The sequence below is a fragment of the Cicer arietinum genome, chromosome 3, assembly GCF_000331145.2.
Source record: "Cicer arietinum cultivar CDC Frontier isolate Library 1 chromosome 3, Cicar.CDCFrontier_v2.0, whole genome shotgun sequence".
Classification (NCBI taxonomy): Eukaryota; Viridiplantae; Streptophyta; class Magnoliopsida; order Fabales; family Fabaceae; genus Cicer; species Cicer arietinum.
In genome coordinates, this window is record NC_021162.2 from 60,380,638 (window position 1) to 60,437,690 (window position 57,053).

The window sequence follows — 57,053 nt, forward strand, 5'->3', positions numbered from 1 at the left end:
CAGGTGAATCAAGTAGACGATCAACAAGGCGAAGAGGATTGCCTCAAAGACTCCGTGATTGTGAATTGTTCCAAGATAGCGAGATCAACAATGAGGGTGATCTTATTCATTTCGCTCTAATGGCCGAATCCGAACCGGTGAATACGGAGGAGGCATTAAGCGATCCAAAGTGGGTGTGTGCTATGAAGGAAGAGCTGGAATCAATTGAAAGGAACAATACATGGATGTTGGTTGATTTACCGAAATGTAAAAAGGGTATTGGTGCGAAAGGTACTCTTGGCTGTGGAACTTTATTTCCTGCAAATGACATGGGCAAAAGTTGCGAATTACTCGGATACACCGACTCCAATTGGTGCGGAGATAAGGACGATCGGAAATCAACGTCCGGTTATGTCTTTATGTTCGGAGGGGCACCAATCTCTTGGTGTTCTAAAAAGGAACCGGTGGTTGCTCTCTCTTCTTGCGAGGCGGAGTATATCGCAGCTTCGTTATGTGCATGCCAAGCTGTGTGACTAGTGAACTGCTGCGTGAGCTGGACAGCAACACGAGAGGAGCTGTTCTGCTGTTGATGGACAATGTTTCAGCCATCAACCTTGCTAAGAATCCCATAGCACATGGGAGGAGCAAACATATTGAAATGAGGTTTCATTATTTGAGGGAACTAGTGAGTTCCGGACAGTTACATTTGGGGTATTGCAAAAGCGAAGAACAAGTTGCAGATTTGTTGACGAAAGGCGTTACGAATGAGGTTTTCAACAAACTTGTGATGAAGCTAGGCATGAAAAATGTGGAGCATTTGTGGTGTATTGGAAGTTAAATATAATTCAAATGTTGTTATTTTGGGCCAAATTAATTTGGTTCCACATTGTACCCATATAAATACTTTTGTGTGTATAATTTTAAAAACTAATGCCATTTTGATATACTAATGAAAAACATAAAATAACTCTCTTCCATAATCTCTCTCTTTTCTCCATCATTTTCTAAAACACCACAATTTTCAATTATCAATTTTTACCATTGATTCACCCTCCATTTTTGATTGTGTTCCAACATATGTTAATTTAGATATTCACAAGTAAAATTATATTTTTGTCCAAAATAAATTCTAACTTTAAAGTGAGATTTAATTTTTTTGCCTTCAATCGTGATTTTTACTCTCACTTTTAATCAAAATCAATCTACAAAACTAATTCATTTAAAATCAATTTTCGCTGAGATGTAACCAAACTCATGTAGTAAATGAACGACAAGAGTGCAACTTCAATATTCTAAATGGAGATAGTTATAGAGACGATTAAACTCTAAACAGCAAACATTTTGAAGGACATAACTTTTTTTTTGTTGCTGATAAATGACATAACTTTTATTGCTGCTTCAAGGGACAATTTATATTCTAATTAATATTCTAGGTGTGTACTCTAGTCATAACAATCATATATTCACAATGTCATGAATATAACTTAAAAAAGTTTTTCAAAAAGGAAGTGTGCTTTAAAAGTAACACTGAAAACAAGTGATTACTATAATTAGGTACAGAGTGGAAAAAGATACTTCTATAATTTCTATGTATAGTTAGACTTATTTCCCTTTCTGTCTATATATATATATTGAGAAATGCAGTCTTGAAGTAGAAGAAAAGTAAAGAGAAGGTAAATCTTTTTCTTTTATAACAATGAGCATGTATAAAAACTTAATTAAAGTCTTCACTTTTGGAGCTTATATAAGATTTGATGTTATGTGTTTATTAGCATTCCTTATCCTGAAAACATTTTCACCTTGTCTTGTGTTCACTCCAGCATAGGTATGAACACTACTTCAATAGTTCAATCTATCTACAGTCTCTATATCTCATTGCATTGCATTATTTGTTTTATATGTACTAGTATGTTATACATGTAACAAGCAAAATTAACTTCTTTTTAATTATTTGTATTCCTAAAGTACATTATATTCTAATATTATCTCTTGTCTCATATCTACGAATTGTTTATATCAAAAAGAAGGAAAGAAAATAGTCTATAGAAGTTTTGAGATGGTATACTAGTACATTTTCCTATTTTATTTTTGTTGCATTTGAAGACTCTTCAACATATATTTAGATCCTAACACTAGCCATGAATTGTTCTTCTCTTCATTTTTTTGCAGGCATCATGATCTTTAGGACAATCTTTCTATTCCTAGCTTTTATGGCCACAAATTCAATAGCTTTAGCGGCGCAACAAACATATATAGTACATTTGGACGAGACCAAAATCAAATCCTCAATTCATTCTCAAGACATCACAAAACCATGGTCTCAATCAATCATTGATTACATTTCCGAAGCTTCGACCAAAGGAGAAGACGAAGAAGAAGAAGAAGAGATTTTATCACCTCAGCTTCTTTACGCCTATGAAACCAACATGTTTGGTTTTGCAGCCAAACTTTCTGATAAACAACTCAAACACTTAAACCAAATTGATGGTTTCCTTGCAGCCATACCTGATGAACTATCAACCCTCCACACAACACATACACCAAATTTTCTTGGCCTGAGTAATGGAAAAGGACTATGGAGTGCTCCAAATTTGGCCACTGATGTGATCATTGGTGTACTCGATTCCGGAATATGGCCAGAACACATCAGTTTCAAAGATATAGGCTTCTCTCCAATACCTTCTCATTGGAAAGGTGTTTGTGAACCAGGCCCTATGTTCTCAACCTCAAATTGTAACAAAAAACTCATTGGTGCAAGAGCCTATTTCAAAGGCTACGAAAAGTTCATCGGGAAAATCAACGAAACAACCGATTATCTTTCACCTAGAGACTCTCAAGGACATGGAACACACACTGCCTCAACTGCAGCTGGTGATATAGTGAAAAATGCAAGCATTTTTGGACTTGCTAGAGGCTCAGCTAGTGGAATGAGGCATACTTCAAGAATTGCAGCTTATAAAGTTTGTTGGCCTTCTGGCTGTGCTAATTCTGATGTATTAGCAGCAATGGATCAAGCAGTTTCTGATGGTGTTAATGTTTTGTCACTCTCTTTAGGAAGTATTCCAAAACCTTTTTATAATGATAGTATTGCTATAGCTTCATTTGGAGCAACAAAAAACGGTGTCTTTGTTTCTTGCTCAGCAGGCAACTCAGGCCCTTTTGCATCAACGGTCGGAAACGGCGCGCCGTGGATCATGACAGTTGCTGCCAGCTACACTGACAGAACATTTCCAACAAAAGTGAAACTTGGCAACTCAAAAACATTTGAAGGCACATCTTTGTATCAAGGTAAAAACCAAACAAGCCAATTATTGCCACTTGTGTATGGAAAAACAGCAGGTAGAAAAAGGGAAGCAATGTTTTGCACAAAAGGGTCACTTGATACAAAACTGGTTCATGGAAAAATAGTTGTTTGTGAGAGAGGTATAAATAGCAGAACTGAAAAAGGTGAACAAGTTAAAAAATCAGGTGGATTAGGAATGTTACTACTTAACTCAGAAAATCAAGGTGAAGAGCTTCTTTCTGATCCTCACATTTTGCCAGCTACTTCATTAGGTGCTTCAGCTGGTAAAATCATAAGAAACTACATCAACAGTGTTAAAAAACCAACAGCTTCAATTTCATTCATAGGAACAAGGTACAATGAACCTGCACCAATTATGGCAGCATTTTCATCAAGAGGACCAAGTATTGTAGGACAAGATGTTATCAAACCAGATGTTACAGCACCTGGTGTTAACATCTTAGCTGCATGGCCATCAAAAACTAGTCCTAGTTTGGTCAAAAGTGACAAAAGAAGAGTCCTATTTAACATAGTTTCAGGTACATCAATGTCTTGTCCTCATGTTAGTGGCATAGCAGCATTGATTAAATCAGTTCACAAAGATTGGTCACCTGCAGCTATTAAATCATCTCTTATGACTACTGCTTACACATTGAACAATCGAAATGCTCCGATTTCGGACCTTGCTCCGAACAATAATTCGGCTTCTGCTAACCCTTTTGCATTTGGTTCAGGACATGTTGATCCTGAAAGTGCTTCTGATCCTGGATTAGTCTATGATATTAGTACCAATGACTATTTGAATTACTTTTGCAGCCTTAATTTTACTTCTTCGCAGATCGCTATTTTGTCGAAAAGTAAGTTTAATTGTTCTATGAAACAAGTTCAAGTTGGTGACTTGAACTATCCTTCATTTTCTGTTATTTTTAGCAGAACAGGAAAAAGTGCTAGTGTGACATATAAGAGAGTTGTTACAAATGTTGGAAAATCAGAAAGTGTTTATGAAGTCAAAGTTGAACAACCAAATGGAGTTGTTGTTAGTGTTGAACCAAGGAAATTGAAGTTTGATAAATTGGGTCAAAAATTAAGGTATAAAGTTACATTTTTTGGAATTGGAAAAGGAAGAGTTATTGGTAGTTCATCATTTGGGTCACTCATTTGGGTCTCTGACAAATATAAAGTTAGAAGTCCTATTGCAGTTACATGGCAATAGTGAAATATCTTTTTCTATTGACATAAGAAGGATTTAACTTCATTTTATCATACTTTACTTTACCTTATTGTTTACGTGCAAGAAATTAGTAGAATTATAAGGGTAATTTATTATTTCTTATAGCTAATTGTTTACATGGTTGTTTCTAATGATTCATTTGAACACTTTTTATTTATCATTTTATAAATTTTATTTTTATTCATAGTAGAACTCATGAAAAAATGGTTGAGCTAAATCAATCCATCGTAAAACAAACAAACGACGTTGTATTAGATTGAAAAATAATTTTAAACAAGTAAACTATTTTAATTTTAAAAAAAAAATCATAAAAATGAGTTACGTATGAGCAAACGCACCAACCAAGCCTAACCAAAATAGCTCTCGTTTTCGGACTTTTTAAATAAGGAGTTTAATCAAACCTAAAACATGAATTCATGGTATAGTTCATTGGACCGGCCTAAAATTGAAACCTATAAGTACAACAAAGTTGTGAAAATTTTACCCTCTACCTCTCATCTACCTATCTATCCTCAAAAGTAAAGGAAAATATTAAAATATCTTGATTTATATAAAAAGTTACCATTTTTTTAATTTCTTCATTTCAACATTTTTAGAACAGAAGTGAGTGTAAAAAAAATTCTGGAAAATTTACACTGCCGACAAACTTATTTTAACTTCTGAAACTATCGGAAAACTTATTTTAACTTCGGAAAAACTTACACTACTGACAAATTTCAACATACATTTTCGAAAGCTACCGGAAAACTCTATCCACAAATTTTCTGGTAGTTGTTTGACTTTTTTTAAAATATTTTTAAATTAATTTTTTTGTTTTAATTTTTATTATATTAGTATTTATTTAATTCATTTGATTTTAACTATTTTTTTTTCTTTTTGTCGGTAGGACTAGAGGTAGAGACGACAAATCTATAGGAAGAATATTGGTTAAGCACATGATCTAGGAAGAATACGATTTATGGTGTATTAATTATTAATTATTATGGTGTATTATTTATAGTGTATTAAATATTAATTATTTAATTGTGTTTTTATAGTATATTATTATTTAAAAATATTTATGGTATATTAATTATTATTTATGGTATATTAAAAAAAAGTATGTACCGAAAAAGTTGAAGAAATTTTTTCCGGTAATACAATAATATATTTTTACGATATTAATATTAATTATAATTATTCATATATGATCGGTATAAAAAATATTTGTAGTATCGACACATGTTTTATCCAATAATGGTATCAGTTTATCCATATCTATTAATATTTATAAAAAAAATAATTATGTGTACCAGAAATCTTTCCTATAAAGTTTTCCGAAAACACATTATGTATCAGAAATCTTTCCAATGAAATTTTCCGGTTGTACAACTTTTTCAGTGTTGTACCGTAAATCTTTTTTAAAGTTTTCCAATAAAAATCTTCTATCGAAAAACTTGAAAAAAGTTTTCTGCAAATAAGGTGCGTGCCGGAATTTTCCAATAAAAAAATTCAGAAATTACCAGAAAACTTTTACATAAAATCTTTTTATTTAGCTCCGAAATAGATAAAATGGTATAAAAAAACGTAACTTTAAACTGGTAAAATAGTAAAAAAAAATTAAGGGTATAATTAACATTTTTATAAAATTATGAGGGTATAGGTAAATAAATGGGGATACAGGGTAAACTTTGAAAAGTTGTTCATCCCTTAATAGCATGGCAAATCTTCCAAAATATTTAAAATACCCTTTACTAGATTGTAGGATCCAATTCAATAATTTATCAAATTCACGCACCCAATAACTTAAGTTATCGGATTCACGCATCTGGTAGACACCTTAATATAAGGTATATCATAATTTTCTCTATTGACTCTATTTTACAAGTAAAAAATTCTCTAAACCTTTATTTCACTCAAATTCAATTTTATTTTCTTACCTCAAATCTACACTAAAACATCATTTTTTATTTATTTATCAACTCTTAATCATCAAAAGGTAAGTTTTTTTATTTTAGTGTTTATGTTTTTTATTTGTAAGAGATTGTATTGATATATAATTAGTTTATATATAGTTTCAATAAGTAGTTAGAGATAAATGTTGATGTTGTTGTTGATATCTCAATTAGTTGTTTTTGTTGTTACAATAAAGTTTATGTTTTCTAAGTTATAGTGGTTGTATATCAAATATTTGACAAAATGTTTTTGATTTATAATGAGTATGTAGTTATATATAATTAGTTTATGTTGTTGTAGTTTAATGTAGTTTATGTTGACGATCAATAGTAAACTTATTGTTGTTGTTATGTCAATTCATTGTTATCGTTGAAATATGATAAAATATTAAATAAATTATTATAATTGTTCAACAAGAGTGTTTGATAAAATAGTTTTGATTCAATATAATTACCTGCAAGGATAATTACCTGCAAGGATTGACAAATGTTGTAAGCCACAACTGTTTGTGCCCTAAAACATTTTTTAATTCAATTTTACTCGGAAAAAAATTTAGGTGTATTTTCTTAAATATTTTTCTGTATGATTTTTAACTTAATAAATTATAATTTTCTCAAATTCATAATTTTTTCAAAATTTATTATAACCACAAAAAATGTATTTTCAGTTAAGAATTATATAAAAAAAACATTTAAAAAATACACATAAATCAAGTAAAAATTGCAAATTGATAAAAAAAAAAAAAAACATAGAAAACTCAATACTATTAAATATGGTTTGATCTTGGTTTCAAATTTATTTTTTAAAATCGAACCAAACCAAACTGTAAATACAAATATAAATTTTAATATTTATTTATTATAAATATGATACATTACATTATGTTATTATTTGTTAATTTAATATAAACTTAAATGAATTTTTGGCACCTCTGTTTTATCAAATTTAAAATCTCTCAAATTATTAAAAGTCATTAATAGATTAAAGATTCAGATCCAAAACTTCACAAATATAATAAGTGTGAATTATACCATATGTATTAAAAAAATAATAATGGTTGACTAAAAAATAAAAAGTAAAATATTTAATACAGCGTTGGATGCGGGGAAATCCACGTGAGACATTGTACACGTCGTCAACGGCTGACTGCGTGAGTTGTAAGAGAATCGCTTCTTCTTCTTCTTCCTTCTTTCGTCGCTCTCTCAATCTTCTTCTTCTTCTTCTTCAAACTTCATCTCAAATTTAAAGGTAATAAAATCCTTCATTTTATTCAAATAGATTGTATTTCTATCTAATCAAACTCAAACACAATTTTCATCATCATTCATTCACTTGTACAATTATTCAATTCCAAATTATATATATTCTTGCCTTTATGCTTCCAATTCGATTATGTCTTGTATAACCCTTTTGATTTAACATTCATATTTTCACTTTATCTGAAGTATATATATTATTCTATCATCAAGGGTTGAGAATAGTGTTTAATGGATAATAATTATGGTTCATCATCTTCTCCATACCGTTATCCAAACCCATATATGTATCCCCCTAACCCCAATCCTAACCCTAACCCTAACCCTAATCCACCATATCCACCTCCAAATTCAGCTCCTTATCCATATCCTTACTTTTCTTCACATTCCTTTAACTATTCTTATCCTAGATCACCACCATCATCATCATCATCCAATTTGGAATATTCATACCCTCCTCCTCCTCCTCCTCCTCCTCATCAATTAGTACCCCCTTCAGCCCCACCTTCTTATCCTTCTTATGCCTACCATGTTCCTCCAAGTACTCATAATATTCCTCCTCAGCCTTACCTTTCACACCATGCTAGTTTCCAACATGGATCATCATCTCAACGTTATTATTATCAACAAAGTGATCCTTATGCTTCTCATGAAGTCCGTCCCCCCGATGCACATTCGCGTCATAATAGCTTCTCTGGTCCTTACTGGCAAGACACCTCGAGTAGTTCCCCAGGTGGTGGTGGAGTATCGTTGCCACAAACTAGTGGTGATAATAATTCAAAGCCTTCTGTTTATCCACCTTTGGATGAGATAATGAGTAATGTTAGGTTGTCTGATAATAACCAACCAACAGCTCCTGCATCGCCTCCTGCTCCTGCAGTGCAGCCTTTTATGCATTCGGTTTCGGTACCAAAGATGCAACAGAAGAAGGAGGATTTTTATGGACATTCTAACAACTCTTTTTCAGGTTGGGGATCGTCTTACCCGAATCGGGTGGACTCTGGTAGATTTTCGAATTATTCTGGCGGCTCGTTTAATGACTCGATGTACAGTCAGAACTTGCAGGTCGTTCCGACGCAGAGCAAAGGGTCATTGAGAGTTTTGCTCCTTCATGGAAATTTAGATATATGGGTTCATGAAGCCAAAAATCTTCCAAATATGGACATGTTCCACAAAACATTGGGTGATATGTTTGGTAAATTACCTGGTAGTGTGAGCAATAAAATTGAAGGAACTATGAATAAGAAGATTACAAGTGATCCTTATGTTTCAATTTCGGTATCAAATGCTGTAATTGGAAGGACTTTTGTCATTAGCAACAGTGAAAATCCTGTTTGGATGCAACACTTCTATGTTCCCGTCGCACATAATGCCGCTGAAGTGCACTTTGTTGTTAAAGACAGCGATATTGTGGGTTCACAGCTCATCGGTATTGTGGCAATTCCAGTGGAACAAATATACTCAGGGGCAAAAGTTGAAGGAACTTACTCTATCCTCAACAATAATGGGAAGCCTTGTAAGCAAGGGGCTGTACTGACCCTATCCATTCAGTACATCCCAATGGAGCAACTGAGCTTTTATCATCAAGGAGTTGGAGCAGGACCTGAATATATCGGTGTACCTGCCACTTATTTTCCTTTGAGGAAAGGTGGAGCCGTTACGCTATATCAAGATGCTCATGTTCCAGATGGAAGCCTCCCTAATGTGTTGCTTGACAATGGAATGTTTTATGTGCATGGAAAGTGTTGGCATGACATCTTTGATGCCATTAGTCAAGCTCGTCGCTTGATTTATATTACAGGATGGTCAGTGTGGCACAAAGTTAGGTTGGTAAGGGATGCCGGTTACGCGTCAGATTATACCTTGGGCGACCTTCTAAGGACAAAGTCACAGGAGGGTGTAAGAGTGCTTCTCCTTATTTGGGATGATCCTACATCAAGAAGTATTTTGGGTTATAGAACAGTAAGTAATGCAATTTTTTCTGTCACGTATCCTTCCAAGTTCCTGCAATGTGCTCATCTTTGTTCATGTTGTCATCATTAATACATTTTTTTAATCTCTTTTTTTAAATTTGATGATCTTAACTATTCCGGAACTGTAACCTGTTTACATTCAAACTTGGGGCATTTTATAACTTGGCTTGTGAAAATCTTAAACTATGACTCGTGTTTGATGTGCCTCGAAAAACATGACACTTAACTTGTGATTTCCCTTATGTAATTGGTAATAGAAAAAAAAAAGTTAGCAAATCCGTTCTTTTATCCCACGTGAAAACTTGTGCGGTTCCTATGTGACCAGTAGCATTTACATTATCTCGTGTAAGATCTATATGATTGAGTGCTTCTTTTAGTTTTTTATTAACATAAGTGTACTATTTATGATTTTCCCTTTTAGTTCTAATTATGTGATATTTGGATATACATTAAGGATGGGGTCATGGCAACTCATGATGAGGAAACTAGAAGATTTTTCAAGCACTCATCAGTGCATGTGCTGCTTTGTCCTCGCAGTGCTGGCAAAAGACATAGCTGGATCAAGCAAAGGGTTAGATTTGAAGCTACTTTACTAATTGAAATATATTATTAATTATGCTCAATTGTCAACACATTATGCTGAAATGTTGGTTTTCGTTGTTATTTGCTCATTATTTAAAACCTTCATTGTTGGGATTTGAACATGTAAATTATCATTTATATTTGGCAATTGAATATGTTCATCATGCACTTTTAGTATCATCACCGGGAGAATAATGATTGCATTGGATGTAATTTTTGTATTGCACAACAAAATAGTATACATTTACGTATGTGTAGAAGCACCTAAATCTTTAGTTCCAGAGTGTTTCTTTACTAAAGTGGTTTTCCAGAAAATGTTTCAACTGTTTGTATTTTTTAGAACATATCCTTAATTCCTTTCTTAAAGGAAAGTAAAACTTTTAAATCTTGTGTCAGCATTTTTAACAAGATTTGTTTTCCTGCTGTTATATTTACTAGCTTACGTTCGATTTCTTGACATGCTATTACGTACTTCTACAGTTTTGATTTCAGAGTTCTACATTGAATTTGTTTGTTTTCTTGTCAGGAAGTTGGAACTATATATACACATCATCAGAAAACTATAATTGTGGACGCCGATGCTGGAAATAACCGAAGAAAAATTGTAGCATTTGTTGGTGGACTTGATTTATGTGATGGGCGATATGATACTCCTTCACATCCTCTCTTTAAGACATTACAGACAATACATAAGGATGACTATCATAACCCCACTTTCACGGTATTCTCTTATTTCAGACTTCACTTTGTAGCATGATCAAGACTAATTACAGTTACCCATCAATTATATGATAAACAAGGGATTATTGAAATGATGTGTGAAAGTATTGCAACAAAATGAATGAATCTAAGTTTTAGCAGCTCTAGAGGAAGTCAAAGCATAATCAATAAATATTTTTGCATTCTTATGTGTTGAAGATCAAAGGTATTTTTTTTGGGGCATATGTTGTTGTATTGGTTAGCCTAACATGGATTGAACTAAAAACTACCACTACTAGTGATATTTTATGCCTATTAGATATAATACTTTTTATTCGCCAGCCCAAAACTGTACCTCTAAAATTTTCTTGCAAAAATTTAATTTATGATGGAAGTGTTCTGCTGCTACATCATTATAAGGTTTAAAGCATTCTAATCTTGGTTAAGCAGATTATTGCTAAGGCAATAAGTCCAATTATTTTTTGATACGAGCTATTTCATGACAGGGTAACACTGGTGGTTGTCCAAGGGAGCCGTGGCATGATTTGCATTCTAAAATTGACGGTCCAGCAGCTTATGATGTCTTAACTAACTTCGAGGAGCGCTGGTTAAAAGCTTCAAAACCACATGGGATAAAGAAATTGAAAATTTCATATGATGATGCTTTACTTAGGCTCGAAAGAATTCCAGATGTTATTGGCATTAATGACACTCCTAGTGGTGATGATGATCCTGAATCTTGGCATGTTCAGGTAATTAGTTAATTCATACTCAATGATATTTTTTATTTTCTACAAGTAACTCTTTCGTCATTTTCTCGAAAATAAAATTATTGATCCTGTTTACTGTGGAATATAGATATTTCGTTCAATTGATTCAAGCTCTGTTAAGAGATTTCCAAAAGATCCAAGAGAGGCAACTGGCAAGGTGAACAAAAGCTTTTTGTTTCAATTTTTCTTGTGTTTGGTTTCAATTCATCAAACATGAACCATTTTGTGTATGAGAAGTTAAAATGTTTTTGTATATTTACAGAACCTTGTATGTGGAAAGAATATGCTGATCGACATGAGCATACATACCGCATATGTGAAGGCTATTCGTGCTGCACAGCATTACATTTATATAGAGAATCAATATTTCATCGGGTCTTCTTACAATTGGAGTCAACATAAAGATCTTGGTATGATGCTCCTCTTTTTGCATACAAAAGCTGCTTATACTTCACCAAGTACATCTTGTGCTATACTGAAGATTTTGTAAAAGTATATGAACTTTGGTATGGATAAATAATCCAAAGCCATAATCCAGGGGAGGAGTCGAAAGATTTATATAACCTAGCCAAGACCAAAATACACGATGAACTAATAATAATAATACGGCAAAATACATCCCGCGCTACTTTAAGTTACATGAAAATTACATATTAGTCCTTTATCTTTTTTTAGTAACAAATTAGTCCTTTAACTTTCTTTTGGTATCAAGTCCGTCCTTTATGTTTGTAGATATTTGCACCGATATTCTAAATTCAAACCAGCAAAATTAAAACCCTAAACTCTCCCAAATTTTTCAATAAACTCAAGTAATTTTTTAGGGTTTTGATTGCAGTAATTTGAAGAACATAAACCTTCAATCAATTTTTAGAAAAATAATTAAATAAGAGAGAATTCGAGTAAGATACATATTAGGATTCTTGAAATTAAATGCGAAATTCTCTTAATCTAGATCATGAAATCACATACAGATTTATTATGTTGTTTTTTATATAATCGATAAAATTTTTAAAATCTCTAACTACAAATGTTTTAAATGAGGTTATGACTAAAAATAGTTCAACATTATAAACTTTACAAACATACAGGACTGACTTGTTATAAAAAAAGTTAAAGGATCAATATGATATTTTCGTGTAACTTAAAGGACTTCAGGATGTATTTTGCCTAATAATAAAATAAATATATATAAGAAACTATATAAAACTATTTTATATCTCTTTTTTATGCTAAATTCTGTTTTTGGCAGGTGCTAATAATTTAATCCCAATGGAAATTGCTCTAAAGATTGCAGAAAAGATTAAAGCAAATGAGAGGTTTGCAGTGTACATCGTGATTCCAATGTGGCCAGAAGGTGTTCCAACAGGAGCTGCCACACAGAGGATTCTATTCTGGCAGGTATGATTCAAATTCAAATCCCAATATGAAAGTAAAAAACTTGGCAAGGATTTGATTGAATTTTTGAATTGTATGGCATTTGGTATCATTCACTCTGACATCAAATATCCTTATGAGTTATGACCACCATAATTTGACAAAGAAAATAACTTACTTTTCTTTTCAAACTACTTTGAAGTATGTAAGAAAAATTAATATGGACTCTCAAAATATTCGTAAACTATCTGTTTGGCATGTCAGATGAGTGGTAGGGCTTAATTGTTAAAAACTTTTGGCTGCATAATGTCAAAGCAAGGTTATACCGCCACTCAGAAGTACTTGCTCGAAAATGCATATGTTAATCTGGAATTATTTTTTAATTTTTGCAGAATAAAACAATGCAAATGATGTATGAGACAATTTACAAGGCTTTGGTTGAGGCTGGGCTTGAAGCAGCATTCTCTCCACAAGACTATTTGAACTTTTTCTGTCTTGGTAATCGAGAGGCCGTAAATATGTATGAAAATGTCAGTGTGTCAGGAAATCCTCCACCAGCAAATAGTCCACAAGTATGTTGCTAAAACTCCCATTTCTATTCTTCTCCTCTTCCCAATTTACATATTTCTGCTCCCATATACCACATTTATATTATGCACAAGTTACACTTTCCTCCCCTAAGCAATGTTTATATGCTTTCACACCACATTTATGTTATATTATCTTTTAAAAATATAATATTTATTTCCCAGGAAAGAGAAGTGTAGATTTTGTATTAAAAAAGAGAGGAGACAAGGAGTCCATATAAAATCTAGATATCTAGTATCCATATGTTGGGAAAGTAAAAAATATTATAGCTACCAAATAATTGTTTGATATGTTAAAATGTAGACTGCTCCTTGATGCTCGGAAGGTAAGGTAGGAAGCTATTACACATCAGATAGTGCTTTATCCAAGTGTTATTATCCTGACACTATGAAATCTTGATATTGTTTTTCAAGGCATACAATCATCACTATTTAGTGAATCCGCTGGTAATGTTTTTGTATGGTGGTGCTTTCATTCCAGGCAGCTAGTAGAAATAGCAGACGGTTCATGATTTATGTTCATTCAAAAGGCATGATAGTTGATGATGAATATGTGATAATTGGATCTGCCAACATTAACCAACGCTCGATGGAAGGAACAAGGGACAGTGAGATTGCTATGGGAGCATACCAACCTCATCATACATGGGCAAGAAAACAGTCTTGTCCACATGGACAAGTAAGCATTATTTTTTTTACATCACAGGCCCCTAATATTTGCTTTTCTTTGCTAAACAACCAATTTCATTTTTCACTTGTGGCATTCATGCAGAAAAGATAAAGTTACAAAACATCATTAAATATTTATTAGTCATGTGAATTTATATCAGTTTGAATTACCCTTCGATAAATGCCAATAGAGTCAACAAGTTAGGGGGATAGCTCAGTGTCATCTATGAAGCATAGACACAAACACATACATTCGACGCGACACGACATTAACACCAGTATGTCAACATCGATAATAATTTGAAAAATAGAAGTAATTGAATGTATGTGGTGGTGTCAGACGCTTGCACATGTTGGACACTGGATACGTCTTTAATTTGAAGTGTTGGTGCTACATATTTCAAAATCAGTGCTTAAATGGAGAGAATAAATCACTGCCATCAGAAATATAAACACTGATCATCCCAATTATTTTGCTGTAGTTTGAGTGAGGTTTTGTATGCATAACCATGCAATGGTCAATAATTATATATAAAAGTTAATATTAATTCTCTTTATATTGTAATCAAAAACAATACTTTCAGTGGTGTCTCCCTGCTTTTTAAAATGATAGTTGATTGATTTTCGATTTTCTGCATATATGTTTTGAAGTTTGAACCCATCAACATGTGTATAACCAGATAACAATTCTTTATGAACTATGCTATGTAGATCCATGGATATAGGATGTCACTTTGGGCAGAACATACTGGAACAACTGAAGACTGCTTCTTGCAACCCGAGAGCCTTGCATGTGTGCGAAGGGTTAGAGCAATAGGTGAAATCAATTGGAAACAATTTGCAGCAAATGATGTAACAGAGATGAGAGGGCATTTACTAAAATACCCTGCAGAAGTTGATCGAAAGGGGAAAGTCAGATCGCTTCCCGGTCATGAAGAGTTCCCTGATGTGGGAGGAAAAATTGTTGGATCTTTTCTTGCGATGAAGGAGAATCTCACCATTTGAGTCAGTCTAATTCTTCTAGTCCTTAGGATGAAATGTATGTAAATTACCAAATAGAAGTTAAACAAGTTTGAAATGCTTGATAGTTTTACAGAAAGACATAAAGTGTATAGTCAAACACCACAGGTTATTCATTTTCCTTTTATAGGATTAACATTTAACACACAAAACTATAGACCAAATTCTTGATTGTTATACAAACAAACTTATCCTAGAAAAAACTTCTCAAAAGTCAGTGTAGTTTTTGTGTATATACACTTAACTTTACCTGGAATATTATTTGTTTTGTAATTCAGGGAGCTACCAAGTAAGATATCATTGATATATGACTATATGACAACATAGGTGCCAATTTGATAACGATATGTTCGTTACATATTTTGGAGATTAATGTGTCTTTGATTTTAACTATTTTTCCTGCTCCATCCAAGGTTGCTTGATAAATTGTTGCAAGAATTGACAGGAAATAAAACTACTGTTATGACATCTAAAATTTTCAATTGTTACTAATGATTTTTCTTCTGAGCTTTCATTGACAAGAGAAACAGCATTTTCAATTTGGAAAGGGAAAAAAACCTAACCTGAAATCCAACTAAGGACATTCTACTAATAATAATGATCAAGTAAAAATGTATGTAATATAACATACATACGCATAATACAACCAAGTAGTGGTATTATTTCAAGGAACATTTACAAGCTTTGCGCGCCTAGTTTTCTGATCAACTTCTATTCGAAGACCAAGTGCAGAAATTTGAGGCACATCAGCAGATCCTTGCAACTGCAATTCAGAAACTACCTTTTGATTCTCCTCATTGCCCTCCAACATATTCCTAACAGACCATATTCCCCATTCTCTCAGGAAAGGATTATCTTCATCAGTAACACACTGTTGCAATAGCAGTAGAATTCCATTCCTACCCCTGATTTCATCTTGTGCATGCTTCCTTCTATACACACAATTGCCAATAAGTGAAACTATGTCTCTCCTAAAGCCCTTGTAAGGGCATGGTTTTGAGGAACAACTAGCGCCTTCTTGATTCTCAGATTGTTTGATTCCTTTCCTGATTATTGCTGGAGGTTCAAGATCTCCAAGCAGAATCAAAAGCAACTCAATAATGTCTTGTGACAATAACACATCGACAACATCATTTGTATCCTCTGGATTACCTCTAACACTATCATGAGCACAGATGTCTCTCAATATAGTAAGCGAGTAGCCAAGAGCGTCCACTGCAACAGAGCCACTGGGAAGACCAGACTTACCTCTCACTGCATGCTCAAGAACCCCAACAGATTTCTTGAATACTCCATAAACAAATAATGCAACATCTTTTGAAACAACAACATCTCTGAGTCGCTCGTTCAAAATTTCCGATAGGATTTGCAGAAGAAACGCTTGTTCAAAAGAAAACTGATAATCTTTTGAATCAATATCTTCACCCTCAGGAATATCCATAAACCGTAATTTAGGAAACAACATAGGCAATTGAGATTCTTCAAGGCAAATTCTTGAAAGGAGCAGTTTTATCCAATCCTCACCAAAACTAGCTGGTTTCAGTTGAAGAAGAAGTCAGTGTTACAACTTAAAAATCATAAGAAACCAACATGACAGTCATCATGAGTCATGGAAGCATAGCAAAATATAGACGCAACTCATAAGTCATGACAGCATAGAAAAATATAGAAGCAGTGTACAGCAGCAGTAACAACAAGCATTCTCCCATGAGGAAAGTCTACAAGAATTACATAATGCCACTGTGTTTTGCCAAAATGTAAATTTTCAAATAGGCCATTTATATAGAGGAAGAAGTATTACAAATTAAAAAGAATAAATAAACCAATAGATAAGGGAAGCAACTAAATGAAGAAATACCCAATTTGATCTTTAATTGAAGGAATGTATCAACCTAGTCCTCCACATTATTAAATTTTCAAAATATCTTTGAGATTGTAAACATTTAAGCATATCTGTCCCTCTGTTGCTATATACATGGACTATAATGACATAAAGTTGGCAATGTTGGATTTAAGCAGACCTGATTCACATTTTGCAATTCTTTTCATCTTTTTGACATATTGATAATGTAGAGGACCGGGTTGATACAGTCTTACAATTTAAGAGACCAAATATCCAATTTACTCACAAATAACATAATATATATATACTACAACATAAGAATGACCTCGGACAACACAACAGCACAAAAGAAACAAACATAGGAAAGTACACAAGAAAAAGCTCATAAACAACAAACTAACCAGAAGAAGCAGTTTTCACAATTTCTGCCACTACAGGCAAACCACTGTCACTACAAAGCTCTCCAAAACATTCATGGTTTCCATCACAACATGTATAAATCACCATACACAAAGGATCACAAATTTCCTTAGTTCCAAGTCTTGCAAGAGACACAAAACCAAGTGGAAAAATCTCTTCCCAAATAGCCTTCTGATGCTGCTTTCCAGCCAAACAAACATTTGCCAAAACCTGCAAACCCCAACGAACCAACATATGATCAGGGCGTAAAGAACCAGCCTCTGACATCAAAATACTCGAAACAACAACAACCCCATCAAACTCAAGAAACAAATTCTGGTTTTCAAATTCTCCAGCACACAAGTTTCTAAGAAGCTTGAAACACAAAGATAGAAGATTGTGATCTAAAGGAAGGGTTTGTGAGTTAAGTATATTAAGAACTGCAGGGAGAACCCTTTTGGAAGCTAAGTTTGAACGGCCAGAATCAGATTTTGAAGTGTGAATTAGGTTCTCTAAGTCCGATAGGCCGATCCGGTCCATTCCCGGTCGATCCGGTCCGGTCCAAATGGCGAGTATTTAGGTTCTCTAAGTCCGATAGGCCTTACCGTTTGGCTGCTCTCCGTGTAGCTGAACCGTTTGGCGAGTATTTAGGTTTTTTCCCGGTTCGGTCGAGGGACGAAGGGGGTTTGTACTTGGGCTTGGGCTGTTTTCTGTGGGGTTTAGTTGGACTTTCGTTGGGGTTTTCGGGAGAGGGGGAGAGGGAAGATGGTGGTTCGAAGGTGTAACGGTCGTGGAGTTTGGATGTGGTGGTGGTAGTGGCGGAGGAGAGGTGGCGCGTGAGAAAAAGCACGGTGAGTGAATTTTGGCGGCTGAAGTCTTTTAGGAGGGACATAGGGTTTAAGGTTGCACTGTAGTTGCACGCTGCTGCTTCAAACTCCTTTCTTAAATTTGATGAATAAAATGGGAATACTTTGATTTTATTTTTATTTTTATTTTAAACTGTGTTATTATTATATCAAAAAAAATTGTGTTGTTAGTATAGGTATGTTAAATTTTTTTTTTTATATTTCTATTATCTATTTATATATTTATTATATGAGTTAATGTTCTAAAAATAACATTTTTATTTAAATATGTTAAATTTTATTTTTATATTTTAAAATAAATTAATAATATTAATAAAAAAATATGTTCAAAAAACAATAATAAATACATCAAATATAATAAAATAATATTTATATTTAAAGACAATTTTGTTTAGCAAAGTATTTATAAATAAGGATATAGCTAATAATTTGCAAACAACCAAATAAAAGAAGAAAAAAATGGTTGATTTAAAATTACCATAAGAAAAATTGTTGAAAGGATCATATTGTGTGGGCAAGGAAAGATATAATTGTCGTCTCTTATATCTCTTATTTGTCTGGTTAGATAAAGATAATATCCGTACTTTATTTATTTTTGTAAAATTTGAGAAATTTATGTGTGTATTTGTAGATAGTCATAAATTTCATTGTCTTTTTTAAAAAATTAGTTATCAAAAATTACGTAGAATTTGTGTTCATCTTTTGACAACATAAAAAATATAAAAGTTTAATTGCAGTTTTGGTCTCTCTATTATTACTAATTTACGAAATTGATCATCTATTTTAAAAGTCAATAGTTTTGGTCTTTCTGTCATATTTTTGAATTAAAAAATGACGATTTGACTAAGGATGACAATTAGATTCAGACTCATTAGATACTCGAAAAAAAAAATCATAATAGATAGGGTAAAATTAAGCGGGTATATTTGCAGTTACGGAAAATCCGCATAATGGGTATGGGTATGGGAACGAGTCATTATCCAAAAAATTAAGCGATGTGGTACAGGGTATTATAGTATTCACTCCGCCTCCGCACTTATATAAATATATTGTTTATTTATTATATTATATTAATATTTAGTTTAATTAATTGTTTTCTTTTATGTTTTAATATATATTAATATCATTAAACTACTATAATATTTATAATTGAAAGATAAACGTTTGCAAACTTTTTAAAAATTTGATTAAAATTTATGTGATTAAACCGACCAAATGCTGGATTGAACCGGAAAAACTCGAACCGGGCTATGAAGTAACTTAAGACAAACTTAAATTGTATTCAGTTAAGCATATTCGGGCTGTAAAAGTATCAACAAGTTGAGATGGCCGAGTTGGTCTAAGGCGCCAGATTAAGGTTCTGGTCCGAAAGGGCGTGGTTTCAAATCCCACTCTCAACATTATTAATTTTTTTTATGTTTCTACGAAATACATATCGAATTCACTGCAATCGAACTAGGCGTATGCACTTAATTGGGGGGGAAATTTAAAAACAAGGAATCATATGAATGTCCAATATATATTTTTTATTTTAAAAAGTAGTAATTTTTATGTAGGTTAAGAAAATGATATCACATGCTAGTAATTATTTGATATTATTCATTCACGTTTTTAATCATCTTTGACGGAGTGTTTTCATCCACCAATACGCCTTTTCTCTTTATCATAGTCAAATTCAGTATTTTCTCTCTGCAATCATCATAAACTAAACTAAATTAGACTAAAATGCCAATAATTTAAATCATCATAATAAATATGCAACCCATTTAAATGTTAGAACATGAAAATGAAAGAAAATGGATGGCCTATTTGGTCTAACCTGCAAGGGTTGGTGTTTAAAATATCTGAAGGAAAAAAAATGACCAAAGATTGTATTATTCTAATATACTATTTTATTATGAATTGCATTCATTCTAATTAATCCCCTAATATAACTGCACACATTTTTTTGCTGTAAGTGACTGCATGATTGTAAAATTATTATTAATTTTTTTTTATAAAATTAATATTATTAATTTTGATATTTGAATCATCTGATCGATCACGTAGTCAGCGACTATGTGACGTTAGTAACCGCAGATAATCTAATTTTCAAGTGACTACAAATAGTCCAATTTTCATATATAAATCATACACCCGTATATACAAATTCACATCTGGCATAAAAATGAGAGTCATCTATATCTTATGTTTTAATATTAGAATTAATTAATTCTCACAGAATAAGCCTGTAATGTGATAAGTCTTACTTTTATAAAAACTTATAGAATTATATCTCTTAAATCAACGTCAAATTTGAAATTTTTTCAATTAGTAGCATAGCTTAAACAAAAGCTTTAAAATAATCAAAAATTTAAAATTTTAATTGATAAATAAAAAATATAATACTATATCGTAATATATACAAAAAAAAGTTAAGTTGTAAATTTATAAATATAAACACGAAACAAATTTGCAAATGTAATGATAGGGGATGGAGAATAGGCCTGAGATTACACAAGTTTGATTGAAATGACATTAGAAATGTTAAAAATTCTTTCAGTTTGTTTTTTAAGAGAAAAATATCTAAACTAAAAAGAAATTAGTCGGTTTGGTTGAACTTAAGTAATATTTTCTTTAGAAATTTAAACAAATCAAATCGAACCTATGCATGTTGGTCTGATTCGGTTCTCAAACTGTTTTGTTGGGGTGATAGTTCAACCCAACAAACTATCTCTTATAAGAAAAAGGTATTGAATCAAAGGTTAGTTGATTTTTTTTTTTTAATTAAAAAAGAAAATCACACATCATAAATTATATTTTAAACTTAAAAAAATGTGTATTTGATTAACTCATATTATATTATCTGATTAAGAAAGTTATCTTTAGTATATGTATCGTGGTCAATTAATCTCAGATGAAGTATAAAACTGTTGTCTGAAATTGTGAAAAGTTGCAGATTTGAGAGTGAAGGACAAAAAATATCAATCAAGAGCAATAACGTGATTCTGAAAGCAATAGATATTGAGTTGTTGGACCAGAGTTATGGAGAATGAGATCTTGTTTTTAGAGGGAGTGTGTGTTTTGAGAGAACAGGAACCCTATTCGCCATATTTGAGAAAACGAGAGTGTTTTTGAGAGAAGAATGCGAAAATGTTTTTATTGGAAAAAATAAAATAAATTCTTCTTTAAAATAAATAAATTAAAATAACGTATTTTTATATTATCCATTGATAATTCTCTTATTTTAACCACAGAGATGTTATGGTAAACAGAATACAAATCTTTTTTTTACACATATGCAGTTTCGTTGGACTATTCTTTTGATTTTACTTATGATAAAAACCAATTTTATAAAAAATTAATTTAGTTTATAAAATAAGAAGCACAACTTTTTTTTGGATAGTAAATAATTTATCCACGGATTTAGATCAATTTTTCATAGACAGACGAACATTTTTTTTTGTAGTGGAAGCTCTCATTTCAATGAGGATTAATTCCTGCACCTATAACACATGTCAAATTCTGAATTAATTCCACTACGATAACTATATCAATACCCTCTCCAATTTAACTTCGATACAAAAAATAAGAACAACAAACTCATTAAACATATCTTTAGTCAGATCAAACTGTAAAAGTTGTAGAAACATTCCAAAAAAGCTGCAAAAGTTGCGAAAGCGATTTGGTTAACGCTGCAAAAGAGAAGGAAAAATATACTATTGATCCATGAGAGAATGAAATATAGGAGTGATAAACAAAATATGAGAAGATAGTAAAAATATGTCATACATATGTACATAATAAAATAGGATAGAAATAATTGTTATTGATACATAAAATAGCACTAGAGAAATATTTATAACCGGTAAATATAAAAAAAACAAGAAATAAATATTTGTCACATTCATTAAAAAACAAAAGACAAATAATTACATTGATAAATATTAAAAATATATAAGATAAATATTTATAATTAATACATAAAAAAATATAATAAATATTTTATAATAATAAATATTAAAATGCACAAAACAAGGATTTGTTATTGATAAATTTTAAAAAACGGAGGACAAATTTTTTCCATTGATATATAAAAAAATACAAGACTCATTTTTATTACTAATAAATATAAAAAATACAGAATAAATATTTATTATTAATACATAAAATATTTTTTTTTAATTGAAGTATAAACCAAATACGTACAAAATATTAACCATACATAGCTCTCGCATTATTTAGAGCCAATTGCATATCCATTTCAAATAAATAAAAAAGAAATAAGAATGTTGTGAATTTTAAATATCATAAGCTCCAAAAGTACCCAAAAAAAATTTTAATCCAAGAATACCATTTAATTGTTTTTAAAATTGTAAACGATATATCTAAGTAGAAAAAACATGGTAAAATATACATAGAGAATAATCCTAAATTCAAATATAATATATTTAAACTTAATAATTAAATTCAAGTGGTTAATGAATTTTAGTTAAAGAGGAATTATTTGAAAGAATTAAAGTGCTGACAAGGAATAATTCTTACATAGACTTTACTTATCTCTCGACGGAATTATATAGATTACTAAGACTCAGTCCTCTATGTGATTTTTGATCCTATATTAGAGTGAGTGTCGTGGAGACACCGTTCAAGTTAGTACAAAATAGACCGAAGACTTCGACGAGCTAGTGTTATGCACCTCGACCGCTATCAATTTTTACATGAATTTTGTTGTTTAGTCGATGTGATTACGACTTGTATTCTTTTTCTTGTAATTTTCTTTCATTAGTTTCATTGTATTTTTCTTTTTCTTATATTGTATTGTATTTTCTAAGTTAGAAATGTTGTTACACGCTTTCAAGGGGACTGTTAGAGGTAGTTAAAAGATATTTATAGTTAGGCAGAATTTATAATTTTAGTTACATTAAGAGCACTATATAAAAGTATATCAAACTCTAATTGTATAATTTTTCTTTATATAATTATTTTAAGTTTTATTTTTCTCTTTAATTATTTATCTCTTGCTTAGCTCAACCATTATTCTCAATAGAAAGATAATTGATATAAAGTTGAAAATTCATTTTTTAGCAAACTGGCCCCCACCAACAATCATTCCAAAGCGCGATCAACTCACCATTTCCAACATTATAACAAAAAAATTAGAGAACCAACAAATAACAACAACAAATTTATTTCAAATGGATATCATGTCTCTCTACTAAGGTGAGTCTTTTCTTTATAACACTAACCAAAATTGAGAAATAACAGTGCTCATTTAACAATATATTTAAAAGTGAGCGAATGTTTGATTTTAAAAACACAAAGTCTTTAGATAACGAATTCTAGAAAGCGTTAACATAGACTCATATATTTTACAATGTGTTTCTAGAAAGCGTTAGCATAGACAACAATGTGTTTTATCTTTAATTGTAAGGAATTGTTTATCAAGTTAATTGGATGTTTAATTAGTTTAATTAGTCGTATTTATAACGAGACTCCACATGAGTTGGTTCGGGAAGCTAAGACTATAGGTTCTTGAACATGGTGGAGGAATGTCTCGACCATAATGGTAACAAGAATTTTATTTTAAAAGATACAAGGAACATTATGTAATTTTGAATTTGTATTAGAGATTAATTATCAAATTAATTAATACATATATGACAAGGTGATTATGTGTAATGAGAATGAGGTTGAATATTTCAATTAAAAATAACATTATTTCACATCGCTTATGCAAATAAAGCGCTAATATTGATTATCCTCTGAGAGTGTTTTTTATTGACAAATGCTATTAAAAATAGCTATTAGACAATATTTATAATACAACAACGCTATTATAGATTATTATTAGATATTCTTTATCCTAAAAAAATGCTATTATAAGATGACCTTTTACAGTGTTTTATAACAAGAAGCGCTATTATAAGTTGTCATTAGACAACGCTTAAGTTTAAAAAACGTTGTTATATGTTGTATTATACAACATTTTTTATTTTTAAAAAGCGTTGTTTATACTTTAATAACGCTGAAATAAACAGTGCTTAAAAACGTTATTTAATGATTAAAAAATGTTTTCTAAGATTTTTCTCGGTGTAGTAGAACCACAGTGCATAACATCATGACATAAAATCTTAGTTTTTGAAGAGCCATACATGTAAGATAGTAAATCAAACTGTATGGTCTCACGATCAAGTAGCATGCGCCACTTCCACTTACTCAAAAGTGCGATGTTGAAAGCTTCCAAATTCTTAACTCCAAGTCCCCTTCTTGCTTTGATTTACAAGCGTCACTCCAACTAACCCTAAAAATCTTTCTATGAGCCTCATCTCCACCCGATACAAAATGCCATTGGATGATGATTAATTGATGTAATTTTTTTTTGCAAAGCCTTGTAGAAAGATAGATAAAATAGAGGTAAACTATTTTAAAACAGAAGTCAACAAAACTAACTCAGTCACCCAAAGAAAGATGTTGTCCTTTCCACATCAAAAGCCTTTTTTTGCATTTTTCTCAACCACTGGTTTCCATGTATGACACTTTCTTGGGTTAACTCCCACTAAAAGTCCTAGAAACATGAACGCAACACAATAGAAACGCTAAAGCAATATTCATAAATGTGTCCCCTATATTAATATCATACATTTTACTCTTGAAGAAGTTAACTTTGAGTTCAGAAACCAAATCAAAACATCGCAAAATTGTTTTAATGTCTCTTTTAATTTTGTAGAACTATCGTTATGTCAAACACTGATTTGACATAAAATACACTTTAAGTGTCTCCCGTCACGTAACAATATCATTAAAGTTTTTCAATGTAACTAGATGATACACATGTGCGATGCACGAGTTAGATATATGAAAGAATAATAATGTGTAATTTAATGCATTTTTATTATAGTTTAAATTAAACATAATTGTTTCAAAGACCTACTTATATATAAATTATACAATTTAAAGCTCTACCATGTAAGCAAATCAACAACCAAAACTAAAAAATATGAACCATTATTCTTGAAGATATAATTTATTCTTTGTGGGGCACCCAAAATAACTATTATTGAAAATAGACCACCCCATGAAACACATCAACAAAAAATGCACATTAATTAAACAAGAAAGGCAACAAATAGTCAGCTGCACTACATAAAAATTAATAGTTGTCCAAAAAGTTATTTTTAGTAGCTAACTAAGTTTGATATATATGTAGATTGTAGGAACTACTTTTACATAGGCTAAAACCCAACTCTAAGAGTGTAGAAAGTAGAAACATAGTTTTACATTTGTTTCTCATTTCTATAGTAATGGAATTAAATTTGAAATGAAAAGATATACGTGTCTCTTTTATTTTTGTAGATAGAATAGATAATAAATTAGTCATAAACTAATAAATATGTTTAAATCTTCTATTTCTCCAAAGAAAAAAGAATGTCACACAAAAAGAAAAACACGTTATAATGAATATCAACCTAAAATATTTGATAAACTTGACATGAAGTTTGGACATTACCACTAGTGATACAATGAAAAGCAATGAGAATCTTTATGTTTTCTATTATCCATTACAACATATTGGGCGGATCTCAAGTGAGTTGATCAACATCTGCAACAACATAAAACAATTGTATTATTGCATGTGTATCTCAAAGAATATACAACTTAATACTTAGATTTGATTGAATTAAGGATATGCGCTCATATTATGACTTTGACATATATTTTTGTGTGAGGTGTTCATAGTTGGTTCCATTGTACATCATAACCTAAAATAATGGGGAAAGTAGATACACGTCAATTATAATGATAAATGAAACTTGGATGTTTTTTGCATTAAATTAAATAATCAGTTTCTATACATTGATTAAAGAGAGCTGGAGAGAGAAACATTGAGTTGCGATGTCATTAATTTTATTAGTTTAAATAATTAAGAAATTAACTACACAATATCATTGTATTGGTTAGAAAAATGTGCATATCACCTAGAATATTGCATTGAAAAACTGTTATATTTAAGTGGATATTATGAAAAAATATTTCATTATATCTTGGTGAACGAATTTTGACTTTGGAAATATGTGCTATTAGTCTTTTTTTTTTTTTTTTTTATGCAATTGTGCTTTGTTACAATGTATATTGAAAATGTTAAAAACAAATAAAAATTATCCTCTCATATTAGGTTTTATTTTAGGTTAATTTAAGTATTTATTATTCAATATTAGCGAGTTATAGTTACTTGTCAAATTACCTAGCATTTATATATATATATATATATATATATATATATATATATATATATAAAGTTAACTTAAATCATCTTATCGACAAAAAATAACTTACTATCATACATATCAATAATTAATTTTTAATATAACTTTATTCTTTTTAAAAAAGGATTTGTAAGTGTACTTTAGTAATAAAATACAAACCAACCAATGAAATTTTGTATATTGGTTGTGATGGATTTAAGTGTGATTCTTACGAGATTATGTTTCAAAAATCATTATCACACTTGTGAACTTAAAAATACATATTTCTATTTTTAGTTATATATAAAATGATACTAAATTTGTTGTACATTTTGTTGTAAAATTTGGCCACCAATGCAACTCAATTGGTATCTCCGTCAACAACTTTGATTAAACTTAAAAAATAACACATACCCAAACTTGAGACATGACAATAGTCACTATTCTTAAGGATTTATCTGACTTACGACACAAATTCTTCAAGATTCAACAAACTCATTCTTGTAAATTGAAGTAACAAAACTGACAAGAAATATTGTCTCAAAGACCACAAGAAAATGTACCTAGTAGAAAACCAAAAAATGGAAGAAGAACAAGAAAAGAGATGGGGTTTCCCGTTCCAATAAAAAGTAGAAATTTTTCACGTTCCATAAAATAAGCTTTTCACATTGTAAAATAAGTAGTCAAATTTTCATATATAATAAGAAGAACATTTAACTGAAGAGACAAAAAGGAAACAATGGGTTCGACCAAGTGGTGTTCTACTAAGTCCAAAATTTTCGCAATTAAAATAAATTAATAATATTTTTCTAATTAAATATATTTTTATTTTTCTCACTTAAAATATAAAACAATTTATTTAAAACTTTTGAGATATTCTCAAAATTTACAACAATCCTCCACATATTTCAAAAAGTTTAAAAAGACAAGGCTCAAAAGAAATTTTTTGGGTGGGCATCATGGATGTAATTCATCGAATCTATGAAGCGAGCTATCGAATCATTTCTAAATTGATATGACTTAGGTAAATTGATTTAGAAAGCTATGGAATCCAAGACACTTATTATGTGTTAGAGGTCTCACAATCACATTATACTCCCACAATTCTTGTTGTACACATTGTAGCGCATTTAAGTTGTGCGCTTGTCTAGTTTTTATGAGTGCCGTAGAGACCCACCATAATCCCATGCAAACAGTCTCACCTGACACTCGTATAAGTGATTATATCTAATGCATTCTACAATCGTACACCATCCATAAAGGTTTATGGTAATCATTAAAAGCTTATCTCTCAAGTTTAAATAAAATATAGCACATTCTCATATTCATTATCATAACACCATAGGAAAGGGAGAACAAACTTTAGTGTTATTATAACTAAAAAGTGACTTGTTTTTACACATTGAATTTCATTCATGGGATCTCCAATCACAGAGGTTGAGTTCTTATCGCTTGTCGTTTTCTTGTGGCATAAGTCTCATTCCCGTCGATGATTCACATGTTAATTTCGTTCCGGAGACTTTATATACAAATAACATCTTATTCGATAACTACTTTATACATAAATAAAGAAGACACAATGTTTTTCCATACAATTTGCCTAATACATCTCTAAGTCAATTAATCACATATTTTCCAAGTTGATTTATAACAATAATACATCTCTCTAAGTCAATTAATCACATATTTTCCAAGTTAATTTATAACAATATATCTATCCTCCTTAATAAATTTATATATACAAGTCTGCTTAATCAATTAAGCAACAACATTTTTATTTAGGAAAAATATTTTCAATTTATTCTCGTTGGATCATATTCAATTAATAAATAATAGGCTTAATTGCAGTTTTGATCCCCTATTTTAACTGAATCGCAAAAGTAGTCCTCCTATTTTGTTTCTCTCCAGTTTTGGTCCCCCAAGCAGAATTTTGGTCCAAAATTTGATGAAATTTCATTTTTTTTGCATTTATTTAAGTCACACAATGCCTCAAGATCTCATTTGCAGCAATTGTACTTGAAATATATGATCATAAATGGTGTAGTACGGCTTTAAAAACTAAAATTTCATCAAATTTTGGACTAAAATTCTATTTGGGGACAAAAACTGGAGAGAAATAAAATGGAGGGACTACTTTCGTGATTCGGCTAAAATAGAGGGACCAAAACTGCAATTAAACCTAAATAATATCTCATATATTGTCAAACCAACTTGCAACCAAGTCTATTAATCAGATGAATTTTAAACCACAACACCCGATAAAAGAATTGCAGCAGTGTAGTAAGTAGATGAATTTTAAACCACAACACCCCATCATATAGATAATAGAATTATACATGTAAATTTAACTTCATGTAAATTAATATCAGGTTATTATTTAAGTTTTAAACTTTAATTCAGCGTTACAATGCAAAGTACAAACAACTTGTTAACATCTCTATAACTAACAACTTAATTAATTTTTAGAGCTATCTAAAAACATATCACTAATTTGAAAATTATATTTACTTATTGTTATTCCATAAAATATGTACTAGACAGTGTCGGATTTTTTTGGAGCGGTATTTTTTATTTTATTTTATATATATATATATAGTTGTATTCTTTAGAGAGTGACGCATTTCGGCTCTCTTTTCTCTACTCAATTTGCTTAATTTGTTCTCTCGTAGAATTTATACTAATAAAATAACTCAACTATTAATTATTAATAAATTTTTATATATTAACCATGTATGATATAGTGTGATACTATTTTTTAATTGTAAATTATTTTAATTAATATATGTATTTTTTTAGGAGTGACACGATGTTTAAACATAAGAAACTTAAATGCATTTTTCAAGAATAAAGTTTTCAACAAAGATGAAAATCGTAAAATGAATATATTTTATTTGATTGAATTTTGTGAAGTTCTAAAAACTTGTATGAATTGGGTGACTTGTGAAAATTGTGTGACATATGAAAATTGTGTGACTTGTGAAAATTGTAAAATTTGTGATAGTTGAAATTCTAACTTTTGTAACTTGTCTAAAGTGTCTGAAAAGTAATTTGTGTTAAAATTGTGTGACTTGTCATTATAAGATATTTTAAAGTATATATTAGTATATAATTAGTAAAATTACTAATTTTTTAATGAAAATTACTTTTCAGACACTTTAAAATAAAATATCATGTATTAAATTAATATAAATGATTTTATATAATTTTTTTTTCTTAATTGTTAATTAAGTTAATTATATATATAATATTTTAATTCATCAGTCAATTACTTAAAATATATATTCGATAAATAAAAAATTAGATAAAGATACAACACTAACTTAAATGCTCCGAAAGTTAGACTGCAACATTGATCAGAAAACAACAATCTACCAAAATAATGTTTTTATATATGAGATGTCTAACTATCACTAATCTCTTTTATTTATTTATTTTTTTATATATATATATTGGATAAAAAATTATTGAATTGTGTAACGCTATTAACATATTTTTGAAAAACAAAGAGGGTCGACGTCCAAAAGTTAAGTACTAATAATATTTGATATCTCCTAGGTTGTGTATACATGTTTGCTAATATTTATATCAAATTATTTTTAGTAGGCGTAAATTATTAAGAAGTTATACTTATAAATTTCTCACATACATACACCTTAAAATAATGTAGTTTTTTAATTTAGACCAACTTCAAAATTAGTGGATGAAAATTATCAAATCTCTGCTAAATTACGTCTACTCCATTTTTAATGGTTTAAATGAGAAAGTTAAAACTAAATATTTGTGAAATATTGCACCTAAAGTTCCAACATGAGATAATATATTCCTTAGAGAAACCAACAATAAAATATTAATCCATGCAAAGGGAATATAATAATGATCTTAATGAAACACAATTCTTAATCCAAATTAGTATAATGTTGATGAACTTTATTTAATTAATAAGGAAGGCTACAACATTAATCAATTTAATAAAACTAATTAATGTGCAAGAGAGGTTATTTCATCTTGACGCCAAATATCCTCCAAGGGTCCATGTGGGAGTCTTCTTGGATCATTGTTCCTCCCATTCTGGCACCTAAGACACTCTCCTGTCTCACAAACGATAAGCTTTCTATAATATGATGCATCTAAATGATTTCTTAGATTACGAAGGGAATACATCTCAAATTCTCCATCTAATTTGTCTACAATGAGACTGTGACTTATATTTACCACCTCCAAATCCTTCAAGCTATTGAGTACAAGACACAAAGCTCGAAGGTTTACTATTACGAATCGTATACTTAATTCCTTAAGGTTTGGAGTGTAATTGACCACGGCTTCAGCTTCTTCTTGTTCAAAGGTACATGTGAATTTTAACCTAACGATGTTTGGACAATATTTTCCAATCGCAGTAAAATAGTGACGGTCCTTGAAAATTGAGGTAATTGTCATGGATTCGAGGCCACTCCACGATTTCATTGCGGTTTCAATTCCAATTTTCGAAATGTTGCCGGTGAGTGGTAGCACTAACCTTTTGAGATTTGGAGTCCTATACATTAAAGAACACATATTTTAAAGATATCATAGTATCATAATATATAGTAAAACAAATTGTTATATTGTATTAGAACAATTATATATATATATGTAATATGGATTGAAATATATCTTATTTCATTATGCATGATCCCTCCTAATAAAAATATTTAATACTAACAACAAATTTTATAAGAAGGGAGATAATACATTGGTTTTATAGTGAAAAAAAATATTGTAACATTAATTATACGTGCAAAGAGTAAAGTTGAAATGTTACCTTTTAGCAAGGGTAAGTAAGTGGTCGTCAGTCAAGTACACATAAAAATTAAATATTATGATATTTATATTTCCACTACTCAAATTTGTAACATACTTCAAAAATCGAGTCATTTTAGAACTCGAATTTTCATCCTTCCAAGAATTTACCAACATGGGTATGTTGAAGTAATTGCTATAGTTCAATGTAGTAAGATCAAGTTTTTTCCAAAGTTGAGGGGCACGAGTCGCTAGGTTCCATGTCTTACACACAAATGAGGCTGCAACAAGATCTGCAACATTTAGGTGAATGAATATTCTTACTAGAATATCATAGAATAGGTAATCTCTATAGTGTTTCTTTGTTTGATCCTTTTTCTTCATTTCTTGATGTTTCCTGCATGAAACATTATTATAAGATATTAAATGTTATCACTTCTATCTCATATATAATATAGCCATTTGAGAAGATTTGGTGAAATTAAAAGATGTTACGAAATTAAATTTGTTAATTAATATGTTTCTATCATTAATTGTTTCGTTTAATTTACACACCCTTTTTATATATTCAATGTTTGCAATTCTAGTTAGTGTCTTTAATAGGTGAACAAATCTATAAAATAATTAATTGTTTTCGAGTAACATGGATTAATTAATCAAAGGAAAGAATTTTAGAACTCGAATTTTTGTATTTAAATGCCATTTATGAGAACGAACAACTAGGGCTTTAAGAACTTTCATAATTTGTAAAAATGAAATACAAATAACGAAGCAAATGGTGTTTCATGGGAGGTCATTGTGGCAAAAGGTAGTTTGATTCGTTTAAAGTAAATAAGTAAAGTAAGAAAATCATTAATTAATATTATAACTATTATAATTTGACATGTATGTACATATAATATAAATATTAATTAACTTGTCTATCTCTATCCAAAAAAAAAATTATCTATCAATTAAATGATAATATTACTTTATTTTTTTCTTTAGAGTAAATTATTTACTTTAGTATAGATACCTCGGATTATTCTACGGATCGAGATTTAGGATGGAGACGGAAAGGAGATCGAGATTGAAGAAGGAATAAAAAAAAAAGTGATATGACTGTTACACCTTTGGTCTAGATATTAAATCTAGACCATTAATAAATAAAATTTTCAAAAGAAACTTCAAATCTAACTATTTACCTTATAAAAAATTTAATGGTGTGTACTTGGTAGACTAATTTCAATTTGTATACCATATAATCAACTGATTTTCATAGGTATATATGGGCTTGGTGCATTGAAAAACCTTCATTTTTTATTTATATAATTCCACTCAAATAAAAAGAATATTTCAATAAAAACTTCATTTTTTGTGTATGAATAAACGAGTTTTAAAGCTTGAACAACAAACTAAAAACCTATAGGAAATTGAATGATAAAGAAAACACTAAAAATCAATCACTTTTTTGACATGGATCCGATTTCATGAGCACAAAAGCATGCAATGAAAACACATAAGAAATTGAATGATAAAAAATGTGTGTATAAAGTGAAAATGAAATAAACAAACATACCTCAAATGATGGCCTAATGCTACTCTCTCTCAAACACAGAGCGATTGAATAATGAAAAATGAAATTGGGATTCTCCAAAATATAAAGAGAAGCAAAATACCTCAAATTAAGTAACGACAATGCAAAAATATAAAAAAATTTATTATATGTCCTTTGTAGAGTTATGCATAGGTGGCACATTGATAAGGTATTCTCTATACGTAATTAGCCACCGACCATAAAATGTATAAAGTATTATTTTATTACCCCTAAAATATAAAGAGTTTAAAAACCATAAATGCATTTATACAAATAGTGATAAAAAAAAATTATATAAATAGTGAAACATATTTTAATCTCTCCCACGATATAAGTCATTTTAGAAAATGGTACCGAATTAAGGTTAATTTTTATAAAATAAAATAAAAAAAGGCTTGACTAATTTCCAAAATTAACCTTCTTCATTAACTCTATTTATAGATAATATGGGGAAAAAAAATTGAAAAATAATAGAGAAATAAATAGTTAATGAATATATATAATTGAAAAAATAAAACTAATACTAAATTTTTATTGTAAAGAGACATAAATAAAATAAAATAAAAATGAAAAAAGTCATTTTTTTAATAAAAATGACTTATATGGTGATGAGATCGTACAACTTAATTGGCAGTTGTAAAAATAATTGATATACATAAACTTGAGTTTGAACTTGAAATAACTTATTTCTCAACTTTGTACATGTGAATTTAACCATAAGATTATTTTAAAAAAATATATAATTTGGTTGAATATTGCAAATAAAATTAATAACATTATCAATGTACATGGACACTTTCATAAAAGATGCACTTCTTAAAGAAAAAGACATTCAGTAAATAGCAATAAATTTTATGTAATGTGTATTAGTTTTTTTTTTCTTCTTCTTATTTGTATTACTTTTCTAAGAAACCACCTCTTTATATCATCTCTAAATATAAAATCCTTTTGAAAAAAAATTATGTCCCATTTTATAAAATTCTCATTAAATTTTTAATTGCATTAATTACTTTTTTTTATAAAATGTATTAATTATTTTTTTTATTATCACATCTCTAATTAATTTACATCTTTTTCTACAATCAATAATTCATATTATAATAAAATACTAACTAATTCTCTCTATTTAATTACAAACTTGTAAAATCAATATCAATGAAACTCAATACTACTATTCACTTTTTTTCTTAATCCCCGTGATTTGATAATCTTATATTTAGGACTCTTTCAACGAATTCTAAATATATTATTATTATTATTATTATTATTATTATTATTATTATTAATAATATTATTATCAGTTTTATAATTTCACTATATTATTTCTTTGCACTCTTTCAACCAATCCTCCCAAGAGAGAAAACAATTTATTTTCCTATATACTATCTTTATGAATAAATAATTAATGTAATTAATGGACAATTTAAAAAGAATAAAAAATATAAGGAGTATTAAATTTAGAACCAGATGGATTATAACAAGTAATAAAATGCTGGTTTCCTTAAATAAAAAAATGTAAAATTGTTTAAATTCACTTCCATAATTTAAAGCATCTATTGAGTTATCATTTATGTCTTCATTAACGCTTATTCCCTCATTTTTTAACTGATTTCTTTTACTCTCTTGAATATAAGTAAAATAACTGAGGTAGGATCTTTTTTTATTTTAAAAAAAATATGGAGATATTTATTATTATAGTTTTGGTCTATAAATATCTAATTAATATCACAGTTTATAGGATTATGGATCTTTAAATTAACTATATACCCAAAATCTATAGTAATTGACATTTTCATTTCTTTTTAAAAATAGAGAATACTTACCCAAATTAACTAGCCCTATATTTATTAGAAGAAATATGAGCACTAATGTTTTCATGTATTTAATTTTTCTGTTGGGTTTTGTTAGATTAACAACTTATACATATATGAATTTTGTTTTAATATTTTAGCAAATAATTTTTTTAATTTAATTTGTTTGTTTCAATTTTATAATATCTATGTTGAATTTATCCAAATTGCAGTTTCAATATTCATGTTGTATGATTTTCAATTTTCATAATGTTCATATTGTATGTTTCAAATTTAAATTCGGAAACTAATTGTGTTGTTAATGATAAATTTGTACAGAAAAATGTATCATCAAAATTGGTGGTTACTTTTAAACTTTTCCTTTAATTATGATTTGTAGGAAATTTAAGTTTAAATTTAAAAATTGCTAAAGAGTAATTTTAAATTTTAAATTGGTAGTTGTCGCTGTTAGAGTTGCATTTATATTATGGTATATATTAATAAATTTTGATTAATAAAATAATAAATGTATTTTTCAAAGTATTATTTCTTTTTCTTTATTTTTTATAAATTAAAAGTATTATTTCTAGTACTTAATACTTATGTTGAATGAAATGGAGCATAAAATTCAATTTAAATAAAGAGTATAATAAAAATAATAATTGAATATGGTGAAATTAATAAAAAAAATAGTAATATCTTTTTGCTACAATAAAATTACTTATATTTTAAATAAAATAATATAAATATTTCTAATAGATAAAAGTAGATTAAAACAACAATAAATTGACTAAGTAAAATTAGACTCGAATCACTTAAGAAATATCTCAAGTTCGAGATAGCCTTGCGAATAGAAAAAATAAAAATGGGGAGCATAAACTTTAATTGGTGTTTTTGGATGAAGATTAATCATTAATAAAACTCGATTGATTTTCGCTTCAATGCAAGCATTCTCAATAAAAAGTTGAAGAGTAGAAAAAAGATTAATGAAAAGTCTAAGAGTATTATTTATCGTCTAATTAATTATTCACGTTATTTATTTGTTATTTATTTTTTATTTTTATAAAAGTAATACTTCTTTCAGTTTTAAATACTTTTTTTTTATTTTTTATTAGTGTTATATTGGTATTCTAAAATGACAAATAATTGAAAATAATAATAATAATAATAATAATAATAATAATAATAAAAGACTAAATTAATGTTAATAAGGATAATTTAATAAAATAAATATTTTTTAAATTTTTTTTATGATATTTTCTTAATCTATATGAAACAAACAAATACGATACTTATTTTGAGATGAAAAAAATAGTAAATATATTTATTTTATTTATAAAAAAAAAAGGTTGAATTTCATAAATTGATTATCAATTTTTTTTATATAACTTTTACATAAAATTATATTTTTAATATTTTATTTTATTTTATTGTAACAGTTTAGTCTTTATTTTTTTCAAATTAGTCATTTATATTCTAAAAAATGTGCCAATAAGTCTTTTTTTTTTTTTTGTCTCAAGTCATTAGATGATATGTCATGCCTCATCAAACAATTTTTAATAAATTTTTTTAAATTAATTTTATTAAAATATAAATTAATACATTTATCATCTTCCACCTAAAACTCTAAAAAAAATTAAAATTTCCAAATTTAAAAAATAAATTTTAAATCTACCAAACTCATTAAAATTCCCGAATCTAATTTTTTTTTTTTTTTTTTTTGCAATGTGTGTTTTGATTTTTTTAAAACAAATGACATTAAGGAAGTATAAAGAATACCCAAATATAATACAAAAATGTTTGATTAACCACTATGAAGACACATCAAAACAATCAAAGACAGAATTCTAAAAGAGAAAGATGAATGTGGTGACAAGTCTCATCCACATCAAAACAAAAGACCCAAGCCATAGTATGTGAACATGTTAACACTCCTTATGCAATTTCTCAAGAGTGATACAGGTGATGAAGATGATAAATATATTAATTTTTATTTTTTTTAAATTATTAAAACATTATATAATATTTACAACAAAATAAAATTGATTACTAAAAATATAATTTTATCTTATTTTTATTATTTCAATCTTGAGGTGAACGTAAGCCAATTTGTTGTGCTTTATATTTTTTATTGTTTATTTACATTTTTTTAATTTAAATATTTTTTTAAGAATAACTCTTTTTACATTGTTAATTTTTATATTTGCGTTCAATACTAAAATTGTGCAATAGTGGTCAAATAATTTGTGTATTTTTTAAATTATTATTTTTTGTAAATTTAATATAGCCTTGTTCTTTTATAAGTATTACTTATTTATATTATCTTACCTTTAGTGATTATGTAACAATTATGAGCCTAAATAATGTCAATATAAAACAATTTTCTTTTACAAGAATCAATATATAACAATTAAGAGACTAAAAAAAGATTATGTAATTTTATCATATTATTTTTATTATATATTTTAATGGTAATACAATATTAATTTTTCAGTTTTTTAAAAATAACGTTTTTTTTTATCAAATATATGTAATCGAATTTTTATCACGGACTCCTACATATACTATTATGCTCTTATTTCTAAAAAGAAAACGATTACTACTAGCTGCTTAAAAATAAGCAAAAGAAAAGTCATATTTAAGTACATTGTCCAAAATATAAAGAGAATCATAACTATAGTTTTACACTATTTAATGCAATTATTCTCAAAATAGAATTCAAGGAAACAAATTCTCATAAAAAATCAAAAAAAAGAAAGATTAGTTTGAAATATGTAATAATTCTTTTGTTACATAAAAAAAAATTAATTTTATGAACTACTATTTTTAATGTGTATTATCTACAACTATTAATAGGTTACTTTTGCGCATACAAAATTCAAAAGGAGCCATTAGCATTATTCTATTGATTCTTAAGATTTCGATTAAAGAAAAAATTAAGTTTAAGATGGACGTGGTTTCCACACATTTGACCGATCTTTGATTGTCTTAATATTAAGTATTATTTTACATATTCAATGTAATACTATTTTTTTTCCAATTTTGTCTATAAGTAAATTTGTGTATATTATTTTAAATAAATAATAATTTTTTCTTTGGATTGAGCCATTATCTTCGTATTTATGTATAGCATCATTATATTATGTTATTATTCATCTATACCAATTATTACTAATACTCCAATATATATTATATAAAAATTATTATTTTTATAATTTGTATAAACAAATTTAATGATTTAATTCATATACATTTTTAGTATAAGCAACTTTTACACTATAATTATTTTATTGTTATATTTTTTTTTCTATTATAATTATTTTTTAAGTCGCACAATGGCACATATATGAATGATTATAATTTATTAACAATTAATATGCATCTAAAGTAAACATTAAATGATACTTAATTATAAATAAATGTAACATTTGGTAATTTTGGAATTTTTGGGTTTTCCACATACTCCTTTGAGTAGCTGTAATCAGAATTGATATATTGTGGAACACAAAATATAGACACCTATCTCGATTTGAAATTGAATTATGCAACCACTGTTGATTACGGTTATAGAATTTTAATATATTTTTGAAACAATAGAGCAAAATTCAAGAAAGAAAAAAAATAAACTATAAAACTAAACCAACATTTTTAGGTATATATATTATTAATGTTATTATTGCACTATATATTATTTTATCTAGTTATTGTATATATTACTCATATATACACTTTTTAAAAAACAAATGTTTACGTGCATTTGAATTAATCCAAAAAAACATAACACATATTTGGTTTGAGTATCTTTGGAAATTGTGTCAAAAAAATATTTAAGGAAATTAAATTATTTTGGACATAAAATAAGACAACTTTTTTTATATTAAAAAATAATATTTATTGATTTAAATTGATATAATGTATTAATATAAAAACAACACAAATTTAAAGTCACTGAAAATGACGAATTTTTAAATAAACTCACAACATTCACATTAATAATATAAAATAATAAAATATTTACAAATATCACAAAATTTAAGTGTCCAAAATACGTTTATTAAAAAAAATGTATACATATCTATCTCTCTAAATATGTAGCACTAAAGTCAATAATTGAATTTATACATAACTATAAAACTAATCTGTTAATTTGAATTAAACGAACACTACAATAAGATGATAAATAAAAACAAGTACCAAGACGATAAAAAAATATTATACCAAAATGAAGAAATGATGAAAGAAATATAAAAGAAAATTTAAATCTATATAGAAACTATTTATATAGATAAAAGGAAAGAAATTATGATTTAAAAAGGTGATTGTAGATTAAAGGTTAACCACTTTTTTTCCAATTTAAGAAGAACAAAGGAGATGATAGAAAGGGGTGGTCAGGTTTTTTTTTTAATTACAATTTCTCAATTAATAAATTACCCATTGTCTTCATTTGCATTAAAACACGACAAATTAGAGAAATAAAAAATGATGATACGGTTTTAAAATAATATTTTTTTAGACTAACTTTAATATAATATTTAGCAAAGAATAATATGAAGCCGGTTTTGAAATTTACATTAAAAACCGTTGAGATGGCCGAGTTGGTCTAAGGCGCCAGATTAAGGTTCTGGTCCGAAAGGGCGTGGGTTCAAATCCCACTCTCAACATTGTTTTCCTTTTTTTTTTTTTTCCTTTCTATATTCTTATAGTTCTGGTTTATAGCTTTTTATTTTATGTTGATTCAATCATCATAATCACATTGAAAAGACGTCAGGTTCCTCATTTAAGATCATCACTATGTAACATGGGGAGTAATTAATAACTTTACTAAAATTTGTTATATGCTGCCATTGGTATTAATTCCTAATAAATTTTAATAATACAAATTGTTATACATATCTTCAAGAATGGTAGATTGATCCAAATTATTTGGACACCCAAAAAAAAATGCTTGTGAAGGGTAGAGTAAAATTAACCTCCCAATATTATATATCCACGTGCAATTGTCGAAAAATTAAGTAGGTACAACACATTACACTCTGTACTTACATATATAAAAAAATTATTTTTTATTTGTATAATTTTTTTTAATATAATATATATACTCTAAGTATGCATTCAATAAGATTTTATCTTTTTGTCGTGTCATCTGAAAATAAAAAACATACTACGGTGAATTTTTTTCTTTCTTTCTTTATTGGTGATTATTCTATTTTGCATATCTAGGGATCCAAAATATTTTGTTGAATAATTTGATCGGCAATTGGTTAATTTATTCAACTAAGTTAGTTTATGCTATGTTTTGTAAAGTTATTGTGATAGCTGTTTTTTTATTTATCAGTTGAGTAGTTAGTTGGTTGATAACTAACTTTGTGAAGGAAGGGTTATATAAGTCCTTGCTTGGTGCTTGTAGAAAGCAAGAAATCAGATAGGGTTTTCTAGATTGAAAGTGAGAAAACAAGTGAGCTAAACTGAGTGAATCTTTGAGCAATGAATTCTTGTATCTATGCATTCTTTTGTTGGAAGCATAGAAAACTACATAAGTGTGGAAATTAATACTAGATTTTTTTCTACTAAATTGTGGTATATATACACTCATTCAATAAAGGCTTTAGAGAAAAAAATTCATATTATATATTTGGATGGTTTGTATTTAGACCACGTGAATAGAATGGAATAATCAAATTTTTGGACAAATAGAATATATTTTTATCAAATTAAACTTCAATCTTGATAGTGGCTAATTAAAATCTAGAATCAAAGATTTTGTTTATGGGATAAATCAATGGTAGACAAATCTAACTATCTTGGTACATTTATCTTCATCTTCGTCGGAGTTACATTTCAAGCTTATTTGATGATTTTTATAAGCTATTTGAAATCGGTCCATAAACAAAATTCTACAAAAAATCCCAAAAAGACGCACCTATAAATTAAAGTTCTAAACTAAAAACTAGGAAGTAAGGGAGAAAAACTATCTAGAAAATAAACATTATTTTCTTCATCGAGACGACAATACAATATTTATATAATATCTAAATAGATGATAGTCATCCACGTGTCCTAATCTTAAAGGTCATTAAAATAAAAACTAATATATTAAAATACTAAAAATATCTTAATGGATGGAACCAATGTAATCTTGTTCTGTAGCTATTTTTGGTACAACTTATTCTAGAATAACGATTATTATAATATTTTGGCTTTGTCTTTTAAATAAAAAATAAGCTATACATCAGAGTTTTTTCATACAACCCTTTGAATAGGTACACATATGTGATATTACTACACAAATCTGCATGAAATTAATGCTAGGTTTTTTCATACTAATCTAAAAACTTAAAACTTGAATATCTATCCTCCCTCCAAATAAACCATCTAAAAAAATATTTTAATATGAGAAATTATATAATTATAGAGCAAGAAAAATATTATTTAAAAATATAATAGGGCAGTATTCGCATATAAGTCGTCCAAAAAATCAAAAATATTGTCTATTCCTTTTTCAATATTTTTCCTTTTGACAACATTCTTCAAATGTTGTAGTTATATAATACAATTTGCCATTAAAAAAATCATAACACACTAAAATATACCTTGAAAAACATGTATTTCTCAACAGCCATATATACTAGACATGCAAAGCACAAATATATCGATATTATTTGAATAAAATTAAACATGGTATTCGAAAGGAACAAAATGAAATGAAATTTATCCCAACAAAATAAAGTAAAACTTATTTAATGTCCCAACAAATTTGAATAGGAGAAATTAATGTGCAAGAGAGCTTATCTCATCTTCACGCCAAATATCCTCCAAGTGTCTATATGGAAGACTTGTTCGATAATCATAAACATTCTTCTTCCTTCCATTCTTGCATCTAAGGCATGAATTCTTTTCACAAATGATAAGCTTTTTCAAACAAGAGACATCCACATATTTTAGTATATGATCAATAGGATCATATATTTCAAATCCACCTTCTAAATTATCCATAATCAAACTATGGCATATATTTACCACCTCCAAATGTTTCAAGCTATTAAGTACAAGACATAAACCTCTCATGTTTACTAGAATGTTCCGAATACTCAATTCCTTTAGATTTGGTGTGTATTTCACTAAGGCTTCAGCTTGATCTAGATCAAAGTAGCATGTGAACTTTAACCTAAGGATGTTCAAAGAATATTTTCCAATTGCAACAAAAATATCTATAGCAATATCATTTACTATTGAGGTAATTGTGATAGACTCAAGGCCTCTCCATGATCTCATTGCACTTTCTATTCCATTTTTTGTTATGTTGCCTGATACCGGTAGCACTAACCTCTTCACATTTGGAGTCCTATTAATTAGAGAACATATATATAACTATATATATGAGGTTTTATATATTAATTTAATATCTACTATTAACATATATATAAATATAGACTATAAGTTAAAAATGTTACCTTTCAGCTAGGGAGATTAAATGTTCATCTCTCAAGTAGACATAATAATTAAGTATTATGGTACTTACGTTTCCACCACCCAAACTTGAAGCATACTTCAAGAATTGAGTCATTTTATTGCTTGGATATTCATCGATCCAAACATTAATTGGTATCAAACGTACATAAAAGCACCTAGTGCATAACGTAGTTAGATCAAGTTTCTTCCAAAGTGAAGGGTCACGGCTAGCTAAGTTCCATGATTTACAAACCATGCCAACTAGAGAACGGTCCATAACATTTAGAGTGGTAAAGATTTTTACCAATATTTCGTAGAACAAGTAATCATTCGAATACTTGCGATTGCGATTTGAACTTCTTCTCTTCATGTTAATGTTTCCTGCATCAATCATTATTAAGACATTCAATTTTTTACATAATCATTTTAATTATACAACAATAAATTATATGACCAAATATATATGTAGTTTACATGATAAAATATATTTCTATATGAGCAAAATGCATGACAAAACATATTTATATATACATTAATCTAATGAATAATTTGAGATCTCCAAGTAAAGAAAATCCACATTTTTTAAATTATGACCAAAATTTAGGGTTTGGGGACTATTATTAACAAAATTCATATATACTTTTTGTATTTTTTTTATAAGCAATTTTTTATTTATTAAATAAAGTATAAAGGATACACCAACATTTACCTCCAAAAGAATAGTATCGATATAACACCATAGTAGATGACATCTACTCCACAACCGATCATTCAACATGTTGTGAGGTGTGTAAAGCGAAAATAATATTTTTTTAATTAATAAATATATTATTAATATTTTATTTAATAATTAAAGAAAATTTCTTTGGCAAAAATCATGGCCATTTTAAATACATTTTCTCTATATTTTTTTTAAAAATGAAATAAAAACTTTCAACTGTTCTACCGCAACATTAAGAATTTATATAGAATTTTTTATCTTTTAATTAAAAATGAAAATAATATATATATATATATATATATACTGTACCACTTCAAAAAGTAATGTTAACAATCTACTCGCTAATTAGTCTGGTGATTTTTAGGGCAAAAGCTACTTTAAAATTAAAGTTTAAAATAAGAGATTTGTAAATAAAGTTTTTTGTATAAGAAAAAAAGTATTGATGTGAGTAGAAGGGTATTCAAACTCATTACTATAGTAGTTCAATAAGAACGAGTACACGCTAAATGCAATGGAACAAATCTGTAAAATTATAATCCAGAAAATTGCAGAAAGCCAAAGCCAAAAAACCAATTCGGTAAAACTATAATCCAGAAAAGAGCATAAAGTCCAAGCCAAGGAACCAATTCAATATTACTTAATAATTCTGAAAAGTCTGTAAATAAAGTTAAAAGTTGTTTAATAATAGTTATTTTTTCTAACTTCAAGGATAATTTTAAGCTAAAAGCTGTTTTTTTTTTTACTTCAAAATAGTTTTTACTAACACCAAAATATTTAAAATCAATACCAAATGTTTGTGTGACTTTTTTCTTCAAAATTTTACCATTTATTTAATTTATTATTTTATTATTCTTTATTAAAATAAATAATTTAAAAAAAAAATCCATACCTAAATAGGATATTAAGGTTTAGTTTAAATTTTTTTACTTTCAATTTTACCTTTAATATGGATTATTTTTAATTACTTTCATATTTTATTATCAAACAAATAAGTTGTGTTATTTTAAACAAACGCATAAAATTTTATAACTTTTATTATTTTATCAACATACGAACACCTTAATTTACTTTACACCTTTTTAATTTAATTTAATTTATAAATTAAAAATTTATAATTAAAACACAATTGATACTTCAATCTTCAACTTTAGCATCAAGAGAACCTAACATTATAGCGGTTTGAAGAGTTACAGAGCATCCATTAGATCATGTGCTCGCAGTTGAACTGAATTCAATATTTATGTATATGCTTTTAAAATTTTGATATTTATCTTATATAATACCGGACTTAATTTTAAACACTCAAGATATTAATAATAGAGTTTTACCTTTTTTATAAAAAAATAGAGAAGATTCCATCTCCTTACAACCAAACCAAAACAACCTAACATCGTTTTCGTTTTGTTACAACGATAGTCTAACAAGTTGTACGCTAAACTATTATTTATTAATCATTTTATAAGCGAAAAGTAAAATAAAAATAGATCAACATTATATTATAAACTATATATTTTAATTTTTACAAATCAATTTATCTCTTATCAATTTATCTCTTATACGTACAATTTGTAATTTTGCTGAGCCTAGTTTTATTTCTTTTGCTTTTTTAACATACGAAGTCACGAACACAAGATGTAAAGTAAATGATACATGGAATACAACAAAAAATAAAAAATTATGAAAATATACCTCTTCCTCTTCCTCTAGATAGATCCTAATGAAGGTAGCCTTACGTTACTCTTTCGCAGACAGTAGTGATTAATTGATGACTCAATTTTGTTGTTGTTGAAATATATAGAGAGGCCTTGACGTTAAATTGGAATATAAGACCTGTTTTCTATATAATTAATGGGAAAATGCAAAAATATAATATTCAAATTATTATTAGCCTTTTTAATAAAAATAAATGTAAATTATTATATGTCTTCTGTACCGTTTACCACGGTGGCATGTTGATAATGATAGTGCAATGTACTAGCTCATATTAGTCAACTATCATTAATGTATAAAAAAATTTATATTATTAACCTAAATATAAATATAAATATAAATATAAAAGAATTGTTTTTTTTAAAAAAACATAAAAGAGTTTGAAAAATATAGTCAATTATATTTAATTATATATTAATATTAGTATATAAAAAATAATTTTATTTAGAATAAAGAGTTTTGTAAATTTCATTTAACACATATAATATGATATAATAAAACCATATCTTAATGCTATATATTCAATGTATCATTATTTCTAGATAGTTAAAGAAATATAATTATAGACAATATACTTCACTTTTTTAATAACAAAAGGAAAAATTAATTGTAAAGATAAAATAATTTTTTTTAATGCTATGGATGTTGTCTCACGTATTCATGCTTATAACATAATCTAAATCAAATTCCATAATTAAAATTGTAAAAATAAAATGCACCTTCATTGTAAATTAATTTAATTATAATAGTTGATTTTATCATTAACTGTATAATTAATAATCTCGTCACCAAATAACTACTCAATAGATAGTTTGTATTTGTTGTTATTGTAAATTAAAAGAAATTTTCAACTATGCTCTTGTCGCTCCTAATTACGCCACTTTATTTTTTGTTTTGTGTTTCTCTCTTTTCACGTATATGTTTCATTATATTTTTTCATTAGAGAATAAATAAATTTGGTTGATGTAAATTAATGCATCATGAAGTGATATTCAATATCATCAAAAACAATGTAATTATAAAACATAAATTATTAGTTTTCCAAAATATAATTTATTTTGTCAATAGATTAAGAAAAATTATAATACAATTAATTATAATTAATGTGTATTATAAAATTTATCACATTTTTATCTAGAAGATATTAAAGAGACTTGTTATTAATAAAATATACATTTCTTTTTCAACTAATTTATCTGTGAAAGATAATATTTTAATATTAACTAATGACAAATATTTTTTTAAGAATAATTTTGAAAAAACTAAAAAATATAATTTTTTTTAAATAAAGACTAACAAATTAACTAAACCTAAAATTTATAATAATGAAATTATATGTATATATAGAAAAGCATCGCATTTGCCCTTTTGTTTGTTTTTTTTTTCAAACGATTTGTACTTTTGTTTGTGATTTGGCCTGGTAGGTAGAACACAAGTTTTTATTTTATAACGTAGATATAATATAATAAATGGTTAAATAAGTTTTTAGTCTTCATAAACTTTTAACTTTTTACTTTTAGTTTCTGTAATATAAAAATACAACTTTTAATCTCAATAAAATTATCATGTATACAGTTTTAGTCTTAGTTGTTAACATATTTTTGAATGATTTTTTTTTCTATGATGTTTAAAACAATATAAAAAGTTCCTCCATAAAAAATGAATTCTAAATTCGATTTATATATCTATATTTTCATTACTTTTTTATCTTTAATTTTTATATTTAAAAAATTTATATTTAATTCATCTCGAATTAAAAAATCTAAATTTTTGTGATATACTTTTTATAATGTTCAAAACATGCTTATAAAAATATCATTTAATAAATTTAAATTTAAAATTCAATTAAATATGTTTCATTTCAGTAGAGACTAAAATTGATGGTTAAATAATTTTATATAAATTAAAAATTATATTTTTATTTTATAAAAACTAAAATTAAAATATGGAAATTTTATAAAGATTAAAAACATATTTAATTGTATAATATTAGGTTTTGGATAGCACTTATGAGATTTGATGCTTTGTATATGCAGGAACAGAAATATAAAAGTGATTTGTAGAGGAGAAAACACATAAATATATAAATAAAAACGAAATTTATAAAAATTAAAAAAATATATATCACATGAAAAATAGGTTTCCGTAAAAAGCTCATTAACAAAAGTAAACGAAAAAAATAGTATAAAGAAAAGCAAAGGATAAAACAATAGAAAATATAAAATGCAAAAAGTGAGGGAGAGAGTAATTTAATATTGTGTCAAGTGACACAACAAAACCATCTTTTAAAAAAAATATAATTAATAGATGTATATGTGTCATAAGTGCAATTTAATTGACAGCTACAAATACAATGATATAGATAAATATTATTTTGGGTTTAAAATCTGAGATTTTATACAACTCTACCCTTAAAATCAAGAATAAAACTGAAGTAGGGGTCCAACCCTTCCCCCAACACACATGCGTACGTAGCGTTTAATGTTTATGATAGGTGAATTGGTCAAAATTATTACTTTGATATTTATTCAAAAATATTTGTTGTAATTCTATTTTATTTATTACTACATAACAAATTTAAAATAAAAATGAGTAAAGTAAAGTTAATATATTTAATTTAAAATTTTATGTCAAATATATTAATTTTTTAACTTATCTTTTATTATATTTTACTATAAAAGGAGTATTTATCATTAAATAGATATTTTAAATGTTGTTCGGTTTTATAATAGATATTTTAAAAATAAATGTCATTAATCTATTTTTTAAATTTTAATTCAATTAATAAATGTATATATTATTAAATTTTATATTTTGTTTCACATGTGAACTTCAAATCTCAGTTGCGTATAACTTAACCATTTATTATAAGAAAAAACAAATATTATTAATTTGTTTAAATTAAAAAAAAAAGTGTAAAGATTTTAAAGAGGTTAGTTGTTGTCTGTATAAACTTCTTTAAACATATGGCAAAAAATAAAAAGTAAAATATGTTTTTGTTACAAATATCTTAAAGTTTATAAAAGGCTCGATCGTCATACAATAAATATGAAATGAATAATATTAAATAAATTTAAATGATGAATTATTATTTAAATAATTATAACTAAAACCTTAAAAATATTGCAACGAAGTTGTCCCTATCTCTCTTTTTTGCTCGAATTCTCATTCTATATTTCGAGGTCTTTCTCTAAGAATGTTTAGATGAGATTGCAAATATTTCTTCCTCGTAATGTTATTTACATGCACAATTTTGATACAAAATATTGAACATCGTACGTACTATTCCCATATTTTAATTTAATTTTTTGGAAAACTAATATTTTTGTATAAATATATCCGATTAATCATTTAAATAATTTCATTAATTATTATAATATAAATTATGTTTAATTGCAGTTTTGGTATTTCTATTTTAGCTGAATTGCAAAAGTAGTCCCTCCATTTTATTTATCCCCAGTTTGGGTCTCTAAACAAAATTTTGGTAAAAAACTCGATGAATTTTCATTTTTTTTTGCATTTATTTAAGTCACATCATGCCTCAATATCTCGTGGTGCAACAATTATACTTGAAATCTATGATTATAAATGGTGTAGTGTGACTTGAAAAAAATGATATTTTATCAAGTTTTGGACTAAAATTCTGTTTGAAGACCTAAACTGAAGATAAATAAAATGGATAACTATTTTTGCGATTCAGCTAAAATAGATGATCAAAACTGTAATTAAGCATATAAATTATTAACGATTTATTTAACTTATTACATAGAAAGTGAAGTAATATAATATAATACTTCTAAGATAAAATACTTCAATAATCATTAAAATATAAATTATTAACTATATATTTAATATAATTATAAAACAACTAAATAATAAAAATATCTTATCAATTACTTAGAATTCCTTCTTAATTATTAAATTCAACTATTTTGCAAGAGAATAATAAAATGAAACTTACTAACATTCAATTAGATCCTTTTCAATTTTATATTTCACTCCAAAGGTAATGCCAATTTGGATAATTATTTCTTTTAACACTTTTATCTTTCACATCAAAGATAAATTTATTATTATTTTTTTATTTAGTTAGTTAAATTTTGTTTTTTAATTCAAATTTAACTTTGTTTAAAAATTAATGTTAATTTATTTTTATAAAATTTAAAATTTTAAAAAATTATTGAAAATTTTACAATGTTTTTTTTTAATCTGTTGTAACTTTGAAAGAACAATTCACTTTTATATATATATATATTTTTTCTTTTAGAAATTTTGTCACAGTACTCTAAAGTAAAAGAATGACAATATTATTATGAAAATAGAAGATCCGTGACATGACAGTGAAGGAAACGGAGGAAACAATGGCGGAGAAAGGTTCCTCCGGTGGTGGTGAAGTCTTGATCTCCGATCCTCAACTTACTTCTGAGACTCTGAATTTCATTGGAAAATTTGGCATGTCCAAACCAATTCCTCAAATTTGCAACAATACAACTGGTTTCTATTCCCATTTCTTTGGAACTTTCATCAAGGTCGATCTCATCCAACGTGGACGAATCTCTTGCACTCTTTCTGTCAAACCCCACTTCAATAATCATTAAAATATAAATTATTAACTATATATTTAATATAATTATAAAACAACTAAATAATAAAAATATCTTATCAATTACTTAGAATTCCTTCTTAATTATTAAATTCAACTATTTTGCAAGAGAATAATAAAATGAAACTTACTAACATTCAATTAGATCCTTTTCAATTTTATATTTCACTCCAAAGGTAATGCCAATTTGGATAATTATTTCTTTTAACACTTTTATCTTTCACATCAAAGATAAATTTATTATTATTTTTTTATTTAGTTAGTTAAATTTTGTTTTTTAATTCAAATTTAACTTTGTTTAAAAATTAATGTTAATTTATTTTTATAAAATTTAAAATTTTAAAAAATTATTGAAAATTTTACAATGTTTTTTTTTAATCTGTTGTAACTTTGAAAGAACAATTCACTTTTATATATATATATATTTTTTCTTTTAGAAATTTTGTCACAGTACTCTAAAGTAAAAGAATGACAATATTATTATGAAAATAGAAGATCCGTGACATGACAGTGAAGGAAACGGAGGAAACAATGGCGGAGAAAGGTTCCTCCGGTGGTGGTGAAGTCTTGATCTCCGATCCTCAACTTACTTCTGAGACTCTGAATTTCATTGGAAAATTTGGCATGTCCAAACCAATTCCTCAAATTTGCAACAATACAACTGGTTTCTATTCCCATTTCTTTGGAACTTTCATCAAGGTCGATCTCATCCAACGTGGACGAATCTCTTGCACTCTTTCTGTCAAACCCCAAATCTCTGTAATACCCTTTTCTTTTCTTCTTTCTTATTATGCATTACAACGTTTTTGTTTACCATTTATTTTGCTGTCTTTTTGTGTGTGTTTAGGGTTTAGCCTCAATTTCGAGTTGTTATCTAACAATTTAGATGTGATAATCACTACGAGATGTTGGCACTAATTGACTTCTATCCATTCACAATTTTCTGCTTTTAAAAGTTAACAATCAAAAAATTTCTTCTTTCTCAATTGTTTTAAAACAGAAAACTGTTTATGAAAAACTTATCATTTCAAACATTGTCTCTTGTTAGAACAACAACTCTGATTCAAAAGAAAACATATAGAACACACAAGATTTGACCACGGAGTTCGGCCAATTGGGTCCACTAACTACGAGTCATACCTAACACCTTCAATCATCCAATTACCTGGATACAGTAATCCCTCCACTTAGTCACTCATATTCCAATTCAAGCACCTGAGTTCTCAAATGCTTCCCAAATGATGATCCATATGGAATTTACCCTTGGGATATCAGGTTAAAAGAGACAAGCTTTGTGCCAAACCTATAGATAGTGGTTTTGCAAGTTTTCTTTTTCTTTACATGCAAATATATTCACACTCAATCAAGATATCATATTCTGTTTTCACTATTTCTATAACGTCTTTAGTCATCCTTATAATGTATGTAGATGACATGATTTTAGCTGGCCTAAATCCACATTCACTTACAAAATTCACTGCAAAACTAACTCAAAGGAAATTCACACTAGCTTTGTTGGAAAACCTGGCTTATTGGCTTTGTAACTGTTGTGTTTTGCTTAAAGCTCCTAATCTTTTGGATGCTAAAAGATCTACCTTAGATTTTTGTATTTAACTTTCTGATTGATTCATTGAAGCAATCTATAGTAGACAACTTTAGCTAATGACCATCAGCTAAAGCTGCTTATAGAGTTTTGGGATCAGTTATGAGTCGGTTTATTTGGCTTGGCTACAAAGATTAGTTGTTCACTTTGAATTTTCCACCTTCTTCACTATGATTTCATGTGATAATCAATCAGCTACCCAACACTTCTAGCTTCTTATCCTTCATTCTATTAACATTCCGAGCATTTTGACATTGATTGCTACTTCATTAAAGAATAGGTACACTGCAATCTGGTACAAGTTATTCATGTCAAAACTCAGTACCAACTAGCTGACATTTTCACAAAAGCATTACCTTCTGAGGCATTTATGTATCAATTTGGACCAATCAATGGCAATGAGAATGATTCTTTCCTCCTCAATTTGTTTCTGCTTCATGCTTACTACTTCTTATGTTCTGTTTGGTACTTGAGAAAATATGAGATGGAAAAAAAAAAGGCGGTTGAAATCTTTATTGGACTTACAGAATGCTTTTGGAACACTGCATGGTGGGTCTGTTGGTTCTGTGGTTGAGTTGCTGTCAATTGCTTGCGCTAGAACTGTTGTTGCCGAAGACAAGGAACTTTTTCTTGGGGAAATTAATGTCTCATATCTCTCGGGTGCTCCAACAAATGTAAGTTCTGTTTATGTATAATGAACATTGTTTCTCTTTATTATCATATGAGATGTCAATTCTTAGCATTGTGAATGTGTTGCTTATTAGTTCCTTATTTATCAGGTCGAATAATAAGGCTGAAATTTTTGGTAGATAAAATTACCTATTCAATATGTAATGTTAATAAGCTACCATGCTAGAGTACTCTTACACTCTATATTGAGGGATCTGGATTTCATGCAATCTGGAAATCACACATTTGACATGTTCACGCAATCTAGACTGTTCGATTAATATTAGACGAATCACAATCTGACTTCAGTTAACAGTGTTCAAAATTCAAAGTCGGAAACTTAATCAAATTGGCAATTGCATGATTGTTTGAATGCAGAGAATCCAAATCCTCATAACGAGGAAAATGCTCATGCATCTCTTCATGGTTATAAGTTATCCAACAAATGGATTGATGTTGTGTTGTTTGTGTAGGCAGAAGTTGCAGCTGATGCCTCAGTGGTGAAAAGTGGAAGAAATGTGACTATGGTTGCACTAGAGTTTAAGCTGAAGAAGAATGGGAATTTGCTTTATATTGCTCATGCTACCTTATATAACATCCCGGTGGCAAAATTATGAAACAAGTATTCTATATTTTCCAATATGGATTCATGCTAGTTCTATATTTAGAGTGCTGTGCTCTCGTGTGTTATTGCCATATCAGGTTTAGTTTTTTCAAAGTATATATAATCGGGTGAGTAGCATAGTTTGATGAAATTGATTATAATTCAATTGTTAATATTATAATGCTAGATCAATGTATTACCAAAAGAGACCGAAGCATTTAGTGTTTTGGAAGATATGTTGGCTGCATGAGTTAGGAGTTCACAGAGAGTTACCATCGACACGGATTGCAAGTTAGTAAATGATGGCATCTATTAGCTTCATCAAAAGACAAGTCAACCTTATTGCCCACACGCTTGATAGGGTGTCAAAGTCTTATGTTAGTTCCCAAACATTTGATTTGAGTCCAAACGTGTGTTATTCACAATTCATATAAATAATCAAGTCTTTTGGTTGTAAGGCCAACTCTAGGACACTAGAGGTGCTCTCGTGTTTTATTTTTCGCAGTGTCAAAAAAAATAAAAAATGAATGACCATTGCAATGCAAAAGTGATTAGTAGAAAGTTTTGGGACACTAAATCTTAAATAGAAAAGGAGAATTATGTATAATGCATGCATGGCAACGCTAATATTTTTACACATCTAATCAAATCGAATCATAATATTACTTTGTTACTTTAGTTTTTAAAATATATTTACAAATATTTACATAGTAACATATGATTGGATATGTGTGGAAAAAAACTTGAGACTTTTGCGAGGGACAAATTCATGAATTTCAAGGAGTAAAAGCAATATCATATACTAATAATGTTTTTTTTAAAAGGATATGCTAATTTTGGTTGTATAAAAATATAGCAATATATCATGATTAGCCATAAAATAATGATATTGTTATAAATAAGTACAAAAATTAGAATGTTGAGTAAAAAAAATTAGAGATTTCAAAATCTATACTATTATGTAATTAAAAAGTTGACATTAATCTAAAATCATTTGATATGATATATCAAAATTAACTCATTTAATAAAATTTAATGTGACATTAAATTTAAAGTATATTAATGATGTATCAAATAATTTCTTATTAATATAATATTTTATATGCATGATATATGTGATAACAACTTTCGATCTAACAATGAAGTTTGTATTATGGATATGCAATAAAAATCACCATATGTTGTCTTTAAGTCTTAATTTAATTGACAAATATCAATATTACTAGTTTGACGTCTTGTCTCGGATTCAAACTCGAAAATTTCACATGTATCTGATATTTATTAAATACCCAATTAGAATATCCAACAAATACCAAATACAACTTTTAATGAAATACTTAATATTACAGGAATTTTAAATCTCAATTCAATTCATGCCCTCGCTCTTTTAGACTATCTATGTCAATACCCAAAGTCTGCCTGTTGACTTGGTTGTGCAAATCTGGATTTAAATTTCTTTCCAATTGGAACTTACTCAGAGTTGGGATTTTGGACCATATTTACAACTCTTCCCTACAGAAATGAAACTTCCAAGTAACTTCACCCAACCCACCAACAATTCCAAACAACCACACACATATATAGCTCATTTTTCTAACCCCTAGCCACAGTTCAAAATCTCAATATGAATTTTCCATATTCCATCACAAACTGGACCATGCCCCATTTCTTTATTAATTTCCAAAACACAGAGTAAAATCAACGGAAAGAATCAACCTTTCTTTTCCTCTTCTTTCCTTCATTTTTCCTTCCACAAACCATATTTATATCCCTCCACTTATTTCCCATTTCATTTCTCTCAACCCTTCACTTCCCAAGATTCCTCTTCCACAAAAGTACCCCATATATATATGTATCTCTATATATATATATATATATGCCTTTGGACTGCAATTGAAGTTGTATCAACTATATTTTACTGTAATTCTCTGGAATATCAAAAGCGCAACACAACTGATATCATAATTTAGAACCTTGCTAACTACCTTATAGCAAGTGATGTATCACAGTTTAGAAATCACCATTTTGAATGCCGAAAACCTCCACATGAATAAAAATTTGATAAAGAAAAATGCATTTGTTTCTCTTCAGTTTGATTCAAGTAATGAAATTTGTTACTCCACCAAAGAAATTTCAGAAGAATGTGGTGGTGTAAGCTGCCCTTCATGGAATGAGAAGTTTATAATAGAGGTTCCATTGAATGCAATGTTTATAATAGCTGATGTGAAATGCAAATCATCATGGGGGAATATTAGGAGTGTTGGAATGGCAAGAATACCAGTGTCGGATTTGTATGTGCAAGATCAAGTGCAATTTTTGAGTTATAGGCTATGGGATAATAAGGTTAGGAGAAATGGTGTTATCAATATTTCAGTGAGGGTAAAAGGGCTGGAAAATTCTTCTCCAGCAACCGGAATTCCGGTGGTCGAAGATGTTCCACTGCTGTTGTAACTGGGATTCCAATTTGGATAAGCAATCTTTGAAGGGATTGTTATTTGTTTGTTACAATGTACAAAAAATGGAGCAACAAAGAAAAAGTGAACATGTATATTCTGCTATGTGCTAAGATGATAATTTCTAACCAAAAAATATACAGCAATAAGATTATGATAATATTTTTCTACTTCAAAACATAGAAGAAACTATATCTTGCTTTGGAAACATTAAAACAAACATGCACTAAATCAAGTATTCATTATTTACCATATAAAGTGTCTCAAACATTATATTTTGCAACTGTGAAATTACAAGACAAACATTATTTGTACACGGGGATTATAATATTTTCATGCTACCTTTATGACCTTGCAATTTAAGAGATATACAGTAATAATAAACAATAGGTGTGACCTTGAGCAAGAAATCTAATTCCTGTTGTAGGTGATCCCTATCTAGTCAAGTTATGAGCTATAAGATGAAAAGACTCAAATTATTCATATATACCCATGGAAACAAATTGTTCCCAATATGGTTAGTTGGAAACCGCAGGTCATAGACAACAGGATGAACCAAGTTGAATTACTGATAAAAACTAGAGATGGAAAAATCAAATCAATCTCTAACATGTAGCGGCGACAGAATTAGAAACAAATTTCATTTTTTCCGTCTTGAATTTTTGTCGGTAATTCTAGTAGTGTGCTTGCAATGTGAATCCGAGATTGTTGTGAAAAGGGTTATGTCCTCTTTGTCAAAGCAACAAGTGACTAGTTCAAACTTCTTCATGGAGGTTATCAGTGTTCAAAATGTTAAATTTGCAGAGAGGGCAGGTAGCATTGATTAGAAGCCATTTGTCAATGCATGTGCAATGGAAATGGTGGTTACACGGAAGTTCTCTAAGTTCAGCCCCATCATCATAGGCAGAAAGGCAGATACAGCATTCCTACAATTTACCATCCATCAGAACATATATTAATGTAGAAACAAAATATTATATTTTATATAGTTTACCATGTCACTATTTAGATATATTTTGCAGGTATTAAATGAGAATGATTTACATTATAACTTAGAACTATACAGTAAATAGGTAGCAACATGACGTGAATAACTGTTTTGGGACCAAGCAATGAATAATTGTGAAATATTATAAAAAAATTCACAGTTCTTTTTAACATTTTTGGATGAAAATATAATCCTTATTTAATAACTAGGAACTTACTGCATCTTCTGAGGCAATAACATGCTCAGAAGCTGTATCACTGTCACATTCCGTCATCACTCCTCTGGATGATTCTTGGGCATCGCCTTCTTTCTTAAATTTATATTTTGGCAACTGGTCAATCTCTTCCTTGGTTGCCCCTTCCTGTTGCCACATTAAAGGTCAAATTAAGTCTGATAAAGTTGAAAAAAGATTATGATAAATGCAAGAAATGAAATGATAAATACGGATAAAAAATAGATTTACCTGATCTGCCACTGCGTACAAAATAGCAAGTATACAAGGAAGACAACAGCAAACAGCAATTCCAACGAGACATGCAACAGCAGCACAGATCAGTACAATCACAAAGTCGAAAGCAAGAAATGTAATACAGAGCCTGCAAACCGCAACATGCATGATGGTTACAAAATTCCAAGGCAGAAAAATGGTAAAATTGCATAAAGAAAACAATCTAATCAATAGATATTGTTCCGAGTTCTAACTAACCAGTAAAGCCGAGGTGATTCCCTTGTCAAACTCTGACCACCAACAGTTACCCAGTAAAACCCAATCATCCACCATATGAATGATAGCATGGTATTCGCAGACTCTACGTGCTTCAAGATACTGACAATTTAATGAAAAATATAGTTTACAAACTTGTATAAAGCCAAAAACAATGAGCTATATACTCCACCAATGCTAAATACAGCAAAGCCTAAACCACAATCAGAACAAGATACTCTGAATTATGAACAGGGTTTAGTAGGCAATGAAAATTTGAAAAGCATCAAGACATGATGCAATGCATATATTGAATGATTCAAGCATTGTGAATTTTCAGTTCTACACTCTACTGCTTCCATCCATTGTTACTTTAAATATACATAAGACTAAAGATTTTGAAATTGAAAGAGCTGTATGTACCTATTTTCATCATTATCCAGAAACTGATATGAATCAACATCATAATTACTCTCAGAACTAAAACTCCAAAGTGGATCAGTCTCCAAAACAGAAGAAGAATCTTCCAAAACACCACTATTCATTCTCCTTCTTCTAAATTCCAAAACAACACACACACAATGAACCAATCCCTGTAACAAGTAACCCAAAATCCAAACCCTAAGAGGCACACAAGGTTCCTCTTTACCACTCACACGCAAAACGCAGACACTAACAACGAGGAACGCCAAGTTCCAAGCCACGTCAAGTGCCACA

At 28.4% G+C, this 57,053-nt stretch overlaps 8 protein-coding genes and 2 non-coding genes across 12 annotated transcripts in view; 6 read left to right on the top strand and 4 right to left on the bottom strand.

The window, feature by feature from the left end:
• The first annotated feature begins 1,645 nt into the window (after positions 1-1,645).
• On the top strand, positions 1,646-4,653 carry LOC101511740 (subtilisin-like protease SBT1.1). 2 transcript variants are annotated; one of them, XM_012713681.3, is made up of 2 exons: positions 1,646-1,804; positions 2,149-4,653. In XM_012713681.3, exon 2 carries the CDS (start codon positions 2,154-2,156, stop codon positions 4,473-4,475), a length of 2,322 nt encoding a protein of 773 aa, XP_012569135.1. In that variant the 5' UTR covers positions 1,646-1,804; positions 2,149-2,153; the 3' UTR covers positions 4,476-4,653. The 2 variants fall into 2 exon arrangements, with proteins under 2 accessions (XP_012569135.1, XP_004492670.1); XM_004492613.4 differs by lacking the exon at positions 1,646-1,804 and having other exon boundaries at positions 2,103-4,653.
• A 2,871-nt stretch (positions 4,654-7,524) lies between these two features.
• LOC101512054 (phospholipase D beta 1-like) lies at positions 7,525-15,700 on the top strand. Of its 2 annotated transcripts, XM_004492615.4 has the most exons (11): positions 7,525-7,676; positions 8,652-9,646; positions 10,112-10,228; positions 10,766-10,960; positions 11,445-11,690; positions 11,797-11,865; positions 11,971-12,118; positions 12,958-13,106; positions 13,475-13,654; positions 14,151-14,348; positions 15,050-15,700. In XM_004492615.4, exons 2-11 carry the CDS (start codon positions 8,729-8,731, stop codon positions 15,341-15,343), a joined length of 2,514 nt encoding a protein of 837 aa, XP_004492672.1. In that variant the 5' UTR covers positions 7,525-7,676; positions 8,652-8,728; the 3' UTR covers positions 15,344-15,700. The 2 variants fall into 2 exon arrangements, with proteins under 2 accessions (XP_004492672.1, XP_004492671.1); XM_004492614.4 differs by having other exon boundaries at positions 7,539-9,646.
• A 133-nt stretch (positions 15,701-15,833) lies between these two features.
• LOC101512607 (uncharacterized) lies at positions 15,834-18,551 on the bottom strand. The gene is made up of 2 exons (XM_004492616.4): positions 17,603-18,551; positions 15,834-16,891 (listed from the first exon to the last, which is right to left on the bottom strand). Exons 1-2 carry the CDS (start codon positions 18,138-18,140, stop codon positions 16,023-16,025), a joined length of 1,407 nt encoding a protein of 468 aa, XP_004492673.1. The 5' UTR covers positions 18,141-18,551; the 3' UTR covers positions 15,834-16,022.
• Positions 18,552-19,785: 1,234 nt separating this feature from the next.
• TRNAL-AAG (transfer RNA leucine (anticodon AAG)) lies at positions 19,786-19,866 on the top strand. The gene has a single exon. It is a non-coding gene; the product is annotated as a tRNA-Leu (tRNA).
• A 10,734-nt stretch (positions 19,867-30,600) lies between these two features.
• On the bottom strand, positions 30,601-33,094 carry LOC101509057 (F-box/LRR-repeat protein At3g48880-like). The gene is made up of 3 exons (XM_004492964.4): positions 33,026-33,094; positions 31,490-31,864; positions 30,601-31,222 (listed from the first exon to the last, which is right to left on the bottom strand). Exons 2-3 carry the CDS (start codon positions 31,849-31,851, stop codon positions 30,670-30,672), a joined length of 915 nt encoding a protein of 304 aa, XP_004493021.1. The 5' UTR covers positions 31,852-31,864; positions 33,026-33,094; the 3' UTR covers positions 30,601-30,669.
• Positions 33,095-39,413: 6,319 nt separating this feature from the next.
• TRNAL-AAG (transfer RNA leucine (anticodon AAG)) lies at positions 39,414-39,494 on the top strand. The gene has a single exon. It is a non-coding gene; the product is annotated as a tRNA-Leu (tRNA).
• Positions 39,495-41,513: 2,019 nt separating this feature from the next.
• LOC101509379 (F-box/LRR-repeat protein At3g48880-like) lies at positions 41,514-42,676 on the bottom strand. The gene is made up of 2 exons (XM_004492965.3): positions 42,285-42,676; positions 41,514-42,175 (listed from the first exon to the last, which is right to left on the bottom strand). Exons 1-2 carry the CDS (start codon positions 42,674-42,676, stop codon positions 41,602-41,604), a joined length of 966 nt encoding a protein of 321 aa, XP_004493022.3. The 3' UTR covers positions 41,514-41,601.
• A 7,088-nt stretch (positions 42,677-49,764) lies between these two features.
• Positions 49,765-52,427, top strand: LOC101512914 (uncharacterized). The gene is made up of 3 exons (XM_004492617.4): positions 49,765-50,075; positions 51,447-51,593; positions 52,062-52,427. Exons 1-3 carry the CDS (start codon positions 49,821-49,823, stop codon positions 52,203-52,205), a joined length of 546 nt encoding a protein of 181 aa, XP_004492674.1. The 5' UTR covers positions 49,765-49,820; the 3' UTR covers positions 52,206-52,427.
• Positions 52,428-54,190: 1,763 nt separating this feature from the next.
• On the top strand, positions 54,191-54,643 carry LOC101513241 (BON1-associated protein 2-like). Its single transcript, XM_073366497.1, has one exon. It carries the CDS (start codon positions 54,191-54,193, stop codon positions 54,641-54,643), a length of 453 nt encoding a protein of 150 aa, XP_073222598.1.
• A 224-nt stretch (positions 54,644-54,867) lies between these two features.
• The window catches only part of LOC101509701 (E3 ubiquitin-protein ligase At1g12760-like), a 3,211-nt gene continuing 1,025 nt past the window's right edge, over positions 54,868-57,053 (bottom strand). Inside the window, exons 2-6 of the mRNA XM_004492966.4 lie at positions 56,760-57,052; positions 56,340-56,459; positions 56,097-56,229; positions 55,851-55,994; positions 54,868-55,571 (exon numbers count right to left, since the gene is read on the bottom strand). Coding sequence (XP_004493023.1) covers positions 55,401-55,571; positions 55,851-55,994; positions 56,097-56,229; positions 56,340-56,459; positions 56,760-57,052 — 861 coding nt within the window. The 3' untranslated portion in view covers positions 54,868-55,400. The remainder of the gene's footprint in view (positions 55,572-55,850; positions 55,995-56,096; positions 56,230-56,339; positions 56,460-56,759; position 57,053) is intronic.

What these genes read in the sequence shown, in the direction of transcription:
- LOC101511740 (XM_004492613.4), top strand. Translation starts at nt 2,118, where the DNA reads ATGAATTGTTCTTCTCTTCATTTTTTTGCAGGCATCATGATCTTTAGG.
- LOC101512054 (XM_004492614.4), top strand. Translation starts at nt 7,916, where the DNA reads ATGGATAATAATTATGGTTCATCATCTTCTCCATACCGTTATCCAAAC. An exon ending in CAAGAGAGGCAACTGGCAAG is followed by an intron (nt 11,866 to 11,970) that starts GTGAACAAAAGC and finishes GTATATTTACAG; the next exon opens with AACCTTGTATGTGGAAAGAA. An exon ending in AGTCTTGTCCACATGGACAA is followed by an intron (nt 14,349 to 15,049) that starts GTAAGCATTATT and finishes TATGCTATGTAG; the next exon opens with ATCCATGGATATAGGATGTC.
- LOC101512607 (XM_004492616.4), bottom strand. Translation starts at nt 18,140, where the DNA reads ATGGACCGGATCGGCCTATCGGACTTAGAGAACCTAATTCACACTTCA. An exon ending in TGTGAAAACTGCTTCTTCTG is followed by an intron (nt 16,892 to 17,602) that starts GTTAGTTTGTTG and finishes AACTGAAACCAG; the next exon opens with CTAGTTTTGGTGAGGATTGG.
- LOC101509057 (XM_004492964.4), bottom strand. Translation starts at nt 31,851, where the DNA reads ATGAAGAAAAAGGATCAAACAAAGAAACACTATAGAGATTACCTATTC. An exon ending in TTACTTACCCTTGCTAAAAG is followed by an intron (nt 31,223 to 31,489) that starts GTAACATTTCAA and finishes TTTAATGTATAG; the next exon opens with GACTCCAAATCTCAAAAGGT.
- LOC101509379 (XM_004492965.3), bottom strand. Translation starts at nt 42,676, where the DNA reads ATGATTGATGCAGGAAACATTAACATGAAGAGAAGAAGTTCAAATCGC. An exon ending in TTAATCTCCCTAGCTGAAAG is followed by an intron (nt 42,176 to 42,284) that starts GTAACATTTTTA and finishes TCTAATTAATAG; the next exon opens with GACTCCAAATGTGAAGAGGT.
- LOC101512914 (XM_004492617.4), top strand. Translation starts at nt 49,821, where the DNA reads ATGACAGTGAAGGAAACGGAGGAAACAATGGCGGAGAAAGGTTCCTCC. An exon ending in CTGTCAAACCCCAAATCTCT is followed by an intron (nt 50,076 to 51,446) that starts GTAATACCCTTT and finishes TTGGACTTACAG; the next exon opens with AATGCTTTTGGAACACTGCA. An exon ending in TCTCGGGTGCTCCAACAAAT is followed by an intron (nt 51,594 to 52,061) that starts GTAAGTTCTGTT and finishes TTGTTTGTGTAG; the next exon opens with GCAGAAGTTGCAGCTGATGC.
- LOC101513241 (XM_073366497.1), top strand. Translation starts at nt 54,191, where the DNA reads ATGTATCACAGTTTAGAAATCACCATTTTGAATGCCGAAAACCTCCAC.